This window comes from Nicotiana tomentosiformis, chromosome 4 (genome assembly GCF_000390325.3).
Source record: "Nicotiana tomentosiformis chromosome 4, ASM39032v3, whole genome shotgun sequence".
Classification (NCBI taxonomy): domain Eukaryota; kingdom Viridiplantae; phylum Streptophyta; class Magnoliopsida; order Solanales; family Solanaceae; genus Nicotiana; species Nicotiana tomentosiformis.
Window position 1 is genome coordinate 110,313,903 of NC_090815.1, and position 63,316 is coordinate 110,377,218.

A 63,316-nucleotide genomic window follows, 5' to 3' on the forward strand; every position below is an offset into this window, starting at 1 on the left:
GGGGTTTCATACCCTCAGGACTAGATTTACAATCGTTACTTACCTCGAACCGGTCAAATCTCTACCCCGCAATGCTCTTGACTCTGGACTCGGCCTCCAAATGCTCCAAATTTATTCACAATCAGTACAATACCATCAATATACGCTAATGGAATGAATTCCACAAGAAAAGCTACAAAATTAGACCAAAATTCGAAATTGGCTCAAACCCAAACCCCGGGCCCATGTCTCGAAATCAAACAAAATTTATAAAACTAGAAAGCTCATTCACTCACGAGTCTAACCATACCAAATTCATCAAAATCCGACATCGTTTGGTCCTTCAAATCCTTAAATTACTTCTCCAAAAATCCCAAGCCCTAACCCCTCATTTTCACTAATTACATGATTACACAATGGAAAAATCACCATATATACGAGTACTAGGGCTCAAGCAACTTACCTCACCGATAGCCCTTGAATCACCCTTCAAAGATCACTCCAAAAGCTCCAAAAACCGACTTGAAAATGGTGGAAATGAACCAAATTCGCGAAGGGTTCTATTTATGGTTTCTGCCAAGGTTTTTCGCACCTGCGGAAAATTTCATGCTTTTGCGCCACCGCACCTGCAGAAAAATCCATCGCAGGTGCGGAACTCACTTAGGAGCCCAGCTTCTGCATCTGCGATCCAAAACCCCGTGCCTGCGAAGGCGCACCTGCGCGTTTCCTCTGCTTCTGCGAAGCCTGCCCAACATTACCCTTTCCGCATCTGCGCCCCAGGTTTCGCACCTGCGGGGTCGCAGATGTGACCTCCAACTCGCACCTGCGCAACCTGCCTAGCCCAGCATTGCCCGCACCTGCGAACTCCCCAGGCGCACCTGCGACTCTTTCTTCCGCAGGTGCGAAAATAGCAGTAGCAGCAGCTTCAGCTGCATTTTCCAACTTCGACTAATCCGTTAAACACCTGGAATCACCCCGAGGCCCTCAGGACCTCAAGAAAAAATACCAACAAGTCATATATCAACATACAAACTTAGTCGAACCTTCGAATCACTCAAAACAACATCTAAACACCAAATTATCCTCGAATTAAAGCCGGAGAACTTCTAAATTTCCAAATTCGTCAATCGATGTCGAAACCAACCAAACCACATCTGAATGACCTCAAATTTTGCACACAGATCACAAATGACACTACGAACCTACTCCAACTTCCGTAATTTCATTCCGACCCCGATATAAAAATTTTCCACTGCCGACCGAAATCGCCAAATTTTCAATTTCACCAATTCAAGCCTAATTCTACCACGGACCTCCAAATCACATTCTGGACGCACTCCTAAATCACCTAACGGAGCTAACGGAACCATCAGAATATAAATCTGAGATCGTTTACACATAGGTCAATATCCGGTTGACTTTTCCAACTTAAGTTTCTACTTAAGAGACTAAGTGTCTCAATTCACTCTGACACTACTCTGGTCCCGAACCAACTAACCCGATATAACATAATATAGCTGAATAATACAAAAAGAAGTACAAATGGGGAAAACGGTGCTATAACTCTCGAAACGACTGGTCGGATCGTTACAACGCATAACATTTCACTTGTTAGGTAAGCCAACGTTAGAGAATCATTAAACCAAACCTTATTCAATTTAATAAATAACAGCAAATTAGCTAAGGTGAAATATAGTGAGTGCGGAAAATATAAAAACTGCATTAATTACTACCACCCAGATCTGGAGTCACAATTCAGGAGCATTCTAAAATTTATTACAAGTAATAGTCTGGAAGAAATACAACTGTTTGAATGAAAGAAATAGTAAAACAGAAAAGATAGACGGGGACTTCAAGGTCTGTGAATGCAGACAGATCTACCTCGAGTCTCTGGATAGCGGTCCAACAGCTAAAATCTCGATCAACCCGAGTTGGTACCAAAATCTGCACAGAAAGTGCAGAGTGCAGTATCAGTACAACCGACCCCATGTGCTGGTAAGTGTCGAGCCTAACCTCGATGAAGTAGTGACGAGGCTAAGGCAAGGCACCTACAAATTAACCTGTACGATTTAACAGTGTATACACAAATAACGGTAATGAAGAGCTAAATAGGAAATATCAGGAGGGGGAAACATGTTGAGGGAAATACGAGGTAAAGAACGACAGCAAAATAATAACTGGAACAACCAATATACTATGAATCAACAGGAACATTGAATACAGTAAAGGAAAAATACACGGTATCACCCTTCATGTTTTTACTCTCAACCTCACCATAACATCAATAGAAATGGCACGGCATCACCCTTCGTGCATTAACTCTCACAATATGGAACGACATCACCCTTCGTGCATTAACACTCACAATATGGCGCGACATCACCCTTCGTGCATTAACACTCACAACATGGCACAACATCAGATACCAGATACAGCATAGACACACCAGATTTTCTAAGTCTAAAACATCTCGTAGCCTATCCAAAACTCACCCGAGACCTCGGGGCTCCAAACCAAACATGCACACAAGTCTAAAAACATCATACGAACTTGCTCGCACGATCAAGTCACAAAATAACACTTAGAACTACGAATTGAATACCAAATCAAATGAAATTTTCAAGAAAGCATTAAAATTTCTATTTTCTAAACTGGACGCCCGAATCACGTCAAACCAATTCCGTTTCTCACCAAATTTCATAGACAAGTCTTAAATATTATAATGAACCTGTATCGGGCTCCGAAACCAAAATACGGACTCGGTACTAATAATGCCAAACATCAATTAATTCTTAAAACAATTAAATTTTCAGACTTTTAATTTTCATCAAAAATTCATAACTCAAGCTAGGGACCTCCGAATTCGATTCCGGGCATACGCCCAAGTCCCATATTTCGATACAGAACCATCGGGACCGTCAAAATACAAATCCAGGTCCGTTTACCAAAAATGTTGACCGAAGTCAACTCAACTAAAGTTTTTAGGCAAAAATTCTTATTTTTATCAGTTTTTAACATATAAGCCTTCCGGGCCAATACCCGGACTGTGCACGCAAATCGATGAAGGCTAAGATGAGGTTTTTGAGACCTCAAAACGGAGAGTTAGATTCTAAATTATAAGATGACCTATCGGGTCATCACATCTGTATATTTTTATTTGGAAATATTACTTCCTATTTTAAATTATTGCACCATATTCTTTATAAACCAAAACAATTTCAAAATATTATTACTTATAGCTACCTTTTCTATATTATAGTAAAATAGGTATTTATTTTATACCTTACCATTGAGGCGTGAAATATGCCAGTTATGTTATTTATCTCTCTCTCTCTCTCTCTCTCTCTCTCTCTCTCTCTCTCTCTCTCTCTCTCTCTCTTCTTTCTCTCTCTCCATCAGCAAGATTCTCAATCCACTCTCTTCTCCCTCAAATCTCGATCTCTCCCTTTTCCATCAAGGCAGCTATCGTAGCAGCCGTTTTGGTGACGATGGTGGATTTTTTGAAGCGTAAAGAATAGATCTGAAGCGGAGAGAATAGATCTGAAGCGGATAGAATAGATCTGAAGCAAAGAGGGAGTAGGCGATAAGGAGCGACTTCGTACAAAACAGTCCAGACAGAAAAGTTATGCGGATCAGAAAGCGCATGATTTATCATTTATGGTGGGTGAAAAAGTCCTCTTGAAGGTTTCACCGATGAAGGGAATCATGAGATCTGGGGAAAAAGGCAAGTTGAGCCCAAGGTTTATAGGCCCATTTGAGGTGTTGAGACGAGTTGGGGAGGTTACTTACGAGCTTGCTTTGCCTCCCAGTCTATCGGGAGTTCATCCGATTTTCCATGTATCTATGCTCCGGAAGTATCATGCCGACCTGTCACATGTGTTAGACTTCAGTACTGTTCAGTTAGATAAAAGTTTGGGTTATGAAGAGGAGCCAGTTGCCATTGTTGATAAACAAGTTTGCCAGTTAAGGTCCAAGAAATTTCTGCAGTACAAGTCCAGTGGAGGGGCCAATCGGTCGAGGAAGCAACTTGGGAGGCCGAGGAAGACATGCGGAGCAGATATCCACACTTATTCAGCACTCCAGGTACAATTTTAAACCCGTTCGAGGACGAACGTTTGTTTAAGAGGTGGAGAATGTAATGACCGAACTGATCATTTTGACTTTTAAAACCCTGTTCCCCTAAATAAAACTCCTTGTATGTGATTTTATTAATTTATGATTTGCGGGAATAGTTGGTTCGGGATTTGGAAGTGTTCGGGTTAAAATCGGAACACTTGGTTCCTTAAGTTGGCCTTAAAATGCTAAGTTTGACTTCGGCCAACATTTTTAGAAATTGACACCAGAATAGAATTTTGATGATTCCAACAGCTCCGTATGGTGATTTTGAACTTAGGAGCATGTTCAGAATTTTGTTTAGAAGTCCGTAGTTAAATTAGGCTTGAAATGGCTAAAATAGGAATTTAAGTTTGAAAGTTTAACCGGGGAGTTGACTTTATGATATCGGAGTCGGAACCCAGTTCCAAAATTTTTCATAGCTCTGTTATATCATTTATGACTTGTGTACAAAATTTGAGGTCAATCAGACTTGATTTGATAGATTTCGGCATCGAATGTAGAAGTTGGAAATTTTAAGTTTCATTAAGCTTGAATTAGAGTATGATTCGTGGATTTAGTGTTGTTTGATGCGATTTGAGGTTTCGACTAAGTTCGTATAATGTTTTAGGACTTATTGGTGTATTTGGTTGAGGTCCCGAGGGACTCGGATGAGTTTCGAACGGCTAACGGATCAATATTTGGATTTGGAGTTTGCTGAAATCTGGTGTCTGTTTCCTTCTACGCGATCGCGTAAGCTTAATTGGGCAGATGAAAATTTGTTCTATGCGATTGCGTAGGAACGTCTGCGATCGCGTAGGTTGGGCGAGCTGTGCTATGCGAATGCGTGGTTAAGGCCGCGTTCGCGAGAGGAACGGAGGGAGGAGCTGGTCCACGCGCTTAATGCTTCGCGATCGCGTGAGAAGGTTCATGATCGTGTAGGTTTGCTGAGTCAGTGCTTCATGATCACGTGGGATTTTCCGCGATCGCGTAGGGTTATTTATGGGTAATAAAAATTTATGCTACGCGATCGCGTGAGAAGGTTCGCGATCGCGTTGAAGAAATCACTAGGCAGAGAGTTTAAGTTATCCCATTTTCTATTTTTACCGATTTGGAGCTCGGATTGAGGCGATGCTTGGGAGATTTTCAGAGAAAACAACGCAGTAAGTGTTCTTAACTCAATATTGGTTAAATTACTTGAATCCATCACTATGTTTATCATTCGATTGGTGAATTAAGTTGGAAAAGTTTGAAAACCCTCTTGATTAAATTTGAGGATTTGAGGGCCGAATTGTTATCGGAATTTAGTAATTTTGGTATGGGTAGACTCATGGTTGAATGTGCGTTCATATTTCATACTTTTCGTCGGATTCCGAGTCGTGGGCCCTACTGACAATTTTTGAGTTAATTTCGAATTTTATTGAAAAATATAGTATTTTCTTATGAAATTGATTCCTATAATTTTGGTGACTGTATCGAATTATTTTTGGATAGATTCGATCCATTCAGAATTGGATAATCGAGGAAAGGGCCTATTAGTAGATTAAATTGGAGCAAGTCGAGGTAAGCCTCTTGCCTAACCTTGTAAGGGGAAAATTACCCCATGGGTGATTTAAATTAATAATTGTTGCTAATTGTGGGGGCTACGTACGCACGAAGTGACGAGAGTCCATGCGTAGCTACTATTTATGCTAAAGTCCTTGTAGTTTAGGACTCAAATCATGAATTACATGTGTTAATTATATCCTTTATTTAATTAAAGTATTTGAACTATACTATGAATTGTTAGGGAAAATAGTAAAAGATTAAAATCTCTCATATATATATATATATCCTAATTTTGGAGGTACATAAAAATGTCCTCCTTTCTTGTGGAGCGGGCCGAACGCCTCAGCAGTATAGATGCATCTATGGATCGCGCCGCATGTCCCTCGACAGTGTACACGATACTCTGGATCGGCCGTACGACCTCGGCAGAAATCATGCCTAATAATAATAATTACACGATACCTTGATATTTTAATTGCAGCTTGTGAAGTTAAATAAATGGGGAATTATCGTATTTGAAGGTATTTAATTATTTCTGCTGGTTAAGAAAAATTATTGTAAATTCTATAAATCATATTGATTTAAATATTTCTATTCTTATTTTATTTATTATATTTAACCCTTAGTGAGTGTCAAAGTCGACCTCTCGTCACTACCTCTTCGAGATTAGGCTTGATACTTACTGGGTACACGTTGTTCACGTACTCATGCTACACTTGCTGTACTTTTTGTGTAGGACCTAACACGGGCGATATAGTTGGACCTATCGGCACGCATTCACATTATCCAGAGGCTTAGTGGTGAGCTGCCACTCTGAGTCATTCTGCAACAACTAGTGCCTCTTCTTGAAATTTTATTCTGTCTTTTTTATTTCAGACATTATTTGGAATTTTTGTGTAATCTACTATATGCTCATACACTTGTGACACCAGGTCTTGGCACACACTAGTAGAATTTTTGGATTTAATTCCGTTCCTGTATTTTTTTCTAATTTACCAGATCTTTTTTTATTGTCTTAATTCTTGCAAGTTGTAAGAGTTTAATTACTCGGTTAATTTTTTTAAAGAGTTGAATATGTGTTTAAATCACTAGTTGGCTTGCCTAGATGTAGTATTGGGCATCATCATGACCTATAGGTGAAATTGGGTCGTGAAAATATGGTATCAGAGCACTAGATTCACGTAGGTCTCACAAGTTATGAGTAGACCTAATAGAGTCTTGCGGATTGGTACGGAGACATATGTACTTATCTTCGAGAGGCTATAGGGTGTTAGGAAACTACCTTTCTTCATCTTCCATCGTGCAATTTATGTAGAACTAAATATCTTTCTCTTATTCTCTCATAAATGGTGAGAACACGCTCTAATGAGGTTCCAGACCAGGGAAGAACTACTCCCCCTGTTATTAGAGGCCGAGGCAGAGGCCGGGGGAGGGATCCAACCCGTGGTAGGGGACTAGGACGTCCCAGGATTGTTCCAGTTATGCCACCAGTGGGTCCAGCAGAGGATCCCATTATTAAGGAACATGGTGAGGTGCCCGTGGCAGAGCCAACTCCGGTGGATTTCACGTTTGCACAGGGATTCCAGGAGGTCATGGGCCATATGCTGCGGTTCATGGACACTACGACTCAGGTAGATTTATTTCCGGCAGACCCAGCCACATCTCCAGCGGGCGGGGGAGCACAGACCCCTACCGCACCGGTTCATGGCCAGGACCCTGCTGTATATCAGACCGAGGGTGCACTACCCACGGGTGGAGCCCAGCCAGTGGCAACGGCTACACCTGAGCCCAGACCAGCTGCGATCGCCGAGCCGCAGAAGCTATTGGACAGATGGACTAGACTACATTCTCATGTCTTTGGGGGTGAGCGACATGAGGATCCCCAGGACTTCATTGATCAATGCAGGGATAGACGGCACAACATGAGGATATTGGAGTCTCATGGGGTAGACTTTGCTACTTTTCAACTAGAGGGCAGAGCCTGTAAATGGTGGAAGTTTTATATTTTTGGCAAATCGGCAGATTCTCCTCCCATGACTTGGGACAGATTCACCCGTATTTTCCTGGACAGGTATATTCTACCCTCCCAGAGAGAAGAGCTCGATTTTAGTTTGAGCAGCTCCAACAGGGTCAGATGTCAGTGACCGATTATGAGGCGATGTTCTCTGAGTTATCTCGCCATGCACTTATGATACACCCTACTGAGGCGGAGAGAGTGAGGAGGTTTGTTGCAGGTTTACATACTGGCATTCAGGCCACTATGGACCGAGAGGTTGAGATGGGGACTTCTTATGAGTTGGTCGTGGAGATAGCCCGGATGATTAAGGGTGTGCGTCAACGGAGCCGAGAGCAAGTTATGAGAGATAAGCGGTTTAGATATTCTGGAGAGTTCAGAGGTGCTCCGTCTGGGAGTAGAGGTCAGTTCGTGAGAGGGAAGTCCAGTAGGCCACCATATCCAGCACCACCGCCTCCTCGGGGTGCTACAGTACGACCTTATATCAGTGCTATGCCAGAGAGTTCTTATCGTCCACTAGCTATTAAGGGTTCTTCCAGTGGGTATTCAGGTTACCAGGGTCAAACTTTTAGTCAGCAGCCTATAGCACCGAAAAGTTGTTACGAGTGCGGGGATCCCAGTCACATGTGGAGATTTTGCCCCAGGCTTCGGGGTAGACCAGTGTAGTAGGGTCAGCAGCCTATGATTACCGCACCAGTTTCTCTACCAGGCATCCGACCACCAAGAGGTGGAGGACAGGTGGGTAGGGGCTGTCCTAGAGGTGGAGGTCAGCCAGTTGGTGCTCCAGTCCGATTCTATGCTTTTTCGGCCAGACCAGATGCAGAGGCCTCAAATGCAGTGATTGCAGGTATTATTTCTATTTGCGGCAAAGATGCCTCCATATTATTTGATCCAGGGTCTATATATTCCTATGTGTCATCTCTATTTGCTCATTTCCTGGGTGTTCGTGAGTCCTTGAGTACTCATGTTTATGTGTTCACTCATATGGGCGATTCTGTTGTTGTGGATCGGATCTACCGATCTTGCATTATTTCATTCTGTGGTTATAAAACTAGAGCAGATCTTCTATTGCTTGATATGACTGACTTTGAAATCATCCTGGGCATGGAATGGTTATCTCCATATCATGCCATCCTAGATTGCCATGCCAAGACTGTTATCTTGGCTATTCCAGCATTGCCTAGGCTGGAGTGGAAGGGTTCATCTGTTAGTGCATCTAATCGGGTTATTTCTTTTATGAAGGCTCAACACATGGTTGAGAAGGTTTGTTTGGATTATCTAGCATATGTTCGGGATAGTACTGCAGAGACTCCGACTATTGATTCAGTGCCTGTAGTTCGAGAGTTCTCCGATGTATTTCCTTCACATCTTCCAGGCATGCCACCAGATCATGATATTAATTTCTGTATTGACTTGGCTCCAGATACCCAACCTATATCTATCCCACCGTATCGCATGGCTCCGAAATAATTGAAAGAATTAAAAGAACAACTTGAGGAGTTACTAGCCAAACAGTTTGTCAGACCGAGTGTATCGCCTTGGGGTACACCGGTGTTATTTGTGAAGAAGAAGGATGGAACGATGCGAATGTGTATTGATTACCGCCAATTGAACGAAGTCATTATTAAGAACAAGTACCCGTTACTGCGTATTGATGATCTATTTGACCAGTTTTAAGGTACTAGGGTGTTCTTTAAGATCGACTTGAGGTCGGGATATCGCCAGTTGAAGATTCGGGATTCGGATTTTCCGAAGACTGCTTTTCGAACTAGATACGGTCATTATGAATTTTTGGTGCTGTCTTTTGGTTTGACTAACGCCCCGGCGATGTTTATGGATTTGATGAACAAGGTATTCAGGCCATATATTGATTCGTTTGTTATTATCTTCATTGATGATATTTTGATTTACTCGCACAGTAAGGAAGAGCACGAGCAGCATATGAGAGTGGTACTTCATACACTGCGGGAACAAAAGTTATATGCTAAGTTTTCCAAATGTGAGTTTTGGCTAAATTCTGTAGCAATCTTGGGGCATATTGTATCGGGCGAGGGCATTAAAGTTAATCCTAAAAAGATCGAGGCACTTCAGAATTGGCATCGTCCCACTTCGGCGAATGAGATTAGGAGTTTCCTGGGTTTAGTAGGTTATTATCGTCAGTTCGTGGAGGGCTTTTCATTTATTTTAGCGCCTTTGACCAAATTGACCTAGAAGGGTGCTCCGTTCCGATGGTCTGATGATTGTGAGGTGAGCTTTCAGAAGCTCAAGGCAGCATTGACTACAGCACCAGTGTTAGTGTTGCCTTCCGGTTCAGGGATGTATACAGTGTATTGTGACGCTTCACGCGTTGGTTTGGGTTGTGTATTAATGCAGGAGGGGTAAATTATTACATATGCTTCACGTCAGCTGAAACCCCACGAGAAGAATTATCCGGTACATGATTTGGAGTTAGCTATAATTGCACGCTCTTAAGATTTGGAGGCATTATCTTTATGGGGTGTCTTGTGAAGTTTACACTTATCATCACAGTTTACAACATTTATTCAAGCAGAGGGACCTAAATTTGAGGCAGCGCAGATGGCTTGAGTTACTAAAAGATTATGATATTATTATCTTGTATCATCCGGGTAAAGCAAATGTAGTTGCAGACGCCTTGAGTAGAAAGGCGGAGAGTATGGGTAGTTTGGTATTCATTTCAGCGGAGGAAAGGTAATTAGCTTTGGATATTCAGTCCTTGGCTAACAGACTTGTGAGAGGCTAGATATTTCATAACCCAACTGAGTTCTTGCATGTGTAGTGACCCAATCTTCATTAATTGAGCAGATCAAGGCCCACCAATATGATGATCCACACTTAATGGTTCTTCGAGAAACGGTACTACGGGATGGTTCCAAAGAAGTTACTATTGGCACGGATAGTGTTCTGCGACTCCAGGATCGTCTATGTATTCCTAATGTGAATGGACTGAGGAAAAAGATGCTAGAGGAGGCACACAGTTCTCGGTATTCTATTTATCCAGGTGCTACGAAGATGTATCGTGACCTGAGACAGCATTATTGGTGGCGGCAAATGAAAAAGGACATAGTTGAGTAAGTAGCTAGGTGTCAAAATTGCCAGCAAGTTAAATATGAGCACCAGAGGCCAGGTGACCTACTTCAGCGGATGACTATACCGGAGTGGAAATGGGAAAGCATTACTAAAGACTTTGTAGTTGGGTTGCCGCGAACCTTGCGGAAGTTTGATGTAGTTTGGGTCATTGTCGACAGGTTGACCAAGTCGGCACACTTTATTCCAGTTGTGACTACGTATACTTCAGAGAGGTTGGCCCAGATTTATATTCAGGAGATAGTTCGGTTGCACGGTGTGCCAATTTTTATCATATCAGATAGAGGCCTTCAATTTACTTCACATTTTTGGAGGTCAGCACAGAGTGAATTGGGGACCCGCGTAGAACTTAGCACAACCTTTCATCCGCAGACCGACTAACAGTCGGAGCGGACAATTCAGATTTTGGAGGATATGCTCAGGGTATGTGTGATCGACTTTGGAGGTCAGTGGGATCGTTTCTTGCCTTTAGCTGAGTTTGCTTATAACAACAGTTACCAATCCAGCATCGATATGGCTCCATTTGAGGCTTTATATGGTCGGCGACTTCGTACAGCACAGTCCAGACAGAAGAGTTATGCGGATCAGAAAGCGCGTGATTTATCATTTATGGTGGGTAAGGGCAAGTTGAGCCCAAGGTTTATAGGCCCATTTGAGGTGTTGAGACGAGTTGGGGAGGTTGCTTACGAGCTTGCTTTGCCTCCCAATCTATCAGGAGTTCATCCGGTTTTCCATGTATCTATGCTCCGGAAGTATCATGCCGACCTGTCACATTGTTAGACTTCAGTACTATTCAGTTAGATAAAAGTTTAGGTTATGAAGAGGAGCCAGTTGCCATTATTAATAAACAAGTTTGCCAGTTGAGGTCCAAGAAGATTTCTGCAGTACAAGTCCTATGGAGGGGCCAACCGGTCGAGGAAGCAACTTGGGAGGCCGAGGAAGACTCCACACTTATTCAGCACTCCAGGTACAATTCTAAACCCGTTCGAGGACGAACGTTTGTTTAAGAGGTGGAGAATGTAATGACCCAATCAGTCATTTTGACTTTTAGAACCCCGTTCCCCTAAATAAAACTCCATGTATGTGCTTTTATTAATTTATGACTTGCGGGGATGGTTGGTTCGGGATTTGGAAGTGTTCGGGTTGAAATCGAAATACTTAGTTCCTTAAGTTGGCCTTAAAATGCTAAGTTTGACTTCGGTCAATATTTTTAGAAAATGACACCGGAATAGAATTTTGATGATTCCAACATCTCCGTATGGTAATTTTAAACTTAGGAGCGTGTTCGGAATTTTGTTTGGAAGTCCATAGTTAAATTAGGCTTGAAATGGCTAAAATAGGAATTTAAGTTTGGAATTTTGACTGGAGAGTTGACTTTTTAATATCGGAGTCGGAACCCAGTTTCGAAAATTTTCATAGCTCCATTATGTCATTTATGACCTATGTGCCAAATTTGAGGTCAATCGGACTTGATTTGATAGGTTTTGGAATCGAATGTAGAAGTTGGAAATTTTAAGTTTCATTAAGCTTGAATTGGAGTATGATTCGTGGTTTTAGTGTTGTTTGATGTGATTTGAGGTTTCGACTAAGTTCGTATGACATTTTAGAACTTGTTGATGTATTTGGTTGAGGTTACGAGGAACTCGAGTGAGTTTCGGACGGCTAACGGATCAATTTTTGGATTTGGAGTTTGCAAAAATCTGGTGTCTGGTTTCCTTCTACGCGATCGTGTGAGAAGGTTCGAGATCGCGTAGCCTTAATTGGGCAGCTGAAAATTTATTCTATGCGATTGCGTGGAAATGTCCGCGATCGCGTAGGTTGGGCGAGCTGTGCTATGCGAACGCGTGACTAAGGCCGCGTTCGCGAAGAGGAACGGAGGGAGGAATTGGTCCACGCGCTTAATGCTTCGCGATCGCGTGAGAAGGTTTGCGATCACGTAGGTTTGCGGAGTCAGTGCTTCGTGATCGCGTGGGATTTTCCGTGATCGCGTAGGGTTTTTTTTGGGCAATAAAAATTTGTGCTACGCGATCGCGTGAGAAGGTTCGCGATCACGTAGAAGAAATCACTAGGAATAGAGTTTAAGTTTTGAAAATGAGATTTTCCATTTTTACCGATTTGAATCTCGGATTGAGGCGATTTTTGAGAGATTTTCAGAGAAAACAATGGGGTAAGTGTTCTTAACTCAATATTGGTTAAACTACCCGAATCCATCACTGTTTTTATCATTTGATTGGTGAATTAAGTTTGAAAAGTTTGAAAACCCTCTTGGTTAAATTTGAGGATTTGAGGGCCGAATTATTATCGGAATTTAGTAATTTTGGTATGGACAGACTCATGGTTGAATGGGCGTTCATATTTCGTAACTTTCGCCGGATTCCGAGACGTGGGCCCCACAGACAATTTTTGAGTTAATTTTAGATTTTTATTGAAAAATATAGTATTTTTTTATGAAATTGATTCCTATAAATTTGGTGACTGTATTGAATTATTTTTGGCTAGATTCGAGCCATTCAGAGTTGGATAATCGAGGAAAGGGCCTACTAGTAGATTAAATTGGAGCAAGTCGAGGTAAGTCTCTTGCCTAATCTTGTAAGGGGGAAATTACCCCATAAGTAATTTAAATTAATAATTATTGCTAATTGTGGGGGCTACGTATACACGAAGTGACAAGAGTCCGTGCGCAGCTATTATTTATGCTAAATTTCGGGTAGTTTAGGACTCAAATCATGAATTACGTGTGTTAATTGTATTCTTTATTTAATTAAAGTATTTGAACTATACTGTGAATTGTTAGGGAAAATAGTAAAAGATTGAAATCTCATATACTTGAATTTTTGTATAAATTAATTAATTGTTAAAAGAAATTGTACACCCTCTTGCATTAATCTCACAATATATATATATATATATATATATATATATATATATATATATATATATATATATATATATATATATATATATATATATCCTCATTCTGGAGGTACATAAAAAATGTCCTCCTTTCTTGTGGAGCGGGCCGAACGCCTCGGCAGTATATATGCATCTATGGATCTCGCCGCACGTCCCTTGGCAGTGTACACGATACTCTGGATCGGCCGTACGACCTCGGCAGAAATCGTGCCTAATAATAATAATTACACGATAACTTGATATTTTAATTGCAGCTTGTAAAGTTAAATAAATGGGGAATTATCGTATTTGAAGGAATTTAATTATTTCTGCTGGTTAAGAAAAATTATTGTAAATTCTATAAATCATATTGATTTAAATATTTCTATTCTTATTTTATTTAATATATTTGACCCTTAGTGAGTGTCAAAGTCGACCTCTCGTCACTACCTCTTCGAGATTAGGCTTGATACTTACTGGGTATACGTTGTTCACATACTCATGCTACACTTTATGTACTTTTTGTGCAGGACCTGACACAGGCGATATAGTTGGACCTATCGGCGCGCATTCACGTTATCCAGAGGCTTAGTGGTGAGCTGCCACTCTGAATCGTTCTGCAGCAACTAGTGCCTCTTCTTGAAATTTTATTCTGTCTTTTTTATTTCAGACATTATTTGGAATTTTTGTGTAATCTACTAGATGCTCATACATTTGTGACACCAGGTCTTGGCACACACTAGTAGAATTTTTGGATTTAATTCCGTTCCTGTATTTTTATAATTTACCAGATCTTTTTTTATTGTCTTAATTCTTGCAAGTTGTAAGAGTTTAATTACTCGGTTAATTTTTTTAAAGAGTTGAATATGTGTTTAAATCCCTAGCTGGCTTGTCTAGCTATAGTGTTGGGCGCCATCACGACCTATATGTGAAATTGGGTCGTGACAAAGAATTTGGAAATCCAGATGAGCCAATTAGCAACCCTCATGTCTGGGCAAATAAAAAGTTCTCTACCAAGTAACACCAAGAAAAATCCAAAGGAACACCTCAAAGTCATCTCTCTGCAGTCAGGTAAAACTCTTGATGATCCATATGCAGATAGACGAGGAAAACCATAAGAAATGGAACAGGTAAATGAAGGTGAGAATAAAAGAGACTCTGAACTTCTAATAGAACAAAAAGATAGAGGAAAAAGGTACTTGAAAATGAATTGATGAAAAATCCTTACTCTGTACCCCTCCCATTTCCCTAAAAGCTAAAAAGAGAAAAGCTTGACAAACAGTTCTCAAAATTTCTAGAAATTTTAAAATAACTTTATATTAACATACCTTTTACAGATGCTTTGAAGCAAATGCCGGCATATGCTAAATTTCTTAAAAATCTTTTCTCAAGTAAAAGAAAATTAGAAGAAGTTTCAGTAGTTAAGCTTATAGAAAAATATAGTGATATACTTCAAAATAAGCTTCCACAGAAACTTGGTGATCCAGGCAGTTTTATAATTTCTTATACTTTGGGAGGTGCTCACTTTGAAAAAGCATTATGTGATTCAGGTGCTTCAATAAATCTAATGCATTTTTTAATTTTCAGAAAATTAGAACTTGGTGAAATGAACGACACTGGTGTGTCTCTACAATTGGCTGATCAAAGTTCTAAAAAACCGAAAGGAATACTTGAAAATGTTCTCATTAGAGTTGATAAATTTATATTCCCAATAGATTTATAGTACTTGAAATGGAAGAAAATACTGAGATACCGTTGATTTTAGGCAGACCATTTCTTGCAACAGGAAGAACAATAATTGATGTCCATCAAGAACAATTAATTTTGCAGGTTGATGAGGAAAGAATGATTTTTGACATGCAGAAAATAATAAAATATCCTGAGGATGAGTCATCATCATCTTGTTTTCAAGTTGATTTGTTGAATGACCTTACAGATGAATATAAGGATGATCAGTTGATTACTGATTCATGGGAAAGATGTTTGGCAAAGTCAGGTACCACAACTGATGATGACATCACAATCAGAAAAAAGCTGAAATGCTGGAAAAAGATTTTGAAAATGAGAAAGTCTCACTAGAAGAAGTTCAACCAAAAATTAAACTCAAAACTCTTCCTTCTCATTTGAAATATATTTTTCTTGAACCTGAATTATTTTTATTAATTATTTCATCTTCTTTGACTGCATAACAGGAAATAAAACTAATGGAGGTGTTAAGAGAACAATAAAGAGCCTTAGGATAGACTATAGGTGACATCAAAGGAATCAGTCCGGCTATTTGCACGCATAGGATCCTTATGGAGGATAATTATAAGCCAATAGTCCAACCCCAGAGGAGAATGAACCCAACAATGCAAGAAATCGTCAAGAAAGAAGTAGTGAAACTTCTAGCGACAGGTATCATTTATCCGATATCTGAGAGCTCTTGGGTAGGTCTTATGCAGGTACGTAGTACCAAAGAAAGGAGGTATGACCGAAAAAATAAAAATAATGAACTCATATCTACCAGAACAGTCATGGGATAGAGAGTCTGTATTAATTACAGACGACTTAATGATAACACAAGGAAAGATCATTTTTCTTTACCTTTTATTGACCAAATGCTTGAAAGAGTTGTAGGCCATGGTTTTTACTATTTTCTTGATGGATACTATGGATATAATAAGATACAAATTACTCCAGAAGACCAAGAGAAAACCACATTCACATGCCCCCAAGGTACGTATGCTTACCGAAGAATGTCATTTGGACTATGTAACACTCCTGCTATATTTCAGCGTTGTATGTTGGCAATTTTTTTAGACATGACTGAAAAGTTTCTTCAAATTTTCATGGATGATTACACACTTTTTGGTAAGACATTTGAAGATCTCTATCATTTAACTTTGGTACTTAAAAGATATGAAGAGACAAATTTGGTTCTTAATTGGGAAAAATATCACTTCATGGTAAGAGAGGGAATTATTTTAGGGCATAACATTTCTGCTAAAGGAATAGAAGTTGATAAGGCTAAAATTGATCTTATAGAAGGATTACCTCCTCCTACCAATGTTAAGGGCATTAAAAGCTTCTTAGGGCATGCAGGTTTTTATAGAAGGTTTATAAAAAAAATTCAAAAATTTCAAAACCTCTGACTAATCTACTGATGAAAGTGCAAAATTTGAATTTTCAGATAATTGCAGGAAAGCATTTGCCAAGGAACATTTGACTAATGCTCCAATTGTTGTTTCTCCTTATTGGAGCGAACCATTTGAAAAATTGTGTGACGCAAGTGATATAGCAGTTGGAGCAATATTGAGACAAAAGAGAGATAAGATTTTCAGTCCTATTTACTACGCTAGTAGAACGCTCGATGAAGCTCAAAAGAATTATGCCACAACTGAGAAGGAGCTACTTGTAGTAGTATTTGCATTAAATAGGAATAAAGGTTACAGTATTCACTGATTATGCTGCTTTAAAGTACCTCTTAGCAAAGAAAGATGCTAGACCCAGATTGCTAAGATGGATACTTCTTTTGCAAGAATTTAGTCTTGAAATAAAATATAAGAGAGGTTCATAAAATCAGGTAGCTGACCATTTATCACATTTGAAAAATCCTCGAACGGAGACAACATATATCAAGGAGGAATTTTCTGATGAGCATGTTTATACAATCGCAACAGTTACAAATCAGACACCTTGGTTTGCTGACATTGCCAACTACTTAGTTGGAGGATGGATCCCAAAAAATTTGTCTTATGAACAACGGAAAAAACTCAAAAAGAAATAAGATATTATTTTTGGGAAGATCCTTACTTGTTTAAATTTTGTGCAGATGGCATGATCAGGAGATGTGTACCAGAAATAGAGATGAACGATATCCTAAGCCACTATCATGATGGAGTTGTAGGAGGACACTATGGAGGAAGACGAACAACCGCAAAAGTGCTTGAAGCTTTTTTTTCTGGCTCACTTTATTTGGATATGCAAGAAATTATGTCGCCACTTGTGACAAATGCCAGAGAAGCGGTAACATTTCATAAAAGGATGAGATACTTTTTAATTCTATCCTTGTATGTGAAATATTTGATGTTAGGAGCATTGATTTTATGGGTCCTATTCCTCCTTCAAATGGATGCAAATATATTTTAGTTGTTGTTAACTATGTTTCAAAATGGATATAAGCAATAGCTACTAGAAAAAATGATGCTCATGTTGTTTGTGTATTTTTCAAGAAAAATATATTTTCTAGATTTGGAACTCGAGAAGTTATCATAAGTGATTAGGGAACTCATTTCGTAAATAAACAATTCGCTAGTTTGTTGTCAAGATATGGAGTAACTCATAAAATAAGAACTCCATATCATGCTCAAACAAGCGAGCAAGTTGAAGTATCCAATAGAGAATTAAAAAATATTTTTGAAAAATTTGTTGGTTCTTCTCGAAAAGATTGCTCTTTAAAGTTAGATGATGCTTTATGGGCATACAAAACTGCTTTCAAAACTCTCATAGGCACATCTCCTTATAGACTAGTTTTTGAAAAAATTTGTTATTTACCTGTGGAACTAGAACATAAAGCATATAGGGCTATAAAGTTGTTAAATCTAAATTTGCTAGATGGAGGTAAAATTCGTCTGTTGCAGCTTGATGAATTGGAAGAGTTCAGACTTGAAGCATATGAAAATGCTAAATTGTACAAAGAAAAGACAAAAAATAGTATGATAACTTCATTCGCCATAAGGAGTTTACAGTTGGAGACCAAGTTCTTTTGTACAATAGCCAGTTGAGATTATTCCGGGGAAAATTCAAGCCACGTTGGTCAGGGCCGTACATTGTAACAAAAGTGACCCCCTGTGGTTCCATTGAAATACAACGTACAGATGGGGGAGACAAATTCAAAGTAAATGGTCATCGTTTGAAGCCTTATATCAGCAGATTCTTCGACAAACAGGTTTCAACAATCCTTTTTGCCTAATTTTTAAAATAAGTCGAGCTGACGATGTTAAACTCAGAACTATTTTCTCTCCCTCTCTTTAATCTTTTAAGTAATTATTAGTAGTAACATATAATATTTCCTTTCTAGTAAATATATATAGTAAAATTAGTTTTTTGTTTCTTAAAAAAAGGTTAAAAAATAAAATAATAATTGCATGTTTTATATTATATATATATATATATATATATATATATATATATATATATATGTGTGTGTGTGTGTGTGTGTGTGTGTGTTTGTAATATATATTAATATATATTTTTTGTCATGATAAAGAAGCACTCCCATGATTTCGACAATGAAAGTTTTTTCATATCATGAAAAAGAACATTTTCTTTGCCATAATCTTGTCTTTGCTATATCAGAAAAACTTTGAGAAGCCAAGAAAAAGGAATTGAGGGCAAAATCGAAAAAAATCAGGGAAGCTCCATTATCTTCTTTTATTTTGTTTATCATGAGGACATGAAATTATTTAAGCTTGGGGGTAGAGGAATATGTTTGTTATATATGTGTTTCTTTAAAGTGTTATTTTCTTCTCTGTTAAAAGCAAAAAAAAAAAGAAAGTATATGTTACAACTGAAAAATATGTTTTTAGTAAAATTATTTAAAAAAAAACAAAAACAACAAGATAAAATTTGAGTTACCTTATTCCTAAGGCGACTTATTTCATGTACTTCCATGGATTTCTTGTTCGGTTCTTTGACATGGTCGTAATATTTTGAGCCGAATATTTTTTTAGGACTTTTAGTTATTTAATTTATTTTGGTAAATAAGTTGGCTAAACTTGATTTGACTTGAAAAGTATGAGACTAAAACAAAAGACGAGTTTGATTAAGTACCATTCATGAGTTTTATGATTACCTTTCTAAGCTCATACTTACTTATTGGTGATTGAAATTATAATTTTCGTTGGTTCCAAGTGTATTGTGCGGTTAGCTTATATTGTCTAGTTCTCCTGCTTATTTGGAAATCTAGAACTTGCCTTGAATGTGGTTTGAAGTGAAATTCTAGGTAGATCTTTGAGTTGAGAAATGAAAGTAGGCCTTCTTTGTTGAGCCACATCCTAAATTAACCTACCTTGATGATTTTATCCCTAGTTAGCCTAGTTGAGCCTAAATAATATTTTTTTTATTGGTTGCCAAGCTTTAACCCTTAGCTTGTTTGTTGTTACAACTTATTATTTGTTCACCCAATTCCCTTTAGGCACCTTAAGAGTCGATCTAAATGTAAAAATCTAGGGGTGAGGTGTAATTGATGAAAGAACAATTATTTGAGCTTGTTGATCTCTTGAATTGTTTTTATGAGAAATAAAAAAAAAATAGTTGCTTCTGAAATTCTGAAAAACAAAATTACAAAAGAGAATAACAAAGAGATATTGTCATCTCCATTCAATTAAGAAAAATGAAAGTTGTGAATGGGTTTAAAAAAGGGATGTCGATTGCTTAAAGAAATATGGAAGACAATCGTGCTTGAACGATAAAGTAAAGTGTAGAGCCTACAGGGAATTTGAGTCACTATTATCCATATGTACCCTTCCGATCCCTAAGCCTTCATTACAATCTTGTAAAAGTCCTACATGATCTCAACTCATAGACTTCTATATTAATAGAAAACCACATAATAGTCAAGATTATGGCAATTTCCAGTAGCTTGATGTACTTCTTTTGTTGAAAGTGAACGATTTTTTCTATTCATGCCCTTCTCTGTTCTTTATCTATATATTGTGTGATATATGGACATCTCTCTTCATCTAGTGAGACACACTTGGGATTAGAAAATATTATGATTTCGATACTCAATAGGTGAATATGAGTATGGTTAAAAGTTGTTTGAACTCGTGGATTGGTCTTAGGTAATTCTTCTCTGTCAAAACTTCTCATGATTTTACCTAAAGTGTTTAGCTACCATGTTTATTTGATTTATTATTTTTTTTGCTCGAGGACAAGCAAATATTTAAGTGTGAGAGAATTTGATAAGAGAAAAATACCATGCATAAGTTGAGCTGGAATCTAATTTTTAGTACTAATATATTTTCTTTCTTTGCAAGAAATAATTAAACTAATAAGAAAAAAGAACAATGAGAAGAAAGGTTCACTTTCCAAATTTGAAAAGAAGAACTATAATGCTGAAAAATTAAAAGTAAAGTGGTGTATGCAACTTTACAAATGATGAAAGTATTTGTGCACATGAAAAAATCCAAGTAAATAACCCTCTTGCCTATTTGGAGGATTAAATTTCAGCAAACTTTACAACTACAAGCACATGTAAGTTGCTAACTTGGGAATATATATGTGAGAAATCAATGTTATATAATATACTTTTCCATCTATAAATAGCGCTACATTGAGCTTCTCATTAGAATAGAAAACCGAGAGGAGAGTTTCCTCTTTTCCTTGCTTCTTTCAGTGCTTTCTTTTCTTCTTTTAGCTATTACAGTGTCTATATTTCTAGTTATGAATAAATTATAATATTAGAAATTACTCTAGCACCTATTTTTAATTAAATAGGGGGAATTATTCTCTTGAATATTTCTTTCTATTTTCTTATTTAATGGGCAAGAACATTTCCTTTGTTAGTACTAACTTCATTATGGAGTAACTTTTCTTGTGTTAGGAGAATGACACGTCTTAATATTTCTATATAATAGTAGATATTATCCCTCAATTTCACATGTTTGAGTTGAAGTTTTTTTTATTAAATTTTATCTGCTTTACAGTTAGGTGTTATTTAATTTGTTAACATCTATCTATTTCGTACTACATATTAACTTCTTACTAATTCTGTAATCGAAAGAAGCGGAAGAGTAATATAGTTAATTTTGGTATTGATAGATGTTAACTTTTATTTAGTGACATCTAACTGTCACGACCCAAAATCTCACATGTCGTGATGGCACCTATCTCAATACTAGGCAAGTCGACAATCTCAATAAACCACTATATCTCTTGAGTTTGAAAATATAATAATTAAATTCAGCAGAAGACATCTCACAAATACAAATATAAACTTTTCCGAAATTCGGTGTCACTGAGTACATGAGCATCTAAATGAATACAAAGTATGACTGATAAAAAAATTATTGTCTGAAATATAGAATAGTACAATAACTAAATAGGAAGGGAATCAAGTTTGCGGACATCAAGCAACTACCCTCATAGCTCCAACAGAAGAAACTCCGAAATCTAGCAACCATCGTATCCGGAAGTACCTGGATCTGCACACGAGGTGCAGAGTGTAATATGAGTACAACCAACTCAATAAGTAACAAAACTAACCTCTAGACTGAAAGTAGTGACGAGCTCCGCATGCACAGTCTAGTATAAATAATGGTACAAAAATATAGGCATGCTTTCAAGTTCAACAGTTAAACTCAGTACAAGTGAAATGAATCAATAATGCATGATATGAAAAATATGACATCTCAGTAGAAAGGCCTCATGTAAATACTGATCACAAATTATTCGGTCACTCAGTACTGTTTATGGCCAATCTAGCCCAGGGATATTCCGTTCCATATATATACACATCGACTGACAGTCAGTCACTCAGTACCGTATAAGGTCAATCCAGCTCTGGGGTAATGTATCCCCAATGTAAATGATAGGGACAAGATCCATGACCAGGGAAATTTCATCACAACATATAAATAAGTAAGGCAAGTCCATGCCCTAGAAAGTCCATCCCGAATATATATAATCATCTACGCTCACTGGGAGGGTTTGTACAGACTCCGAAAGGGCTTCTTCAGCCTAAGCGCTATAAGGCATGCTGCAAGCGGACAACTCCGATCCATATAATAATAATATATATAAAGCCAATATGGCCTGCTGCGGCACGCAACTCGATCCCATAAATATCCTCACAATGGATGAATATGACCGAGTGAGAAATGTACATTCTTAAAACAAATAATTCAATATCAACACGACCCATGGGTCCCAAAATATCGGTACGTAGCCTAAACATGATCTTTTGTAAAAGCCTCAACTCAATTTCTCTAAAACGTGAAAATGTTCAGATAATAACATGATTCTTTAATTTTAAAACTTCACAGGATTTATTCAAGTCACAATTTCAATGGTGCACGTCCACACGCTCGTCAACTATCGTGTGCGGCACCTCCAAACAATTATTATAACACCAATTCGGGATTCATACCCTCAGAATCAAGTTTAGAAGTTTTATTTATCTCAAAGCCGCGTAATATCTTACTCCGCTATGCCCTTGCCTCATCAATTGGTCCACAAACGTCCCGAATCTTGCCACAAGCAGTACAATATAATCAATATAGGCTAAAGGAATCAATTTCACAAGAAAATACGAAATTATAGCCAAAATTCTGAAATCGGCTCAACCCCCTCCCCCCCGGGCCCGCATCTCTAAATCCGATAAAAATCATAAAACCCGAAAGCCCATTCACTCACGAGTCTAACCATACCGATTTTACTCAAATCCGATAACAAAATCTCACTAAAACCTCAAAATTCTAGTCCAAGAACTCTTCCTCATTTCTCCCAAATTTCTACCTCAAAACACGAATTAAATGATGAAAACAATGATATATTCGTGTATATTGACCAAATCCGAGTCAAAATCACTTACCCCGATGTTTTTCCTTGAGAATCTTTCAAAATTCGCCTCTCTCCAAGCTCCAATTTGTCAAAAATGAAAAAATGGGACGAAACCCCCGTTTTATAACTTAAAGTTTCTGTTGAGGCGCTGACCTCGATTTTCCTGCCCTCAATTTTCATGACCTCGATTTTTATGACCTTGATTTCCTGACCTCGATTTTTATGACCTCGATTTTTCTGACCTTGATTTTCATGACCTCAATTTTTCATGACCTCGATTTTTATGATCTCGATTTTTTCAGCACAAATTTCCAGCAAAAAAATTCCAGCAGTTATTTAAGTCCAAATTTTGACCCGTTAACCATCCGAAACTCACCCGAGGCTCTCGAGACCTCAACCAAATACACGAACAAGTACTAAAACTTCGTACGAACTTAGTTGAAACCTCAAATCCCATAAAATAACGCTAAATTCACGAATCATACCCCAATTCAAGCTTAAGAAACTTAAGAATTTTCAACTTCTACATTCGATGCCAAAACCTATCAAATCAATTCCGATTGACCTCAAATTTTGCACACAAGTCATAAATGACATAACAGATCTATGAAAAGTTTCAAAATTGGATTCCGACCCCGATATCAAAAAGTCAACTTCCCAGTCAAACTTCCCATAAATTCAACTTTCGCCATTTCAAGTCAAATTCTACTACGGACTTCAAAAATAAATTTCGGATACGCTCCTAAGTCCAAAATCACCATACGAAACTATTGGAATTATCAAAATTCTATTCCGGGTTCATTTACACATAAATCGATATCCGGACACTATCTCAACTTAATTTTAAACCTTGGAACTAAGTGTTCCAATTCATTCCTAAAACCTCACCGGACCAAAACTAATCACCCCGGCAAGTTACATAACAACTATGAAGCATAAATTGAGCAATAAATTGGGCTACAACTCTCAAAACGACTGGCCGGGTCGTTACATCCTCCCCCTCTTAAACAAACGTTCGTCCTCGAACGGATTTAGAATTATACCTGGAGTTTTGAAATGATGAGGATAACAGCTACGCATATCATGCTCGATCTCCCAAGTCGCCTCCTCAACCGGGTGACCCCTCCACTGTACTTTTACCGAAGCAATAGTCTTTGATCTTAGCTTTCTAACTTGTCTATCCAAAATGGCCACTGGCTCCTCAACATAAGATAGGTCCTTATCCAACTGGACATTACTGAAGTCTAACATATGAGACAGACGTCGTGATACTTTCGGAGCATGTAAACATGGAACACTGGATGAACTACAGAGAGATTAGGTGATAGTGCAAGTTTATAAGCCACCTCTCCAATTCTTTCAAGAATCTCAAAAGGCCCAATATACCTAGGGCCCAACTTGCCCTTCTTCCCAAATCTCATAACACCCTTTATGGGCGAAACCCGGAGCAAGACCCGCTCACCAACCATGAATGTAACATCACGAACTTTCCGATCCGCATAACTCTTTTTTCTAGATTGGGCTGTATGAAGCCGATCCTGAATCAATTTAACTTTTTCCAAGGCATCTTGAACCAAGTCCGTACCCAATAGTCTAGCTTCGCCCGACTCGAACCAACCCACTGGAGACCGGCACTGCCTACCATATAAGGCTTCACACGGCGCCATCTAAATGCTTGACTGATAACTGTTGTTGTAAGCAAACTCCGCAAGTGACAAGAACTGATCCAAAGCGCCCCCCCCCAAATCTAATCACACAAGCACAAAGCATATCTTCTAGTATCTGAATAGTGCGCTCGGACTGTCCATCCGTCTGAGGGTGAAATGTTGTACTCAACTCCACACGAGTACCCAATTATCATTGTACGGCTCTACAAAACCATGATGTAAACTGCGTATCCCAGTCAGAGATGATAGATACCGGTATGCCATGAAACATGACAATCTCGCGAATGTAAACCTGAGCCAGTTACTACGAAGAGTAAGTAGTAACCACATGAATGAAATGAGCTGACTTGGTCAACCGATCTACAATCATCCAAAGAGCATCAAACTTTATCAAAGTCCGTGGGAGCCAAACTACGAAGTCCATGGTAATACACTCCCGCTTCCACTCCAGAATTTCAAGTCTCTGAAGCAATCCGCCCGGTCTCTGATGCTCGTACTTCACCTGTTGACAATTTAAACACCGAGCTACAAACCCAACTATATCTTTCTTCATTTGCCTCCACTAATAGTGTTGCCTCAAATCCTGATACATCTTCGCGGCACCTGGATGAATGGAGTATCGCGAACTGTGAGCTTCCTGGAGAATCATCTCACGCAAACTATCTACATTAGGCACACATAGCCTGCCCTGCATCCGTAATACACCGTCATCCCCAATAGTGACTTCTTTGGCATCATCGTGTTGAACTGTGTCCTTAAGGACAAGCAGATGAGGGTCATCATATTGACGTTCTCTGATACGATCATAAAGAGAAGACTGAGAAACCACACAAGCCAAGACTCGGTTCGGCTCAGAAACATCCAATCTGACAAACCGTTTGGCCAAGGCTTGAACATCCAAGGCTATAGGCCTTTCTGCTACCGGTAAGTATGCTAAGCTACCCAAACTCTCCGCTTTATGAATCAAGGCATCAGCCACCTTATTGGCCTTTCCGGGATGATAGAGAATGGTGATATCATAATCCTTAAGCAACTCCAACCACCTCCGCTGCCGCAAATTAAGATCATTCTATTTAAACAGATGTTGTAGACTCCGGTAATCAGTATAAACCTCACATTGGACACAGTACAAATAGTGCCGCCAAATCTTCAAGGCATGAACAATAGCTGATAACTCAAGGTCGTGAACCGGATAATTCTTCTCATGTACCTTTATCTGTCTGTATGCATAGGCAATCACCATACCATCTTGCATCAGCACTGCGCCGAGACCAATACGCGACGTGTCACAATGCACAGTATAAGACCTTGAACCTGTAGGCAAAACTAGAACTGGAGTTATAGTCCAAGCTGCCTTGAGCTTTTGAAAGCACTCTTCACACTCATCCGACCACCTGAACAGAGCAACTTTCTGGGTCAATTTAGACGTAGGCGATGCAATAGACGAGAAACCCTCCACAAAACGACTATAATAACCGGCCAAGCCAAGAAAACTCTGAATCTCAGTAACTGAAGATGGTCTGAGCCAACTATGAACTGCCTCTATCTTCTTTGGATCCACCTTAATCCCTTCACTGGACATTATGTGTCCCAAGAATGCCACCGAACTAAGCCAGAACTCACACTTAGAGAATTTAGCATAAAGTCTCTCATCTCTCAGCCTCTGTAATACAATCTCCAAGTGTTGTGCAGGTTCCTCCCGACTACGTGAGTACACCAGGATATCATTAATAAATACCATGACAAACGAATCAAGATACGGCTGGAATACATTATTCATCAAGTGCATAAATGCTGCTGGAGCGTTGGTCAGACCAAAAAACATCACAAAAAATTCATAACGGGTCCTGAATGTCGTCTTTAGAATATCGAAATCCCGAATTTTTAACTGGTGATACCCAGATCTCAAATCAATTTTGGAGAATACCTTCGCTCCCTATAGCTGGTCAAATAAATCATCAATACGTGGCAAAGGATACTTATTCTTGATTGTAACTTTGTTCAGTTGCCTGTAATCGATGCACATTCGCATAGTACCATCTTTGTTTTTCACAAACAAAACCGGTGCACCCCAAGGTCACACACTAGGCCTAATAAACCCATTATCAAGAAGTTCCTGAAGTTGCTCGTTCAATCTTTTCAATTCAGTCGGTGCCATACGATGCAGAGGAATGGAAATGGGCTGAGTGCCTGACACGAAGTTAATACCGAAATCAATATCCCTGTAGGGCGGTATACTTGGCAGGTCTACAAGAAATACATCCGGAAAGTCTCGCACAACTGGTACTGAATCAATAGTAGGAGTATCTGCATCCACATCTCTCACAAAAGCCAAATATGACAAACACCCCTTCCTAACCATACATTGGGCTTTCAAATAAGAAATTACCCTGCTGTAAACCTGATCTAGAGAACTTCTCCATTCGATCTTTGACAACGCTGGCATCGCCAATGTCACGGTTTTTGCGTGATAGTCTAGAATAACATGACATGGAGACAACCAATCCATACCCAGGATTACATCGAAATCAACCATACTGAGCAGTAAGAGATCAACTCTAGTCTCTAGTCCCCCAATAGTTACCACACAAGACCGATACACATGGTCCACGATAATAGTATCGCCCACCGGCGTTGATACACGAATAGGTGAAACTAAGGACTAACGGGGCATATCCATATAATGAGTAAACTATGATGATACATACGAATAAGTGGAACCAGGGTCAAATAATATAGAAGCATCCATGTGGCACACTGAGACAATACATGTGATCACTGCATCTGAAGCAACAACATCTGGCTTGGCAGGAAAAGCATAGAATCGGGCCTGGCCGCCACCTGATCGGCCTCCCCCTCTTGGGCGACCTCTAGCTGACTGAGCCCCACCCCGAGCTGGCTGGGAGGGTGGTGGAGCAACTGGTGCAGAAGTAGTAGCCTGACTCCTCTGCTGAACTAGACCTTGAGTAAGGCGGGGACAAAATTTTCTCACATGACCCAACTCTCCACACTCATAGCACTCCCTCTCAAAGCATGGTGGCGAGTTCTGAGGCGGACCTCGAGAACCAGAATAACTACCAGAAGAACCTAGTACAGATGATCCCTGAACTGAAGGAGCACGGGGCATACTCTAGGCTGGAAGGACACCGAGAGATGACTGACCCTGATGAGAAATGTATGAACCATGGCTGGATGCACCACGGTGAACTGGACGACCCGCTTGAGTGTGTCTGTAAGAACAACCCCTACCGTGGTAAAACTGACCCTCTGAAGGGGCACCGCTAAAACCACCTGGTCCACGAGGCCTCTTGGCCTCCCTCTCTCCACGTTCCTGGCTATGGACCGTCTCTATCTGCCAAGCAATGTCAACTACCTCATCAAAAGTAGCATCAGATACCCTCTCCTTAGTCATAAGTAATCGCAGCTGATATGTGAGGCCATCAATGAACCTCCTAATCCTCTCCCTATCATTGGGAACTAACCAAACTGTGTGACGAGCCAACATATAAAATCCCATCTTGTACTGCATCACAGATATTCCATCCTGACGTAACTGCTCAAACTGCCTGCGCAGCTCCTCACTACGAGACTGCAACACAAACTTCTCCAAAAATATAACAGAGAACTCCTGCCATGTAAGTGGTATTGCACCGACCGACCTGCGCCTCTCATAAGCCTCCCACCAACTTAAGGCAGCTCCAGAAAACTAAAAAGTATTGAACGAGACCCCACTAGTTTCCAGAATACCCGATGTCCGAAGCATCTGCTGGTACTTATCCAGAAAAACCTGAGCATCCTATGACTCAGCACCGCTAAATGATGGAGGTCTAAGCCTCCCAAATCTCTCAAGTCTCCTCTGCTCATCATCTGCCATAACGGGGACTACCGAGGCCTGAGCAGCTGCAATTGGCTGAACTGGTAGTGCCCCCGGTATCTGAAGTCCCTGCACTACCTGATCTGGAGTACGGGGAACAGGGGTATGAGTACCTCCCCCGGTCTGAGAAGTGGCAGGTGCGGCCTGAGCCGAAACCACTTGAGCAAGGCCAGTGCAAACTATCAATATCTAGGCAAGAGCCTCCTGAATGCCTAGAATCACAATGGGCACAGCTGGTGCCTGAGTTGGTCCTGTCGGCTTATCTATATCTAGAATCTGCTCCTAAGCTGGAGCAACCGGTGGTGCAACAGGTGCTGCTCCAACTACTATACCAGCTACACCTCGACCTCTACCTCGGCCCCGGCCTCTACCACGGCCCCGGCCTCTCGCGGTCCTAACAGGTGGTACTGGTGGCTGATCATCCGATCCGTTAGTACGTGTCCTCACTATCTGTGAGAGAATAGAATAACAAAAATTTAGTTTCTGGAATCACAAATTCACACGGCAGAATACAAGAAAGTGAAATTTTTCTAAGGTTTCGGCAGCCTCTCGAAGATAAGTACAGACGTCTCTGTACCAATCCGCAAGACTCTACTCAATCTGATCATGACTCGTGAGACCTATGTAACCTAGGCTCTGATACCAACTTGTCACGACCCAAAATCTCACCTATTGTGATGGCGCCTATCTCAATACTAGGCAAGCCGACAATCTCAATAAACCACCATATCTCTTGAGTTTGAAAATAGAATAATTAAATTCAGTGGAAGAAATCTCACAAATACAAATATAAATATTCACAAAACCCGATGTTACTGAGTACATGAGTATCTAGATGAATACAAAGTATGATTGATAGTCACTGAGTACAGGAAGGGAATCAAGTCTGCGAACGTCAAACAGCTACCTTGATAGTCTCCAATAGAAGAAACTCTGAAATCTAGCAGTCATCGTATCCGTAAGCACCTGGATCTGCACACGAGGTGTAGAGTGTAGTATTAGTACAACCAACTCAATAAGTAACAAAACTAACCTCTGGGCTGAAAGTAGTGACGAGCTCCGCAGGTACAGTCCAATATAAATAATGGTACAAAAATATAGGCATGCTTTCAAGTTAAACTTAGTACTGCATGATATGAATATGACATCTCAGTAGAAAGGCCTCATGTAAATACTGGTCACAAATTATTCGGTCACTCGGTACTGTTTATGGCCAATCTAGCCCAGGGATATTCCGTTCCGTATATATATACACATCGGCTGAGAGTCAGTCACTCAGTACCGTGTAAGGCCAATCCAGCCCCTGGGTAATTTATCCCCAATGTAAATGATACGGACAAGATCCATGTCCAGGGAAAATTCATTACAACATATAAATAAGTAAGGAAAGTCCATGCCCTAGGAAGTTCATCCCGAATATATATAATTATCTACGCTTAATGGGGGTATGTACAGACTCCGGAGGGGCTTCTTCAGTCCAAGTACTATATAAAGCCGATATGGCCTACTGTGGCGTACAGTCCGATCCCATAATAATAATAAAGTCTATAAGGCATGTTGCAGGTGGGCTACCCCGATCCATATAATTATAATATATATAAAGCCAATATGGCCTGCTGCGGCGCGCAACTCGATCCCATAAATATCCTCACAATGGATGAATATGACTAAGTGTGAAATGAACATTTTTAAAACAAATAATTCAACATCAACACGACCCCATGGGTCCCAAAATATCGGCACGTAGCCTAAACATGATCTTTAATAAGAGCCTCAGCTCAATTTCTCTAACACGTGGGAAATGTTCAGATAATAACATGATTCTTTAATTTTTACAACTTTACAGGATTTATTCAAGTCACAATTTCAATGGTGCATGTCCACACGCTTCTCAACTATCGTGTGCGGCACCTCCAAACAATTATTATAACACCAATTCGGGGATTCATACCCTCAAAACCAAGTTTAGAAGTATTACTTACCTCAAAGCCGCGTAATTTCTTACTTCGCTAAGCCCTTACCTCGTGAATTGGTCCCCAAACGTCCCGAATCTGCCACAAGCAGTACAATATAATCAATATAGGCTAAAGGAATCAATTCTACAAGAAAATACCAAATTATAGCCAAAAATCGATATCGGCTCAAACTCGGCCCCCCCGGGCCCACGTTTCGAAATCCGACAAAAGTCACAAAACCCAAAAGCCCATTCGCTCACGAGTCTAACCATACCAATTTTACTCAAATCCGATAAAAAAAAATCCCATTCAAAACCTCAAAATTCTAGTCCAAGAACTCTTCCTCATTTTCCCCAAATTTTCACCTCAAAACACTAATTAAAAAATAAAAATAATGATATATTCGTGTATATTGACCAAATCCGAGTTAAAATCACTTACCCCGATGTTTTTTCTTGAGAATCTCTCAAAAATCGCCTCTCCCCAAGCTCCAATTTGTCAAAAATAAAAAAAAATAGGAAGAAACCCTCGTTTTATAACTTAAAGTTTCTGTCCAGGCGATGCCCTCGATTTTTATGACCTCTATTTTCATGACCTCTATTTTCATGATCTCGATTTTTCATGACCTCGATTTTCATGACCTCGATTTTTCCAGCAGAAAAATTCCAGCAACTGTTTAAGTCCAAATTTTGATCCGTTAACCATCCGAAACTCACTCGAGGCCCTCAGGATCTCAACCAAATACATCAGCAAGTACTAAAACTTCATATGAACTTAGTTGAAATCTCAAATCCCATAAAACAACGCTAAAACCACGAATCATACCCCAATTCAAGCTTAAGAAACTTAAGAATTTCCAACTTTTACATTCAATGCCGAAACCTATCAAATCAATTCGGATTAACCTCAAATTTTGCACACAAGTCATAAATGACATAACAGATCTATAAAAATTTTCAGAATTGGATTCCGACCCCGATATCAAAAAGTCAACTCCCCGGTCAAACTTCCCAAAAATTCAACTTTCGCCATTTCAAGACAAATTCCACTACGGACTTCAAAAAAAAAAATTCGGACACGTTCCTAAGTTCAAAATCACCATACGCAGCTATTGGAATCATCAAAACTCTATTCCGGGTTCGTTTACACATAAGTCGACATCCAGTCACTATTTCAACTTAATTTTAAACCTTGGAACTAAGTGTTCCAATTCATTCCTAAAACGTCACCAGACCCAAACTAATCACCCTGGCTAGTCACATAACAACTGTGAAGTATAAATTGAGCAATAAATGGGGGAATAGGGCTACAACTCTCAAAATGACTGGCTGGGTCGTTACATTAACTCTTATATGTTAAAATTGATTCTACACTTATTTGTAATCGAAAGAGGCGAATATTATAGTAATAAGTTATAACAAGTAGGGCAACCGAAAGGGACCTACTAAAAAGAGCAAGTTTTAGTTTAAGCATATATTTCTGGCTCTTTAATATTACTATTTTGATGATTAATTTGTATAACCGAGAGGATTACAATTAATTGTTCAACTTAAGTAATAATATATAAATGTAATCGTGAGGGGCATTTATATATTTGTGAGAAATAAAAATTAAAGGATAATTTTATCTATTATATAATAGAAATATTAAGTGAAGTTATGATCCCAACACCTTTTTATTATATTTGTGAAAAATAAAATATTTTTTATTGCTCTATTCATGCATTTTTAGTTAGTTAATTCACAACTCAACTCATCATGGTATTCTCAAATAGTAATTAAAGCAAAAAACGTATGTAGAATAGATAAACCAATCTCTGTGAGTTTGACATCTTTCTATACTATAATTTAACAGAGTACGAGTTTAAATTTTATACACGCCAAATACTCGTCATCTGGCCATGGCTACAGATTGAGCTTTTGGAAATCTGAAGCAGAGTCATCAGAGAAGATTTGAGGGCCGGGTTTTTGTTCGTCTCAATTTTTAGTTTTAATATAATGTATACAGTATTTTGCTTGGCCGTAAAACGCCATCTCCGATAAACTTTCTTCTCTTCTTTGCTATTGAGTCACATACAATGATACAAATACACTGTATTCTGTACGAATACACTCAAATATATTATATTTTTATATAAATATATTTTTTCCGTATGTATTTATGTATTCTGAAGATCTGTGTTTTTTGGATACAACTGAATATCATTGTTTTTGTGATTTTTTGTTGTTTGAATACAGTCAAATTGAATACGATGAATTGAATACAATGTATAATAGTGAATAATGAATATTGGTGAATTGAATACAATGTATACAATCGAATTGAATAGAACGATATATACCCTATTTCTTGATTTTTTGTTGTTTGAATTCAACAGAATTCAATATAGTGAAATTGAATACAATTCAATATTGCGTTTTCCGTTATTAAACACCCATAATCACTATTTTAGGCGAATTATCTCACTGTATTTATAAATGCATTCACGCGAATACATGAAATACCGAATTAAATAGTTGTAATCCTTATTTTTAGGCGGATTACCTCACTGTATTTATAAATACAGTCGCGCGAATACATGGAATACAGAATTAAACAGATGTAATCCCTATTTTTAGGCGGATTACCTCATTGTATGTATAAATACAGTCTCGCAGATACATGGAATACAACACAATAGCAATGAAAATTTGTAGAATTGATTTTGTTGAGTTAAATTAGGAGTGATTTACGCTAATTGATCCTCTTTCTGTTATTAAACAACTGGACTCTCTACTTATTAGGCGAATTCTATTACTGTATTCATGAATACAGTAACGCGAATACATCGAATACAGTCCGGTAGCAACAAAATAGTAGCTATAGGAAGTAAATATGTATATGGTAGCTATAAGAAGTTAATAGACACTAAACTATAGTAGTTTCTGATGGTTTAGTGGAAAGACAGTGTGAGCAAAAAATTATTTGGATGTCATCTAAATGAATTCTAAATCAATTTTCTAATTATAATTTAGTAGAAATAATAATATATGAAAATAAAATTGCTATATGTAAATAATTTGTACACACTATCAATATACTTTATCATATCGTAACATGTTGTATGCTTTAAAGTTTCAAGTAACTAGTTCTACTTATTATTGACAATATTATTATCATTTAGGTAACCTCATAAAGTAGTATTCTTGTTGCCAAAGTAATCTATTAGTAAAAAAGGTTCTTTTCAATATCATTGTTACGTTTAGCTCAATTGATCATTAGAAGTGGGAATTCAATATGACGAAACCAATCTCCTATGGGCTATGGAACATAAGAAATGACGCTAAAGTCAAAACTGAAAACCGAAAGGAGGATTTGCAGAAATTCGTCAAACGAACGAAGATGATGCTACTTTGTCTTTACATTACAGAACATACTTCTGCATTTTGTTCTCTGCAGAAAACCTCCAATTTAGATGAGATACAAGCTAAAAAAATAATTAGGTTATAACATTATTGTATAATCTTTCGTTCAACAGGGTAAAAGATCTAGAACTAATTAATTAGGATCAGTATTATTCAATTTTAGAAACTAATCCTTTCATGAGTTGTGACTGCAGGTCCCTCACTCTCTTTAAAATGTGTGCGAATTGTCGTTTAGTTGGTGATGAACTTTCGGGTCCATTTTGAACTGAAATCTTAATGCTAATCAGTTACTCGCGGAATAGGAAAAAAAAAAGAAGAAGAAAAAGGTGAACAGAATGAAAGGAACTAGTACTAATTTTTTTTTAACAAGGTTGGCTCGTTGTGATTGAATCTTTAGGCCTAGCACCTAGGTTTTATACTCTAGTACTCTAAATCAAGATTAAACAATGTTGTGCATTATTGACTATATTTTGCTTTTTAACCTTTCTATTATTATGTTTATCTACTATCATTGCTCAAAAGTGATTGATTATGTAATGAGACATCTCTTCACCTACTAGTAGCACTTCTTTTTCTCCTATTTTAACAGAGGGTCCAACTTTCAAGTTAGTAGTGTGAAGCATTATTATACTCATTATATATTTTTTCTGTAATATATAGTAGTACAATTTAGTTTCCACATATATATGTAAAAGCCTTTTTTAACTAGATATGCAGTACTATATTACTTCATCCAGTCCATTTTAATTAGTTTTTTTAAAGTTTTTTTTTGTGATCCATAATATTTAATTTTTTCATATATCAAGAAGGAATTAATTTTTTTTTCTAAAGTTGCTCTTAAAATAAAAAATCTCGGAGTTCTGTTATATTTTCAGTAAACAAATTAAAGATAGTAAAGATTAATTTGGTCAATTTCATTATTAGCTAATGTAAAAAGTGGATTATTTAATATGTGTTCAAACAATAAAAAAAATTAATTAAAATAGACTAGAGGGAGTTCTCAGATTGAGGACAGTAATAAATGTACACAAAAAACTCCATCACTGCTACCCATTAAAACTAAACATTGTCCCTTAGTTTAAGGTTTAGAAAAGGATTAAAATTACATTCATCGCCAATATAATTTATTTCTTTTGCACTATCATTGACTTTAAGCATGTGATAGTAGGTTTCTTATTGTTTTATCACCAACTAATGTTTATCAAAAAATTTATTTATAATTACTTAATAAATAATCTAATTGTGTTCTACTGTTCTATAATAAAAGCATAGAACTTAAACCCTTAAAATGATCTTTGAGACAAGTTCACGTACAAAGATTAAAAGCCATCTCCATAGTCTTCCCAGAGAACCAACCATACGGAAATATGTTTGCCCTAAAAAAACAGATAATAATTAAATTTGTAAGTGGTTTTAAGAATACGTGGATTAATTCAATAAAAGCGATAAATTGCGTTAGATTAAACAGATAAAGGACATGATAAATTATCAAACCAATCAAGAGGGGTGATCCCGGACTTAGTAACAACTTAATGGAATGCATGCCTTCGAACCCGGGCTCACGTTACTAATGATTTGATGAACAAAAGTGAGAGCTTTGAATAACAGAGAAAATAAGAGTATATTGCATTGTTGTACGTGTTACAATGTCCCTAATGAATAATCAAACCCCCTTTATGTAACATGAGACTTTTACCCTAAGTACAATTCCATAAAAGGTAAAAATCTTTCCTTTAACTATTCACCAGTTCTCTGCCGATATATACCGAGATCCACGCCGTGATATCCGGTTGGTCGCGGACATCACAGCCTTTTGTTGGTCGTACTCGATTGTCTGGTAATGCTCTCCGAGGCTTTTGGAGTTCGAACCGAACCTGGGAGTCGTGGCCCCGATACTCCCGAGGACGGGTGTTTTTCCCGTACCCCGGATCAAGGGGCCTCGATTCCGATTCCTTACCTTTTCGTTTCCTGCTCCGTTCACTTCATCGAAAATTGAAGCGTCCTACGGGCTCGATTTCACCCGTATACAAAATACTTTAATAATGGTAAGATCAGGAAAAGGGTAGCAACCACATTTTCCTTATGGTCCAAACTCCAAAGATGGCGTAGGAATTGAAACCAATTCGCCTTTGCCTTTACACCTTTTTGCTACACAACAAAGAGGTGGTTCTGCAATATGGCATTGCTGTTAGATTCCCATTTGCACTTTGCCTCATCATTGCAGCAGTGTAGTGTCCCTTTGCTATGTCTTTAGCCACCGTGCCTTTATGATCTTCTGCTTTTTTATTGGTCAATTATACGTTTGCCGTGCGTCTTTTATTCCTCCTTATCAAAAAGCACCTCCGATACATAATACATTTTGCGTTCATTCAATATCTAGGCAAAAGTCGCACCTAACACATGTGATATAGACTATCTACTCTAATACAAATTTTAATAATTATTTTTACAATTTAAATTCATAACTTATAGGTCAAACAAAGAAAATTTTATCGTTTTTTCAAGACTTTCCTTTTCGTTATCGGTTTTAAAAATTAGTACTATTGTTTTCGGTTTACGTTAGAACCATTAAGCTAGGATGTTCGTCTAGTATAATCTCCCAAAGCCCAATTGATAAGCAGATTTAAATGAGCAAAATTCTGTATTAGGGACACATAAACTTAAATAAACACATCAACTGCGAATAATTTATCATTTTAAGGTGTAACAACATTTGACAAAAAGTTCTAAACAAAAAAGTACGGAAAACGAATCTTTGAAATGGCTTTGTCCGAAAACCGAGTCCTTCAGCTGATACTTCTTGGACTTCCCAAATTCCAAGCTTCCAAATGTAAGATTTGTAGAAAATCGTCAAATGGACGGAGATAATTGCTACGTTTGGCTTTGCATTATAGATAATGTTGCAAATCGAAATAATCATGTGTTGTCGGGAAGCTAGTAAAATAAATTTTGAACGACGATAAAATAGACAATAAAAAAAAATATATCAAAAGAGACACAAACATTTAACATGGTTCGGTCAATTGACTTACGTCCACAAGCGGAGATGAGCAATCTACTATATAAAAGAGAGTACAAAATATCGAGAGAACAACCTCACAAAGAGACAAACACAAGTGGCATGCTAACACTTGCCATGAAATCCCCCCCTAAACAAGACTCTCAAACGCCTTATAACTAAATTGTGGATGTTACTGAATAGAACGAAGGACCCTCAACTTATAGAAATCCAAATATTTTCCTCCAAAAAAGGGACTAGCCAAATATGAGAGATTTATGTTTCCTTCTAAGAATAGGAAAATTCAATTATGATAAATATGTTGCATTTTCCTTCAACAGATAGGAAAACTAAATATGATAAAAAATCAGGACAAACACCTAACACACTCTACGTAAAAACTCCAAGTTAGATGAGATGAAAATTCAACTATTCCCTCCGTTCCAGTTTATGTGAACATATTTTCTTTTTGGTCCGTTTAAAAAAGAATGACTCATTTCTAAATTTGAAAACAAATTTGATTGAACTTACAATTCTATCCTTAATAAGAAGCTTTTATAACTACACAAATACTCTGGGTCCCTTTTTGACTTGTTTAGGACCACAAATTTCAAAATACTTCATTTTTTCTTAAATTTCATGCATAGTCAAAAACAATATAACATTTGATTAGATTAGTCCAACAGGGACAAAATCTAAAAAAAAATATTCCTCGGATTGGTACTTTTTAAATTTTGTTATTTCGTTCATGAATTTTTTGACATCAGGCCCTCACACTTTCGCAATTCTCATCATATCAATGTCTTGTCTCAATGGTCCCCGGCTTGGATTTTGATTTGATTAATTCCTTAAAGGCCAAATATAAGTCCTGTTAAATTTAGCCCAATTTTTTATTTTGGCACTCTAACTCAATCTTATTCTATTTTGGCCCTCCAACTTCATTTCTTATGTTTCACTTTAACGCAAAAACTGACTAGATTCATAGTATAAGTTGCCTCACCCTGTAGGCGCGTGAGAGAGATTTTTTGGGCAAATTTCCTTCTCCAACGGTAATAACATAAAGGCCAAATACATATATAACCCATTGAACTTGGCTCCATTTTTTATTTTGGCACTCTATCTCAACCTTGTTCCATTTTGGCCATCCAACTCTATTTCTTATATTTCATTTTAACATGAAAGTTAACTAGTCACATAGTGTGAATTGACTCACATGGTAGGCGCGTGAGGAAGATTGTTTATAGCAAAATTCCTTCTCCAACAGTAATAAAATAATTGTTGGCCCCATTTTTAATCCCCCAACTTCTTTCCCCAATATTTCATCTTCATTATTTCCTTTTCCATTTACTGTTTATATGAAAACCAATCGATTTCAGTTGGTTTCTTAAAAAATAAATTTTCCGGGACACTAAAAGAGTTTCTTGCATTTTTTCGCCAAAAAATGACGAAGTTGGTCGATTTCGTAAAAAAAAAAAAAAAAAAAATTGAAATAAATTTTATATTTTGTGAAACGTGTGTGCATGCATATCCTGAAATACCCACAAATTTCATAAACTTCTGAATCGCTAAACTTTCGAAACCGTGAACTTTCAAACCCGTAAACTTTATAATTTCTAAACCCGTAAACTTTCAAACACATAAAGCTCTGAACTAATCATTTTGAAACTTGTAAAATTTCGAACCTGTAAATCGAAAGATGAAAAAACTAAAACTGAAAATATCGGGGAAAAACGGGGGGAGGGGGTGCAAAAAAATGAAAAAAACAAAAATTTGAAATTACAAAAAAAAAAAAAAAAAAATTTTTTTTTTTTTGGGGTAGAGGGTTGGATTAAACCCAACTGACAAGGATAAAAAACACAGGTGTCCAAATCTAATTGGATGGTTGTCACACATTAGAAGCAAGTATGCATACGCGCTGCATTTTTACGTCGGATAAAAGAATTTGTGTTAAAATGAAACATAAGAAATAGAGTTGGAGGGCCAAAATAGAAAAGGTTGAGATAGAGTGCCAAAATGAAAAATGAAGCCAAGTTCAATGGGTTGTCTATGTATTTGGCCAAGCAAGTATGTATACGCGCTGCATTTTTATGTCGGATAAAATTTTTTGTGTTAAAGTGAAACATAAGAAATGGGGTTGGAGGGCCAAAATAGAACAAGATTGAGTTAGAGTGCCAAAATAAAAAATTGGGCCAAATTTAATGGGTTGTCTATGTATTTGACCTTCCTTAAACTTATTAATTCTACATCCACATAGGAGTAATTATCACCAAATTGGTAACAAACTCCATCTTTAGTTGTTGAATTATCCTAGAATCAAAAAAATTTTAGGGTCCATCTTGCAGACAAATTAGAATTAGGAAGTCATCCTCACGCCTCACGGTCTGTTATATACTTTTTCTTTAATAATTTTTTAAAATTCTTTTGGCTAAACAGACTATTAATATCCCTTACAATATGGTGAGGATCATTCTTAGTGTACCCTTTAGAGATAAATGGCCATTATAAGCCTTTTTTTGGGGGGTTGGGGGGGTTTGGGGGTGGGGGGTGGAGAGGGGCAACTCCCATTAGAAATACATTCTCAACAGAAAAAGGGCGAAAAGTACTCATTTTTATTAAACTTGCTTTTATATAAGGGAACATTTTAAGTGTGACTTTAAAGATAAGAAATCATTTTGGACTTTCTATGTGACAAGGAACATCATTTTAATAATGTTCTAAAACCATAATAATGTTTTGAAAAAGAGATTTTTATCTTTTCTGCACCATATATGAAATTTTATTACCCTCCCTAATCAAGTTTTAACAATGAGATTTTTATCTTCCTATACCATATATGAAACTTTATTACCCTCCCTAATCAAGTTTTAACTTAATTACATGGTCATATACAGTTTACCAATTATATACAAATAATTTTTAAATTAGTATCCCTTTATATTAGAAATTGAATAAGGAATATCAGTTATTTCCTCATTGCTTTATACTTGCCCCTCCCTATCTCTGTCTCTTTCTCTCTTCGTTTCTCTATCTCTCCTTCTCTATTTTTTCCCCCAATTTTTCTTCCTTTGATGTTCTTTATTTTTTATGCTTTCTTTTTGTATAGAGTTTTAATGAAATTCATCAATGAATTTCAATCGTTTTACTATAGAGTTTTAACCAGGCAATTTTCTTTCATATTGCACAATTGATGTTTGAATTAAAATTGTCAATCAATAAATTTTGAAGGTGTTTGATTATCCACCATTGACAGCCATTAAAAAACTTCGAAGTTTTGAATTCGAATTTGGGTTTTCATAAACTATTATTTGTTTGGATTGAGTGTTGTTGCAAGAAATTGGAAATATTCTTTGGAGTTTATATCTCAATTTTAAGGGTGTTTGGTGAAAATTAGACTTGATTTTGGCCGAATTTCAGCTTGAAAATCGAAGAAGAAGAAGAAGAAGAAGAAGAAGAAGAAGAAGAAGACATGACATACAATATACTTACGAAATTGTATTAAAGTTGTATGTAAACTGTATTTAAGTTGTATTATATTGTAGTTATATATTTTTTTATTTGAATGTTGTATGAAAGTTGAAAAATAGTTGTATAATGTATGAATCGTTTTATGAAATTTGTATTTTAGTTATAAATACTATCGTTTTACATAAAATTGTTGATATATATTAAATTTATATTAAGAGAGAGTTTTGATTGAAATTTCAAAAAGGAAGAAGAACACGCCACATACAAAATATATACAAATCATATACAAAATTCATACAAAAGACACATTGTATCAAATTTGTATGAAAATTTTATTTAAGTTATATGATGTTGTAGTTGTATTTAACTGGGTAAAAATAATGTATGAAAGTTGTAGATAAATTATAAATAAATTTTATACTATATAATTAGTTATATAAAATTTATTTTTAGTTATATGTAGTTGTAGATATATCAAATTTGTACGAAATTATTTTTAATTTATATGTTGTTGTACCATACAAATTTGTATGATGTTGATGTCACTTAAAATTTCATTTATCACATGAAGTTTTTTTTATTTTATTAGTAAGTGGTAGAATAAAATAAAAATAACATTCTATTTTTACTAAATAAATATCGGAAAAATAAAACAATAGCAAATTTAAACCAAACAGAACAATTAAATAAGCAAATTCTTATAAAATTCATAGAGCCAAGTTTTGTTAAAACCAATTAAGGCGGCAAGTACAGATTTTACCCTTGATAAACCTTGGACAATCAATATATCACCTGATTAATATTTAGTAACAATTATGTGCCTTATGTTAAAGTTTCCTTATACTACTAAGGGACGAACACTTAACAGTGTTAGGTCACAAATCTATTTGGAAATGTCCGTTGCTCTTAGTGTTGTGCTGTCTGTATTGATTTACTTGATGTATGTATGCTTGACAGAAGCTGATCAATAGGGAAAATAATTATTCTCTACGCCTTTCCTACTAAGCTGCATATGACTAGTTTCAAGTAGTTTTTATTTCTACAATTACCTTTAATTGCTGTGCCCTATGCTTGATATCCATCTTTAATTGATTACCGTATATTAAGGCGGAAGAAAAATAAGGAAAGAGGAGAAGAGAAAAAGAAAAGAAAAGGGTGTAACTGAATTTCCTAATTTAAGGCACTAATAATGGATTGTATATAATTTGTAAGTAATCCTTGTTTAGGGCGGAAAATATATAAAATTAGAATAATTTTGATAAATAAATTTTAAATATTGTATATATTTGGAAAAAATCTCTTTAAAAAAGGCTTCAAATTGACGCTTAGATTGGCACCTCCATCAACGATTTGTCCCTCTGAAATGACTACAGTGGAGTGTGGACCAACAACAGGGGATGACATTGGCAACTCCACTCCCCATAGGCCACAGGCCTTGCTATTTTGGGCCATTAACAGCCCATATTAGCAATAAAGTAGAAATAGCCACATTTTTTGTTTTTTACCCAATTTAAAAAGGAAAATTTTTCACAAACCACTATTGTTTAGTGGTTATTAGCTAGTTGTAACTACCATTTACTATATTACTTCCTATAGCTACGTTTTCAATTTTTATAGAGTGTATTCGATATATTTAAGCTACTGTATTCATGAATACAGTAGCAAAACTCGGCGTGAAACAGGGGAGTCCAGCTAGGCAATTATTGTAATCGACTGTATTCGCGAATACAGTAACGTAAATTGCGTAAATCGTCAGCTGTTTTAAAATGGTAAGTTAATCAATTAACACAATAGACTCCTAATATAACTCAACTAACTCAATTATATCACCCAGAATCTGTATTTCACGACGAATCTGTAGAATATTTTTTCCAGCCAAAAAATACAACAAAACAGAGCAATCTCAAGATTTTCAATCATTCCTTTTTCTGTTGCTATCATTCGTGGAAGTTCTGTTTTCAACCAATAAAATTCGAGATTCATATCACCCAAAATCTGTATTTTACGCTGAATCTGTAGAATATTTTTCCCAGCCGAAAAATACAACAAAATAGAGCAATCTCAAGATTTTCAATCCTTCCTTTTTCTGTTGCTATCGTTCGTGGAAGTTCTGTTTTCAACCAATAAAATTCAAGATTCATACAATTATAGACAGAAATCGGTATAATTCGATTTTACATATGTCAAGTTTAACCGTGCTACCGCGTCATTCTGGCAAGTGGAACAACGAGAGTAACTATGTCGATTATTCGATTGAGGGGATACTGATAAAGGAGTATACGTCATACAATGATTTGGTTGCTTCAATTTCGAAGCAACTCGACATAGATTTGTGCTCAAAGTCAATTAAAATTGAATACAAAATAGATGGAAATTGCACGCCAATGGAAATACATAACGACATGGGTTACAGGGTATATGTAGAGTTGAAAAAAGTGAATAGAGAATTCGGGATGTATCCTTTGTGCATAACAACAATTGACAAAGAAGTTGTAGCTGGAGGTAGTTTAATTCAAGGCAACCTTGTGCAAATTGACGAAGCAAATCAAAGGTATAATTTTGATACAGATGATACACTTGCTATTGAGTCTGTCAATTCAGGCAAACCAATTGAGGTGTTCGAACTGGACACGGATTTGATTATTTCAAAAACTAATCAAAGAGAGGTTATGGTTGGACAAGTATATAAGGATAAGGCTACATTGAAACAGGTGATGGAGCATTATGCAATATCTGAAAGGTTTCAATTCCGGGTTGATAGGTCTAATGCTATCAGGTTTGAGTGTTCGTAATTACAACTTGTTGAACATCATGTTATATTCAAATGTATGGTTATGTATTTTGAATGTGAAATTGTATATTGTTTTCATGGTAGAATTTTTATCTATATTTAGATGCATTTAGATATATTTGAATGTATTTACATGACTTTCGTTGTTATACTTATGAATAATTATGTATTTCAAATGCATGTATTTATCTGTATTTTATTGACAAATATTTATTACAGTGACTTTCACTGGTTGTTCTTAGATGTATTTATACGTATTTAGATGTATATATATAATTACAATCGTATTCACATGTATATGTGTGTATTTTGAATTTTTCTTATATTGTATTCATGGTAGAATTTTTAAATTATATTTAGATGTATTTAGATATGTTTGGATGTATTTACGTGACTTTCATTGTTGTACTTATGAATAATTATGTATTTCAAATACATGTATTCATCTGTATTTTACTGATAAATAGATATTACAGTGACTTTTGCTGTTTGTTTTTAGATGTATTTATATATATATATATATATATATATATATATATATATATATATATATATATATATATATATATATATATATATATATATTACAGTCGTACTCACATGTATATGTGTGTATTTTATAATAATGTATATATATATGTAACAATGTATTCACATGTATATGTGTGTATTTTATAATAATGTATATATATGTAACAATGTATTCACACGTATATGAGTGTATTTTTTAACCATTTATACTGATCGTATATATTGCAAAAAAATTATTTGCAGCTATACATTATTATGTATGTCAGAGGATTGCGAATGGAGATTTAAGGCTTCTAGCATTAACAAATCATAAATGTTCAAAGTGAGAGAGTTCAATGATAAACATACATGTCCGTTGAAGGATAAGGTGTATGAGCAACGTCAAGCAAGTAGTAGTCTTATCAGTGGTATGATTAGGTCCAAGCTTACTAATCATAAGAGGAAAAATATCCCAAAGGATATAATTGATGATGTGAAATCATATTTTGGTGTAGATGTTAGTTATATGTTGGCGTGTCGGGCTAAATAAAAGGCAATGAAGTTTTTGAGAGGTGAACCGGCTGATTCATACAATAAATTACCAGGGTACTTATATACAATGGATATGACATATCCTGGTTCACATATTAGAATGGTAAAATCGCCACAAAATGAGTTCATGTATATGTATATATCTTTGTATGCCTTTATAAAGGGGTTCGATCATTGCAAACCCATTGTGGTTGTGGATGGAAGCCACCTAAAATCGGCATACATCGGGACTGTAATGACCCGGCCGTTCGTTTTGAGAGTTAGAGCCCCGATCCCCTAATAACTGTTTTTCCATGTTTGTTTCTGCTATTGGAACTTGCCGAAGTGATTGGTTATGGAATTCGGAGAGTTTTGGGATACTTAGTCCCTAGTTGTGAGTTTCATCCTTAGAATTTGGATCGTAGTCAAAACTGTATGAAGACGGATCCGAAATGGAATTCCGTCGACTCTGTTAGCTTCGTTGAGTGATTTTGGAGTTAGGAGCGCGTCCGGAATGTGTTTTGGAGGTGAGTAGTAGATTTAGGCTTGAATTGGCGAAAGTTAGTTTTTCGGCGATTTCGACCGATAGTGAAAATTTTGATATCGAGCTCGGAATAGAATTCCGAAAGTGGCTGTAGGTTCGTGGTGTTATTTATGACCTGTGTGTAAAATTTGAGGTTATTCGGACTAGATTTGATGTGTTTCGGCGTCGTTTGTAGAATTTGAAAAATTCTAAATTCTTAGGCTTGAACCTGCGGTGAAGAGACCGCAGGTGCGGGATCGCACGTGCGGAGAGGCAAGCGCAGAAGCGGAAAGGTGGAGGAGTGCCAGGGGTCACAGGTGAGAGGTGAATTCCGCATCTGCGATGCCCGCAGATGCGTTAGGGTCATCGCATGTGCGCAAGGTCCGCAGAAGCGGAAGGGATTTCCGCAGGCGCACACGCGCAGGTGCGGCCCTTTCATCTCAGGTGCGGAGGCAGAGGAGGTAAATGAAATGTGTAGATGCGCCGTTTGGACCGCAGGCGCGAGAAACGGCCGCAGGTGCGAGGATCGCTGGGCAGAAAAGGGGATTTCGAAGGTTTGAAATTTCATAACACAAAATTCAATTTAGAGATCGGTGGGAGACGATTCCTCGAGGAATTTTGAAGGAGAACTATTGGGTAACTAATTCTAACTCTATTTTGATCATAATACATTAATCTATTGTTGTTTTCCTCGTCTAATTAAGGAATTTGAGGGTAGAAGTTTGGAAATGGGGGAAAAGGTTCCTTAATTGAAAATCTGAGATTTGAATGGGAATTTGACGTCGGATTTAGATGATTTTTGTTCGAGTGAACTCGTGAGTGAATGGGTTCTCATAATTTGTAATTTTTACCCAAATCCGAGACATGGGCCCAGAGAGACATTTTAGGCATTTTTCCTAATTTCATGCTTTAGCTTCGAATTAATTAGTTAAATTAGTTACTTGTAGTTATATTTACATTATGCAATTAATTTGAATAGATCCAGGCCATTTGGAGTCGGATACTCGTGGCAAGAACGTGATATCGAGTTGATTTGAGCGATTCGAGGTAAGTGGCTTGCCTAACATTGTGTTGGGGACTTTCCCCTTAGGATGTTTGATATTAAATTGATGTGTGGGTGTCGTGTATGTGAGGTGACGAGTACGTACACAGGCTATTATTACAAAAATCCCGTTTTTCCTTTCTAAATCATAAACTGTTTTTCCCTTATTAAATTGCACTAATGCGTTTAATTGTTTAGCTTAGATTAGAGAAGCATGCTTACGTATTTTAACTGCCTATTTGACATTCTGTGTGAGGATTGACCTTGGAGCGGTATTGATGCTGGACGGTAGGATGATTGCCTACGCGTCTAGAAAATTGAAGGTGCATGAGAAGAATTATCTGGTCCATGATCTCGAGTTAGCAGCTATTTTTCACGCCCTGAAGATCTGGTGTCATTATTTATATGGTGTTCCTTGTGAGATCTACACTGATCACCGGAGTTTGCAGCACTTGATCAGGAAGAAGGACCTTAATTTGCGTCAGCAGAGGTGGTTGGAGCTATTTAGAGATTATGATATCACTATATTGTATCACCCGGGGAAGGCCAATGTAGTGGCTGACTCCTTGAGTCGCCGGGCAGAGAGTTTGGGGAGTTTGGCATATCTTCCGGCAGCTGAAAGGCCCTTAGCCTTGGATGTGAGATTGGATATTTCAGAGCCTAGCCAGGTATTAGCTTCTGTGGTTTCTCGGTCTTCTCTTTATGACCGTATCAGGGAGCGCCAGTATGATGATCCTCATCTTCTAGTTCTTCAGGACAGGGTTCGGCGAGGTGATGCCAGAGATGTGACTATTGGTGATGACAGTGTGATGAGGATGCAGGGCCGGATCTGTGTGCCTAATGTAGATGAGCTTCGGGAGTTGATTCTCGAGGAGGCCCATAACTCGCGGTACTCCATTCATCCCGGTGCCGCTAAGGTGTACTAGGATTTGAGACAGCACTACTGGTGGAGGAGGATGAAGAAGGATATAGTTGGGTTTGTGGCCAAGTGTCTCAACTGACAGCATGTCAAATATGAGCACCAGAGGCCGAGTGGATTACTTCAGAGGTTAGAGATCCTAGAGTGGAAGTGGGAGCAGATCACCATGGACTTTGTAGTTGGACTTCCACGGACTTTGAGAAAGTTTGATGTTATTTGGGTGATCGTGGATCGGCTGACCAAGTCAGCTCATTTTATTCCAGTGTTGACCACTTATTCTTCTGAGAGGTTGGCTGAGATTTATATCAGAGAGATTGTCCGCCTTCATGGTATTCCAGTATCCATCATTTCAGACAGAGGTACCCAGTTCACATCACGGTTTTGGAGAGATGTACAACAGGAGTTGGGTACTAGGGTGGAGCTGAGCACAACCTTTCACCCTCAGACGGACGGGCAGTTCGAGTGCACGATTCATATTCTTGAGGATATGCTCCGTGCCTGTGTGATGGAGTTTGGAGGGTCATGGGACCAATACTTTCCACTTGCAGAGTTTGCTTACAATAACAGTTACCAGTCCAGCATTCAGATGGCACCGTATTAGGCTTTGTATGGTAGGCAGTGCCGGTATCTAGTGGGATGGTTTGAGCCGGGTGAGACCTAATTGTTGGGTACAGATTTGGTCCAGGATGCCCTGGATAAGGTGAAGCTGATTCAGAAGAGACTTCACACAGCCTAGTCCAGGCAGAAGAGTTATGCAGACCGTAAGGTTCGTGATTTGGCATTTATGGTTGGTGATCGGGTCTTGCTTCGGGTATCACCTATGAAGGGCATCATGAGGTTCAGGAAGAAGGGCAAGCTGACCCCGGGGTTCATTGGTCCTTTTGAGATATTGCGGTGAGTTGGGGAGGTTGCTTATGAGCTTGCCTTGCCTCCCAGCCTAGCAGGAGTTCACCTGGTATTCCACGTGTCTATGCTTCGAAAGTATCACAGTGATCCGACTTATGTATTGGATTTCAACTCAGTCCAGTTAGACAAGAATATTGCTTCAGTAAAGGTACAGTGGAGGGGTTAGCTGGTCGAGGAGGCGACTTGGGAGACCGAGCAGGATATGCGCAGCCAGTACCCTCATACTTTCACAGTTTCAGGTATGTCTTTATACTCGTTCAAGGACGAACAATTGTTCTAAGAGGGGGAGGATGTAACGACCCGGCCGGTCGTTTTGAGAGTTAGAGCCCCGATCCCCTAATAACTATTTTCCCACATTTGTTTCCGCTATTGGGACTTGTCAGAGTGATTGGTTATGGAATTCAGAGAGTTTTGGGACACTTAGTCCCTAGTTGTGAGTTTCAACCTTAGAGTTTGGATTGTAGTCAGAACTGTGTGAAGACAGATCCGGAATGGAATTTCGTCAACTCCATTAGGCCCGTTGAGTGATTTTGGGGTTGGGAGTGCGTCCAGAATGTATTTTGGAGGTGTGTAGTAGATTTAGGCTTGAATTGACGAAATTTAATTTTTCGGCGATTTCGGTCGATAATGGAAATTTTGATATCGAGCTCAGAATAGAATTTCAAAAGTGGTTGTAGGTTCGTAGTGTTATTTGTGACCTGTGTGTAAAATTTGAGGTTATTCGGACTAGATTTGATGTGTTTCGGCATCATTTGTAGAATTTGGAAAATTCTGAATTCTTAGGCTTGAATCCGTGCTTAATTCCTGATTTTGGTGTTGTTCGATGTGGTTTGAAGGCTCGACTAGATTTGTATGGTATTTTTGGATTGGTTGGTATGTTTGGTTGAGGTCCCGGGGGCCTCGGGTGAGTTTCGAGTGCTTAACGGATTGAAAAGTTGGATATGTGTTGCTGCTGAAGTCTTCAGGCATCTGGTATTTTCGCACTTGCGGTGGAGAGACCGCAGGTGCAGGATCGCACGTGCAGAGAGGCAAGCACAGAAGCGGAAAGAAGGAGGAGTGCCAGGGGTCGCAGGTGCGAGGTGAATTCCGCATCTGCGATGCCCGCAGATGCGTTAGGTTCATCGCATGTGTGCAAGGCCCGCAGAAGCGGAAGGGATTTCCGCAAGTGCACACGCGCAGGTGTGGCCCTTTCATCGCAGGTGCGGAGGCGGATGAGGTAAATGAAATGCGCAGATGCGCCGTTTGGACCGCAGGTGCGAGGATCGCTGGGCAGAAAAGGGGATTTTGGAGGGTTTGAAATTTCATAACACAAAATTCGATTTAGATATCGGTAGGAGACTATTTCTCGAGGGATTTTGAAGGAGAACTATTGGGTAACTAATTATAACTCTATTTTGATCATAATACATTAATCTATTGTTCTTTTCCTCATCAAATTAAGGAATTTGAGGGTAAAAGTTTGGAAATGGGGGAAAAGGTTCCCCAATTGAAAATCTGAGATTTGAATGGTAATTTGACGTCAGATTTAGATGATTTTTGTTCGAGTGAACTCGTGAGTGAATGGGTGCTCATAATTTGTAATTTTTACCCGAATCCGAGACATGGTCCCGGGGAAACATTTTGGGCATTTTTCCTAATTTCACGCTTTAGCTTCGAATTAATTAGTTAAATTAGTTACTTGTAGTTATATTTACATTATGAAATTAATTTTAATAGATTCGGGCCATTTGGAGTCGGATACTCATGGCAAGAACGTGATATCGAGTTGATTTGAGCGGTTCGAGGTAAGTGGCTTGCCTAACCTTATGTTAGGGACTTTCCTTTTAGGATGTTTGATATTAAATTGATGTGTGGGCGCCATGTATGTGAGGTGACGAGTACGTACACGGGCTATTATTGCAAAAATCCCGTTTTTCCTTTCTAAATCATAAACTGTTTTTCCCTTATTAAATTGCACTAATACGTTTAATTGTTTAGCTTAGATTAGAGAAGCATGCTTACGTGTTTTAACTGCCTATTTTGACATTCTCTGCGCCATGCTTAGTTGATTCTCTACCTTCCTTATCTGTGTTCAGTGTAAACTGTATAACTCGATGCCGTACTTGTCATTTCATCTTGCGTTGCATATTTAAATTGGGGCTACAGACGTATTCCAGGAGATCCCCCTGTCTTGCATATTTAAATTGGGACTACGGGCATATTCCGGGAGTTCCTCCTGTCTTGCATATTTATTTTGGGACTACAGATGTATTTCTGGAGATCCCCCAGCATTGCATATTTACTTTTGGACTACGGACGTATTCTGGGAGATCCCCCCTGTACTGCATATTCATTCGGAACTACGGGACGGTATCCCGGGAGTTTCCACATTGTGTTTACCTTGTTCTGAGCCGAGGGCTCCCTTAACTGTTAAATTTTTGAGAATTTCTTTAACTGTCTTACCGTAAACTTTACTTATATATTTTACTGTTTAATTTATTATATTTACTCCGGTAGGACCTTGACCTAACCTCGTCACTACTCGACCGAGGTTAGGCTTGGCACTTACTGGGTATGATTGTGGTGCACTCATGCTACTCTCTGCACATGTTTTTCGTGTGCAGATCCAGGTGCACCTTATCAGCCGCACTATCAATGAGCCGGGACAACTTTGGAGACTTCAAGATATATCTGCCACGTACGTAGACCTCGGAGTCCCCTTCTACTCTTTTTCATGTCCATTATCTTCTGTATTTTTCCTTGTTAGACTCTGATGTATAGAGACACTAGATCTTTCCTTCTGTAGTTTGTGATTCACGATGTTCCGAGTTTTGGGATTTGTTGTGTATTTTTGAATAGTTGATTAAATTTATATTTTTATTTTATTATTCCGCAAAATGTTAGGCTTACCTAGTTATAGAGACTAGGTGCCGTTACGACATCACACGGAGGGGAAATTGGGTCGTGATAGGGACATTAGTCTCGGCCAACACGTTGGATGGCGCAGGTGAGTATGTGGATTATAATAAAATTTGTTAATTTAACTGCTTATTAAAGATTGAAATACATATTTTTAATATTGTATGCAATTGTATTTACAGGTCATATACTGCAACTAGCATATGGTGTTATTGATTCAGAGAACGATGCTGCTTGGTTGTGGTTCTTTGAGCAATTCAAGGAAGTATATGGTGAGAGGGAAAATATGTGCATCATTTTAGATAGGAATGAGAGCATCATCAAATATGTATCGAGAGTGTATCTAATGGTACCCCATTTTGCTTGTATATGGCATCTATGGAACAACGTATATAAGAAATTCAAAAGGAGTCCTTCAAAGTTAAGTGAGATATACTTCTCGATGGCAAAAGCATACACACAGGCTGGATTTGATAGTCTAATGGAGAAGGTGGAGAAGGTAGATATTAGGGTGAAAGAATACATGGAATTAGCTGGATACGAAAAGTGGGCTAGGTTGTATGCACCTGTTAACAGGGGATGGACCATGACGTCAAATATTGCTGAGTCAATCAATGCTGCACTTGTGTCAGCAAGAGAATTGCCAATATACGACTTCCTCGAAGAAGTTAGAAAGATGTTTGGATGTTGGAATTGCAGCAATCGGAAAGAAGCTTCACACACGTACACAACGCTTGGAAACAAATACCAGGAGATGCTTACTTTGAGTGAGGCAATGTCTACACGTATGATTGTAAGTTTTTTTTAAAAGTCATTTTATCATGTATTTAGCCCTGGTACAAGGTGTATTAATTTCTGATACAATTTCTACTATTCAAATACAGAATGCTCATTGTATTATAGCACTTGTGCATGCCTTCTGTTTTATGAAATGTTTAAAAAACTGATCATTATATGTATACATTACTTGTTATACATTTGCATTTCATTGGTTGAATTTAATGGTTTTGTTTCTAACCATATGCATTTCTTAAGCAGATAGTTGTCACGACCCAAACTAACCCTGTCGTGATGGCGCCTATCATGGTACTAGGCAAGCCGACCTTTCCAAGACTCTTTCAAAATTTAACATAAATGAATTAAGACATTTAAAATATCCGGAGTTTTTCATAAATACGGGGTAAAGCCCAAATAAAAACATAAGTGCAGAAAAATAGCCCGACATCGGGGTGTCACTAAGTCATGAGCATCTAGATAACCAAACTAATACAACCAGTGTCTAAGTATCAATACAAGACAGAAAGAAATATATAGAAGGAGAGACAAGGCCATGCGGACGCTGATAGCTACCTCGTAGTCTCCGATACTCAATCCTCCCGAACTCAACGACCTCCGTAATCAAACACACCCGGATCTGCACATGAAGTGCAGGGTGTAGAATGAGTACAACCAACTCAGCAAGTAACAGAAATAAATAAGGAACTGAGAAGCAGTGACGAGCTATACAATACAGTTCATTTTAAACGTTTTCAGCAAAGAGTGAACGTGCTTTCAAATCCTGTGGTATAAGTCAAAACAGTTCGTGCTCATGTAAGACAGATATGAATCTTCCAAAAACTTCACAACAACAACAGATAATAACCAAGTGCAACAATAAATAAAGCAGGTACAACCTCTCAAGGCAGCAGTCACTCAACCCATCTCAACCTCATACTCTCGGCTCTCAGCCCTCAATACACACTCTCAATAGGTACCTGCGCTCACTGGGGGTGTTCAGACTCATGAGGGGCTCCTACAGCCCAAGTTCTATAAGCACAGACAACTCACGTGCTGCACGGACAACTCACGTGCTAAAATATCATATCTGGATCCGCATGGACAACTCACGTGCCATAGTATAAACATAAGAATCCGTACGGACAACTCACGTCCGAATGAACTCAAATTTTGCACACACGTCACAAATGACACTGCGAACCTACTCCAACTTCCGGAATTCCATTCCAACCCCGATATCAAATTTTCCACTGCCGACCAAAAATCGCCAAATTTCCAATTTCGCCAATTCAAGTCTAATTCTATCTCGGACCTCCAAATCATATTCCGGATGCGCACCTAAGTCCAAATTCACCTAACGAAGCTAATGGAACCATCAGAATTAAATTCCGAGATCGTTTACACATAAGTCAATATCCGGTTGACTTTTCCAACTTAAGCTTCTACTTTAGAGACTAAGTGTCTCATTCTACTTCGAAACCACTCCGGACCCGAACCAACCAACCCGGTATATCATAATATAGCTTAAAAGCATAAAGGGAGCAGAAATGGGGGAAACGAGACTATAACTCCCGAAATGAGCCGCCGGGTTGTTACATCCTCCCCCTCTTAAATAACCGTTCGTCCTCGAATGAGTCTAGAAACATACCTGGAGTCTCGAACAGGCGTGGATATCTGCTATGCATCTCCCGCTCGGTCTCCCAGGTGGCCTCCTCCACAGACTGTCCTCTCCACTGCACCTTCACTGAAGCTATATCCTTTGACCTCAACCTTCGAACCTGCCAATCCAAAATAACCACCGGCTCCACATCATAAGTCATCACCCTCCAACTAAACCGTGCTGAAATCCAAAACATGGGACGAATCTCCAATGTACTTTCGGAGCATGGAAACATGAAACACTGGGTACACACTCGATAAGCTGGGTGGCAAGGCAAGCTTATAAGCCACCTCCCCTATCCTCTGAAGCACCTCAAAAGGCCCAATGAACCAGGGGCTCAACTTGCCCCTCTTCCCAAACCTCATAACACCCTTCATGGGTGATACCTTCAGCAAAACCTTCTCCCCAACCATGAAAGATACCTCACGGACCTTCCTATCCGCATAACTCTTCTGCCTAGACTGCGTCGTGCGAAGCCGCTCCTGAATCAATTTCACCTTATCTAATGCATCCTGGACCAAGTCTGTACCCAAGAGCCTAGCCTCACCAGGCTCAAACCATCCAACCGGAGATCTACACCTCCTCCCATACAAAGTCTCGTACAGAGCCATCTGAATACTCGACTGATAACTGTTATATGCTAACTCCGCGAGCGGCAAGAACTGGTCCCATGAACCCCCAAAGTCAATGAAACAAGCATGCAACATGTCCTCCAATATCTGAATAGTGCGCTCGGACTGCCCGTCCGTTTGAGGGTGAAAAGTTGTGCTCAACTCAACCTAAGTACCCAACTCTCGCTGAACTGCCCTCCAAAACTGTGATGTAAACTGAGTGCCCCTATCTGAAATGATGGAAACTGGGACACCATGCAGTCGAACAATCTCTCGGATGTAAATCTCAGCCAACCGCTCTGAAGTGTAAGTAGTACCAACTGGAATGAAGTGCGCGGACTTGGTCAGCCGATTCACAATAACCCAAATAGCATTAAACTTCCTCGAAGTCCGTGGGAGCCCAACTACAAAGTCCATGGTGATCCGCTCCCACTTCCACTCTGGAATGTCTAATCTTTGAAGCAAGCCACCCGGTCTTTGATGCTCATACTTAGCTTGCTGACAGTTGAGACACCGAGCTACAAACCCAACTATATCTTTCTTCATCCGCCTCCATTAATAGTGTTGTCTCAAATCCCGGTACATCTTCGCGGCACCTGGATGGATGGAATATCGCGAGCTGTGGGCCTCCCCAAGAATCAACTCCCGAAGCCCATATACATTAGGCACACATATCCCGCCCTGCATCCTCAACACGCCGTCATCACCAATAGTCACCTCCCTAGCATCACCTCTCCGAACCCTGTCATGAAGAACGAGTAAGTGGGGGTCATCATACTGACGCTCCCTGATACGATCATAAAGAGAAGACCTGGAGATCACGCAAGCCAATACCCGACTAGGCTCCGAAATGTCCAATCTCACAAGCTGGCCCGCTAAGGCCTGAACATCCAATGCCAAAGGTCTCTCTGCTGCTGGAAAATATGCTAAACTCCCCAAACTCTCCGCTCGGCAACTCAAAGCATCAGCCACCATATTGGCCTTCCCCGAATGGTACAGAATAGTGATATCATAGTCCTTAAGAAGCTCCAACCATCTCCGCTGACGCAAATTAAGATCCTTCTACTTGAATAGATGCTGTAGACTCCGGTGATCAGTATAGATATCACAATGAATCCCATACAAATAATGACGCCAAATCTTCAAGGCGTGAACAATGACTGCTAACTCAAGATCATGGACATGATAGTTCTTCTCATGGCTCTTCAACTGGCGCGAGGCATAGGCAATCACCCTACCCTCCTGCATCAAAACACAACCAATGCCTATTATCGAGGAATCACAATACACGGTGTAAGAACTTGAAGCTGATAGCAGAACTAACACTGGAGCTGTGGTCAAAGCAGTCTTGAGCTTCTGAAAGCTCTCCTCACACTCATCCGACCACCTGAATGGAGCACCCTTTTGGGTCAATTTGGTCAAGAGCGATGCAATAGATGAAAATCCCTCCACAAAGTGACGGTAATAACCCGCCAAACCAAGGAAGCTCCTAATCTCCATGGTTGTGGACGGTCTAGGCCAACTCTGCACCGCCTCTATCTTCTTTGGGTCCACCTGAATACCCTCATTGGACACCACGTGTCCCAAGAATGCTACTGTACTGAGCCAAAACTCACACTTGGAGAACTTTGCATAAAACTTCTCCTCCCTCAATCTTTGTAATATAATCCTCAAATGCTGAGCATCCTCCTCCTGGCTACGAGATTGCACCAGGATGTCGTCAATGAATACAACAACGAATGAGTCCAAATAGGGATGGAATACAATGTTCATCAAATGCATGAACACTGCTGGGGAATTGATTAGCCCAAAAGACATCACTAAGAATTCATAATGGCCATATCGGGTCCTGAAAGCTGTCTTAAGAATTTTTGAATCCCGAATCTTCAGCTGGTGACAACCGGACCTCAAATCAATCTTGGAGAACACCCTTGCTCCCTGAAGCTGGTCGAATAAATCATCAATACGAGGCAAAGGATACTTGTTCTTGAATGTGACCTTGTTCAACTGCCTGTGATCAATACACATTTTCATGGAACTATCCTTCTTCTTCACAAATAGAACCGGTGCACCTCAAGGTGACACACTAGGCCGAATAAACCCCTTATCAAGAAGTACATGAAGTTGTTCTTTCAATTCTTTCAACTCTGCCGGTGCCATATGATACGGTGGAATAGAAATGGACTGAGTGCCAGGCACCAAATCGATACCGAAGTCAATATCCCTGTCAGGCGTCATGCCCAACAGGTCTGCAGAAAACACATCCGAAAAATCACGTACCACCGGAACAGAATCAATGACAGGAGTCTCTGCACTAACATCCCTCACAAAAGCCAAATAAGATTGGCAACCCTTCTCAACCATACGCTGAGCCTTCAAATATGAAATCACCCTACTTGGTACATAATCTATAGAACCGCTCCACTCAACCCTTAGAAGTCCCGGCATAGCCAACGTCACCTTCTTAGCGTGAAAATATAGGACAACATGAGATGGAGATAACCAATCCATACCCAATATCACATCGAAGTCAACCATACTGAGCAATAAAAGGTCTACTTGGGTCTCTAGACCCCCAATAGTCACCACACATGACCGATATACGCGGTCCACAACAATAGTATCGCCCACAGGAGTAGATACATAAATAGATGAAACTAAAAACTCACGAGGCATATCCAGAAAATGGGCAAAATATGAGAAAACATATGAATACGTGGAACCAGGGTCAAATAATACGGAGGCATCTCTGTGACAAACTGAGACAATCCCCGTAATCACAGCATCTGAAGTAATAGCATCTGGTATGGCAGGGAGGGCATAGAAACGGGCCTGGCCATCCCCTGATCTGCATCCCCCTCTAGGGCGACCCCTAGCTGACTGGGCTCCGCCCCTAGCTAGCTGAGCTCCACCCCTAGCTGGCTGGGCGGGTGGTGGAGGAACTGGTGTTGGTGCTATCGGCAGAGTACTCTACTGTAGAGTCCCACCCAATAGCCTAGGGCAATCTCTCATAATGTGACCAAAATCTCCGCATTCGAAACAACCCATCCTCTGACGAAACTGCTACTCCTGATGCCCAAAAGAACTACCCGAGGATACCTGAGAGGGCGGGGCATGATGAGAACTCTGTGCTGGTAGTGCACTGAATGATGACTGGCTCTGCTGATGACTGTGAGAACCATGGCCAGATGATGTACCCCGGTGAAATGACCGAGCTGTCTGAGCTTGTCTGAAATGACGACCTCTACCGTGCTGGAACTGACCCCTAAAATGAGCACCGCTGAATCCACCCTCACCACGAGGTCACTTGCCTCCCTCTCAACCCTCTCCTGACCATGAACCATCTCAATCTGCCGAGCAATGTCGACAACCTCATCAAAGGTAGCACCATACACCCTCTCTCTGGTCATGAGCAACAGTAGCTGAAAAGTGAGACTGTCTATAAACCTCATGATACTCTCCCTGTCTATAGGAACCAACCAGCTAGCATGAAGGGACAAATCTGAGAATCGCATCTCATACTGCATCACCGACATGTCACCCTGGAGAAGCTGCTCAAACTGTCTGCGCAACTCCTCTCTGCGGAACTGAGGCACGAACTTCTCCAAAACGACCACAGAGAACTGCTTCCAAGTAAGGGGTGCTACGCCAACAGGCCTACGCCTCTCGTAAGTCTCCCACCATCTGAGTGCAGCCCCATAAAAACTGAAAAGTAGTGAATGAGACCCCATAAGTCTCCAGAATACCAGCAATACGGAGTATCCTCTGACACCTGTCCAAGAAATCTTGAGCATCCTCTCTCTCTGTGCTACTGAAAGGTGGTGGCTGGAGTCTCCCAAACCTCTCCAACCTACGCTGATCATCCTCAAGCATAGCAAGAACCACATAATCCTGTGCAGCTACAACCGGCTGGGCTGGTGGTGCGTCCGGTGTCTGAAGTCCCAGAACAACCTGCTCGGGTGTGCGAGCGACAGGAGTCTGAGTGCCTCCCCCAGCCTGAGAAGTGGCTGTGGCTGTCGAGATAGAGACCGCCTGAGCAAGGCCGGTACATGCTGTCAGAATCTGAGCTAGGGCCTCCTGAAGGCCTGGAATCACAATAGGCACAAGTGCTGCCTGAGCTGGTGCATCAACAACTGGAGCCTGGTCCTGATCTGGGACAACTGGTGGATCTACAGGTACTGCCCCAACTGCTGTATGGGTTGCACCTCTGCCCCTACCACGGCCTCTACCGCGGCCTTGGCCTCTCGCGACCCTAGCTGGCGGTACCGGTAGCATGAGTCCTCACCATCTGTGAGAGAATGAAACAACAGATGTTTAGTTACTAGAATCAACAGATTCGCACAACAAGAATTCAAGAATGTGAAGTTTCCTAAAGGTTTTGCAGCCTCTCGAAGATAAGTATAGACGTCTCTATACCGATCCGCAAAACTCTACTAAATCCGCTTATGACTCGTGAGACCTATGTAACCTAGGCTCTAATACCAATCCGTCACGACCCAAACTAACCCTGTCGTGATGGCGCCTATCGTGGTACTAAACAAGCCGACCTTTCCAAGTCTCTTTCAAAATTTAAAATAAGTGAATTAAGACATTTAAAATATCTGGAGTTTTTCATAAATACGGGGTAAAGCCCAAATAAAAACATAAGTGCGAAAAAATAGCCAGACATCAGGCTGTCACTAAGTCATGAGCATCTGGATAACCAAACTAATACAACCAGTGTCTAAGTATTAATACAAGACAGAAAGAAATATATAGAAGGAGAGACAAGGCCCTGCGGACGCTGGAAGCTACCTCGGAGTCTCCGGTACTCGATCCTCCCGAACTCAACGACCTCCATAATCAAACACACCTGGATCTGCACATGAAGTGCAGGGTGTAACATGAGTATAACCAACTCAGCAAGTAACAGAAATAAATAAGGAACTGAGAAGCCGTGACGAGCTATACAGTACAGTTCATTTTAAAAAATTTCAGCAAAGAGTGAACGTGCTTTCAAATCTTGTGGTATAAGTCAAAATAGTTCGCACTCATGTAAGACAGATATGAATCTTCCAGAAATTTCACAACAACAACAGATAACGACCAAGTGCAACAATAAATAAAGCAGGTACAGCCTCTCAAGGCAGCAGTCACTCAACCCATCTCAACCTCACACTCTTGGCTCTTAGCCCTCAATACACACTCTCAATAGGTACCTGCGGTCACTGGCGGTGTTCAGACTCATGAGGGGCTCCTACAGCCCAAGCGCTATAAGCACGGACAACTCACGTACTGCACGGACAACTCACGTGCTAAAATATCATATCTGGATCCGCACGAACAACTCACGTGCTGCACAGACAACTCACATGCCATAGTATAAACATAAGGATCTGTACGGACAACTCACGCGCTGCACGGACTACTCACGTGCCATAGAACAATACCTCACAACCAGGCCTTCGGCCTTACTCAGTCATGAACCTCTCTAGTCTCATAGCTCTCAATAAAGAAAGGGAAATCAGCCCAAATCAAAGTGTTACAGTATATCATCAGGGTAAAACAAATAATAGAGACTGAGGTAAACATGTACAAGAATCACTATGATTGAGTATAACTACCATGAACGGAATATAGCCTAAGCATCAAGTTTTAGTAAAAACAGGAATGCACATAAACACAAATAAAGGCTATTAGGCTTCACAGTCTCCCGAGACGGACAAAGTCTCAATCCCCCACGGTGTACAGCCACACGCCCGTCACCTAGCAAGGGTGCCACCCCCAAACAGTCACATTATACCAAACTCCGGGTTTCATACCCTCAAAACTAGATTTAAAACTGTTACTTACCTCAACAGCGTAGAACTCCTATTCTGTAATGCTCTTGCCCCTTGATTCGGTCTCCAAATGCTCTGAATCTATTCACAATCAGTACAATACCATAAATATACGCTAATGGAATGAATTTCACAAGAAAAACTATCAAATTAGCCCAAAACCCAAAATTGGCTCAACCCGTCCCCGGGCCCACGTCTCAAAATCTGACAAAATTTACAAAACTAGGAAGCTCATTCACTCACGAGTCCATACATATGAAATTTATCAAAATCCGACATTGTTTGGTCCCTCAAAATCCTTAAATTAAACTCTCTAAAATCCCATGCCGTAACCCCTCATTTTCACTAATTACATGATTAAACAACGGGAAATCACCATACATACGAGTATTAGGGCTCAAGCAACTTACCTCACTTATAACCCTTGAATCACTCCTTCAAAAATCACTCCAAAAGCTCCAAAAACCGACTTGAAAATGGTGGAAATGAACTAAATTCGCGAAGGGTTCTATTTATGGCTTCTGCCCAGGTTTTTCGCACCTACGGATAATTTCTCGCTTCTGCGCTACCGCACCTGCGGTCCGAACAACCGCACCTGCGTAAGTCACTTAAATGCCCAGACTTCGCACATGCGCTCCATTTCTGCATCTGCGACCATGCAGGTGCGAAAAATACCTCGCACCTGCGGCCACTGCCTGACTTTCTCACTTCCGCTTTTGCATCACCTATCCGTATCTGCAGACTCACATATGCGACCTATCCTACGCACCTGCGGATCCAGTCTACCTCGACATTGTCCGCACCTGCGACCTCTTGTGCGCTTCTGCGGCCTCGCATGTGCGGGAACTTCATCGCACCTACGCCTTCTACCCAGCTCCTCCAACCTCGCATTTGCGACATCCTGCTCGCTTCTGCGGGCTAGCACCTGTGATGAGACATCCGCAGGTGCGATTATGACAGCTGAGTTCCAACTTCAGCAATCCTCCAATATCCAAACTTGTTCCGTTGATCACCCGAAATCACCCCGAGGCCCTGAGGACCTCAACCAAAAATACCAACAAGTCATATATCAACATACAAACTTAGTCGAACCTTTGAATCACTCAAAACAACATCAAATTACCAAATTACCCTCGGATTCAAGCCTAAGAACTTCTAAACTTCCAAATTCGATATCCGATGCTGAAACCAACCAAACCACGTCCGAATGACCTCAAATTTTGCACACACGTCACAAATGACATTACGAACCTACTCCAACTTTCGAAATTCCATTTCGACCCCAATATCAAATTTTTCACTGCCAACCAAAAATTGCCAAATTTCCAATTTTGCCAATTCAAGCCTAATTCTATCCAGGACCTCCAAATCACATTCCAGACGCGCTTCTAAGTCCAAATTCACATAGCGAAGCTATTGGAACCATCAGAATTAAATTCCGAGATCGTTTACACATAGGTCAACATCCAGTTGACTTTTCCAACTTAAGCTTCTACTTTAGAGACTAAGTATCTCATTCCACCCCGAAACCACTCCAGACCCGAACCAACCAACCCGGTATATCATAATATAGCTTAAAAGCATAAAGGAAGCAGAAATAGGAGAAACAGAGCTATAACTCCCAAAACGACCAGCCAGGTTGTTACAATAGTCTATATGTTACTGTATATCACTATATTCAACAGTTAAAATGTCATCATCTTTAATATTCTGCCAGTCTAAATATAGACTGTATTCCACGGTATTCAATATATTTTATTGTATATCACTGTATGTCTTTGTATTTTATATCTACATATATGTTTGTATTTCATTGTATTTTATACATACATATTTGTTTGAATTCAATATAGATTATAATTTTGAAAGATAAATAAAGTTTATTGTTGTATATTTAAATTATTTTTTAATTGTATATATCTATACTGTATTTAATACATATATTCTTTGATATATATATATATATATATATATATATATATATATATATGACTTTTTTTAAAAATGTTCAAAACTTATAGGTCTATGTTTAAATATAGCTTGTACCATCGACTAAATACTTGCATACGGTGAACGATGAAGGAAGGCATTATACCATTTGCCTCTTAGAGAAAAAAATGCAGTTGTAGGCGGTTTCAAGTTGACGAATTACCATGCCCACATGCTTGGGATGTCTTGAAGAGCAAGTTTCTAATGCCAGAAGATTATTGCTCGGACTATTACAAACCAAAGTCTGCTGTAATGACATACGAAGTGTCCGTGTATCCGCTGCCTGACCGAAATGAATGGAATATACCAGCACATATATCAGAGGAAGTTGTCTTACCACCCAAATGGAAAATACCTCCTAGAAGGCCAAAGAAGAAGCGCGATAAGCCGTTCAATGAATTGTTGCAGAAGAAAAATCAACATTCGTGTAGCATATGTGGGCAGGAAGGACATAATAAGTGTACTTATAGAAATACTCCACGTAGGACTTAGTTCACATTCTGACTTGTATTACTGCAATAACGATGTGTCATAGATTTCGGTGACATTTTGAAATAATACATATTGATTAGTTGGTGTATTGGATTATTGCGTGAATACATACTGCTGAATATAATTTAGTAAACTGCTGAATACATACATCATTTATATTTTGAATAAATATGAATATACACAGGTACATTATATCTAAATACATAATTACAATCTGCTGAATACATATCAATACAAAATGCATTATACATACAATACAATCTGAATACTTATGAATACAAAATGCAATACACATATAGTATAATCTGAATATATTTGAATACATCTGAATACAAAATGTAGAGCACATAGAGTACAATCTCACGAATATATTAATCTACTGAATATATTTGAGTAGATGTGAATATAAAATGCAGTACACATACAGTACAATCTCTGCAATTTATCTCAAAACATGATGCATATACAATCTGCTGAATATATATATAAATATATACAATTTCTGATATATATATGAATATATATATATATATATATATATATATATATATATATATATATATATATATATATATATATATATGAATACAATCTGCTAAATATATTTGAATATATGTGATTACAAAATGAGAGCACATATATTACAATGTCCAGAATATATATTGAATACATAAGTAATCTCCTGAATATATTAATCTCCTGAATATATTTGAATACATGTGAATATAAAATGCAGTACACATACAGTATAATCTCTTGAATATATATATATATATATATATATATATATATATATATATATATATATATACACACACGTATGAATACAATCTGTTAAAGAATTATTTTTAGTAAACTGATGAATGCATATTGTATATATACATCTGATGAATACATATGAATACAAACTGCTGAATATTAACTGTTGCACAAAATATTGAAACAACATGAATATTTGAAATTATAAACAACTGAATAAACACTGTGGATACAGTGAATAAAGTGAAAACATGAGTTTTTCTTAACAGAACACCATCTTTACCAAAACAATATTAAAAAAATTGTATTCACATAAAACTATCTTCCAAAACTATATTCATTGAAAACTATTCTAAAACTATCTTCACAGAAGTATCCGAATACGTGATTTGCCTAACAATATTTGAGGGTGCTTTGTTCTCACTTATGGAATCATAGTCTATCTTCCGCATAGCATAGTCCCAAAGGAGGGCACCATATCTTTGACGGAGTAAATTGGCATCAAATGTTATTTGTGGAACCAAACCAAAAGTGCTTAGATACTCTGCGT

At 38.7% G+C, this 63,316-nt stretch overlaps 2 protein-coding genes across 2 annotated transcripts; one reads left to right on the plus strand and one right to left on the minus strand.

Moving 5' to 3' along the window:
* The first annotated feature begins 14,751 nt into the window (after positions 1-14,751).
* On the plus strand, positions 14,752-15,353 carry LOC138910335 (uncharacterized). Its single transcript, XM_070201566.1, has 2 exons — positions 14,752-14,770; positions 14,968-15,353. The coding sequence occupies exons 1-2, from the start codon at positions 14,752-14,754 to the stop codon at positions 15,351-15,353; spliced, it is 405 nt and encodes a 134-aa protein (XP_070057667.1).
* Positions 15,354-27,973: 12,620 nt separating this feature from the next.
* LOC138910336 (uncharacterized) lies at positions 27,974-41,621 on the minus strand. Its single transcript, XM_070201567.1, has 2 exons — positions 41,589-41,621; positions 27,974-28,549 (listed from the first exon to the last, which is right to left on the minus strand). Exons 1-2 carry the CDS (start codon positions 41,619-41,621, stop codon positions 27,974-27,976), a joined length of 609 nt encoding a protein of 202 aa, XP_070057668.1.
* Positions 41,622-63,316: the final 21,695 nt, after the last annotated feature.

What these genes read in the sequence shown, in the direction of transcription:
- LOC138910336 (XM_070201567.1), bottom strand. Translation starts at nt 41,621, where the DNA reads ATGGATATCAAGCATAGGGCACAGCAATTAAAG. An exon ending in ATAGGGCACAGCAATTAAAG is followed by an intron (nt 28,550 to 41,588) that starts GTAATTGTAGAA and finishes AATACTTTTTAG; the next exon opens with TTTTCTGGAGCTGCCTTAAG.